This window comes from Equus caballus, chromosome 14 (assembly GCF_041296265.1).
Source record: "Equus caballus isolate H_3958 breed thoroughbred chromosome 14, TB-T2T, whole genome shotgun sequence".
Lineage (NCBI taxonomy): Eukaryota > Metazoa > Chordata > Mammalia > Perissodactyla > Equidae > Equus > Equus caballus.
Genome location: NC_091697.1, coordinates 20,383,952 through 20,445,661, shown reverse-complemented (window position 1 = coordinate 20,445,661; position 61,710 = coordinate 20,383,952). Strand labels below are relative to the sequence as shown.

At 56.0% G+C, this 61,710-nt stretch overlaps 4 protein-coding genes and 1 long non-coding RNA gene across 16 annotated transcripts; 2 read left to right on the top strand and 3 right to left on the bottom strand.

The window, feature by feature from the left end:
• The first annotated feature begins 7,758 nt into the window (after nt 1-7,758).
• SLC34A1 (solute carrier family 34 member 1) lies at nt 7,759-20,080 on the top strand. Of its 10 annotated transcripts, XM_070233821.1 has the most exons (15): nt 7,759-7,814; nt 7,981-8,051; nt 8,919-9,048; nt 9,176-9,325; nt 9,408-9,536; nt 9,609-9,752; nt 10,697-10,808; nt 10,940-11,135; nt 11,219-11,314; nt 15,436-15,525; nt 16,465-16,534; nt 16,808-16,975; nt 18,238-18,354; nt 18,462-18,586; nt 19,058-20,080. In XM_070233821.1, the coding sequence occupies exons 3-15, from the start codon at nt 8,940-8,942 to the stop codon at nt 19,559-19,561; spliced, it is 2,010 nt and encodes a 669-aa protein (XP_070089922.1). In that variant the 5' UTR covers nt 7,759-7,814; nt 7,981-8,051; nt 8,919-8,939; the 3' UTR covers nt 19,562-20,080. The 10 variants fall into 10 exon arrangements, with proteins under 10 accessions (XP_070089922.1, XP_070089925.1, XP_070089923.1 ...); XM_070233824.1 differs by lacking the exon at nt 7,981-8,051 and having other exon boundaries at nt 9,660-9,752; XM_070233822.1 differs by lacking the exon at nt 7,981-8,051.
• A 1,166-nt stretch (nt 20,081-21,246) lies between these two features.
• Nucleotides 21,247-21,783, bottom strand: PFN3 (profilin 3). Its single transcript, XM_001916654.5, has one exon. The coding sequence runs from the start codon at nt 21,705-21,707 to the stop codon at nt 21,294-21,296; it is 414 nt and encodes a 137-aa protein (XP_001916689.1). The 5' UTR covers nt 21,708-21,783; the 3' UTR covers nt 21,247-21,293.
• A 1,186-nt stretch (nt 21,784-22,969) lies between these two features.
• Nucleotides 22,970-30,398, bottom strand: F12 (coagulation factor XII). The gene is made up of 14 exons (XM_001917092.5): nt 30,048-30,398; nt 29,625-29,682; nt 26,772-26,871; nt 26,545-26,615; nt 26,172-26,282; nt 25,899-26,030; nt 25,645-25,749; nt 25,331-25,496; nt 25,039-25,247; nt 24,704-24,935; nt 24,339-24,475; nt 24,094-24,243; nt 23,406-23,554; nt 22,970-23,314 (listed from the first exon to the last, which is right to left on the bottom strand). Exons 1-14 carry the CDS (start codon nt 30,102-30,104, stop codon nt 23,147-23,149), a joined length of 1,845 nt encoding a protein of 614 aa, XP_001917127.2. The 5' UTR covers nt 30,105-30,398; the 3' UTR covers nt 22,970-23,146.
• A 9,340-nt stretch (nt 30,399-39,738) lies between these two features.
• Nucleotides 39,739-41,281, bottom strand: LOC138917241 (uncharacterized). Its single transcript, XR_011424975.1, has 2 exons — nt 40,663-41,281; nt 39,739-39,989 (listed from the first exon to the last, which is right to left on the bottom strand). It is a non-coding gene; the product is annotated as an uncharacterized lncRNA (long non-coding RNA).
• A 154-nt stretch (nt 41,282-41,435) lies between these two features.
• On the top strand, nt 41,436-56,968 carry GRK6 (G protein-coupled receptor kinase 6). Of its 3 annotated transcripts, none has more exons than XM_023617113.2 (16): nt 41,436-41,660; nt 45,364-45,459; nt 46,448-46,560; nt 46,691-46,768; nt 47,123-47,223; nt 47,544-47,636; nt 47,740-47,803; nt 47,947-48,087; nt 48,376-48,566; nt 49,337-49,374; nt 49,468-49,557; nt 50,760-50,968; nt 51,059-51,196; nt 54,796-54,933; nt 55,015-55,149; nt 55,819-56,968. In XM_023617113.2, the coding sequence occupies exons 1-16, from the start codon at nt 41,609-41,611 to the stop codon at nt 55,888-55,890; spliced, it is 1,749 nt and encodes a 582-aa protein (XP_023472881.1). In that variant the 5' UTR covers nt 41,436-41,608; the 3' UTR covers nt 55,891-56,968. The 3 variants fall into 3 exon arrangements, with proteins under 3 accessions (XP_023472881.1, XP_070088986.1, XP_070088987.1); XM_070232885.1 differs by having other exon boundaries at nt 41,439-41,660; nt 55,328-56,968; XM_070232886.1 differs by having other exon boundaries at nt 41,468-41,660; nt 47,123-47,312.
• The last annotated feature ends 4,742 nt before the right edge of the window (nt 56,969-61,710 follow it).

Here is a 61,710-nt window from a genome sequence, read left to right as displayed (position 1 = left end):
CCAAAGTTGGAAGATCCTGCAGGCCAAGCCCACCCTTCTGCAGACCCTCAGCAATGATGCCTATTACTCTGAGGGACCAATGAGATTGCCCCATGAGAAAGGGGGTCTGGGGCCAGCTGGAAGGGCCTGCATGGAGGTCAGCCCCTCCAGGGGGAGGAATTCACATCTTCTGAAGTCCCCCAGTTAGACACGCTTCATCCTTTATCTCATTTTTGTCCCCACAACAGCCTGGTGGTGATGAAACCAAGGCTGCAGGAGGGGAAGTAACCAGCCCAGGATCCTGCAAGTGTTGCTGGAGCTTCACTAGCACTCAGGCTGTCTGATTCAGGGACATACCAGGGAGGGTGTGGATGCTGTAGAACCTCCAACAGGACGCCAGTGTCCTCTTAGAGGAGGGTACGTTCATATGCCTACTTTGGGGGTAAGTTTGGGAATTTCTGCTAAACATTAAAAACACACAGCCTGTGATCCCAGCAGTGCTACTAGAGAGTTCTCACTCCCGGGCACAAGGAAACCCATCCCTGCAGGGGGTTTGCCTATGACCGAGAACTGGCTAACAGCCAAATGTGCCTGGGAGCAGGGTAACACAGTTGTGGTGGTGTGTCCATGCTCTGCAGTACCACACAGCAGATAAAGAATTGGGTGCAGTGTGTCCTGACATGGAAAAGTTTCCAAGACATGTTGTTATGCGGTAAAAGAAAGCAGAGCATTGCATGTGGCATGATAATTTCATATAAGCCACAACTACGCCAGCGCTTATAAGTGTAAAGAAGAGAAAGAGAATGTTCTAGAAGGATATATGCTAAACTGACAGAGATGGGGAGGGGACCAGGACTGGAGGTAGTGGTCAAAGAAGGCCTATGCCTTAGCTTTAATTATTTCTAAAGGATGTAATTAAAAATAATTATAATCACACAAAGAACTCCCAGGGCCACTTCTTTGTCACTGCTCATCTGTCATCCCTTTCTCCAGAAGTAAAACCTCACTTTCCTTTTGGGGGCTTCAGCCCACTGCCCTCCTTGGCCCATTTTGGCTGGCTCGGTATGTCCCTCTGCCACAATCCCCTCTGTCACCCCCTCCCACAACAAGCCCCCTGAGGCAGTGCTGGGCTGAGGGAAACCCATTCCCTCCTCCCAGTTTCTCACTCCCGGAAGGCCTTGAGGCCCTGGGCCCTCACCATCCCAGCTTGGCCAGGCCCCACCTGCAGGCCCGTGGTGAGGGGCACCAGCCGATCAACCCATGGGGCCATGTTTCAAAGCCACTGCACAGACCAGGACTCTTGGGCGGTCGGGAAAGGTGGCAGAGCTGCTTCCACTCACCCCAGCAGGAGGGGAGCCCCAAGGGCAGTCAGCCTGTCCACCCAGCACCCAGAGTGAAGGAGGGGAGAGAACACGCATTTGCTGACCACTCTGCAGCCTCCAACACCCCCATCTTACAGAAGACACAGGCTGAGAGAGTAGGTGTGGCTTCCTCAAGGACACCTGTGGGACCCGAGCCCATGGTTCCAAGCCTCTGAGAATCAAACTACCTGTCTCTTGTCCCCACACCCCCTTGACAGCCTTGGGACTGGGGAAGGGGATGGTACAGAATGGGCAGGGGGCAAGCACAGAGCACACAGTGACTCTCAACTCTGGGCCAGGACGGGGCCAGGTATAGCCACCAGCTGCTCACTTGGAGCCTAGCTGGAAGTGCTGATGCAGCTGTGGGGCGGTGCTCCCTGTGGCAGCCACCCTCCCCTCAAGGGAGAGCACAAGGTGCACCCCACAGGGGGCCTGGCCTGGTGGTCAGGTGACTCTGCCTTCTTGGGGGTAGGAGGCTGGAACTCAGCTTCCACAGGGAAACAAAGTCCTGGATGGAGAGGAACGCACATAGTTGGTTACATTGAATCAGATGCAGCCCAAGCTGGGCACAGGCCTCTACTTCTGCACAGCTGCCAGGGGCTCCATTTGTGTCGTGGTAGTCCTGGGGATTCCAAGAAGAGCTAAGAACATGAACGTGTCTATGTGTCCGGTGACCCCTGCTGGGTCTTGGAGAAGGGTGCTCTGTGACCATCTCAGCTCTGTCTCCAGAGAACTGGAGGTAGACCTTGGGGGTAGAGCAGAGGCAGGAAGCCAAGGAGAAGCGCCACAGCACCAGCAACCCACCTCCTGGCCAGCCCAGGGTGCCGGCTGCCAGACTGGAGTCCTAGCCAGCTGAGATGGGTGGGCAGAGATAACCCCACTAGCTGAGGAGGCCACCATCTTCCTGTCCCCTTGCTGAGGGGCCGAAGGAACTCAGAACCCAGACCCAAAACTGGAGTGTGGAGTGCGGAACTGGAGCTCGGAGCCTAAAGCACGAAGCCTGGAACTGGAACCTGGAGCCCAGATGCAGAACCTGGAACCAAGAGCCTGAAGTCTAGAACCTGGAGTCTGGAATCTGGAATCAGAGATTGGAGCCCAGAATGTAGAGCCCAGTGCCTAGAAGCAGAGCCCCAAGCTTGATATTTGATCCCTGACACTGGAGCTTAGCTCTGGGAATCCAAACCCAGAGCTTGCACCTGAGAACTTGGAGTGCAGGTCCTGGAGATGCCCGCTGCAGGCCAGAACCAGAGTGGGGAACCCAGAAGCTGGAGACAGCCTCCAGGTCCAGAACACGGAGCCCATGACCTGAAGTCTAAAGCCAGACCTCAGAGCTTCAGGTCTGGAACCTAGAAGCCAGAGCCTGGGCCTACCATCTGGGAGCGTGCTGTCCAGAGTCTTGCGCTCAGGTGTGGTGCCTGAGGCCAGCCTGAGGCCTGGAGCCGCAGGAGGAAGGGAGCCCAGGAGAAGAGGTGATATCTGAGAAAAGCCTGGAGCAGCCTCAGCTCTTTTGGCCACAGACTTTGGTCTCATCAGTCAATGAGTGACCCGTGCCTGAGCCAACAGGATTAATCATTATAGGGCACTTATCCTCCAAACAGGGATGAGGCATCCTCAGGTCAGCTGCCCCTGCCCTGGTCCCGCAGGATCTAATGTAGCCTTGTGCTCCTCATCTGGAAAATGGGGCTCAGAGGGGACAACACATCAGGGCCCAGTCTGCTCTGTGCCAGTCAGCTGAAATTGAAGTCCAGATACTCTGAGAGAGGACAAAGTCAAGAGGGTCGGGGAGGGATCACTTTGTCCCCCAGAGGGAGGTGGTAGGTGGCCCCAACTGTGTCATCCAGCCCACTGGTGAGAACAGCTGCCTTGAGCATAGATACAGAGAAGATGCGTCCATGTGTGTGCACTGCACGTTCACGTCTGTGTCATGTGCCTTCATGCTGTCCTGAATGCTGGAATAGAATGCTCACTGCCATATTCACAACGTACAGTGCTGTGCTGACTCATAGTGGGGCTTATAGGTTACCTGAATAAATAAACATGTTGGTCAGAAGAGGCAGGAGTTCTCAAACTGTGCTGATGGGGAACCCTGTCGTGGGATTACACTGGTCGTCAACCAGTTCCCCCCAAAAAACTCAGTTCATGGACAGATGGTCTAGAATGTTAGTTTTTGCCTGCCTTGACTTCCCTCAAACTTTAGGTCCTACAGAAAACTCACACACAGCAAACTGTGTGTATTTAAGGAGCAAATGGATCTAAACAGAGAATTGCAGAAACAGCTGGTTGTGCCAACTTCCACAGCTTGCTCAGTTCCTGGACGCGCACACTTGTTCCTGGGATCAATCTCTGCTCTGTTCGGCCGGCAGTCGTGCCCCTCCTGGGGAAATTGTTTTCGTTGGTGTGACGAAATTCAATATCTGTCAGCCTGTTACATTGACGTTGGCCATGCTGTCTCTGCTCGCACCTCTCCTGCTCCTTCCCAACTCATTCCAAGCTGCTCCCTCCCCCAGCACTGCCCCAGGACGGCTCTCCCAGGTCACTAAATCTGCGCTCTTCTCACATTACCTGACATCTCAGCAGCATTTGACCCAGCTGACCAGGGTGTCTCTCTCAAAACATGGGTGACCCTGGCTTTTGGGGCACCTACTTTTCTGCTCTTCCTTCCAATCCCTGCCGAGCCTCTCAGTTTCCTCTGCTGGTCCCTCTTCCGCTGCCCTCCCTCAGACGTGCTTGCTCCTGTGGGCTCAGCCCGGGCCCCATCTCTCCTCACTGTGCATATTCTCCCTGGGGGGGTGCCTTCCCAGGCACCACCTGAGGCCTGCGAGGCAGGCAGGAAGCCAAGTCACTGTGGGCCCCCAGCCTGTGACAAAATGCTGATCTTTATGCCAGCAGAGGCAAGTTTTAAAAGGTGGAGGGGCGACATGGTGAGGACTGCATTTTGCGAAGCTAGCTGGCTGCTTTTTCGGAGCCTGGATCGGAGGGAGCAGGGACGGAAGCATTTGGGTAACGGATTAGAGACGAGGAGGTGGAGGAGAAGGGCGTGTCAAGATGCCTGCTCTGTTTCTGGCTCAGATGGCTGGGTCACATGCTGCTCGCTGAGGTCGGGGACGTGCAGGAGGCGTGTCGGGATGAGGAGCACGGCATGTGCTTCAGACCCACAGATCCAACTGCTCATGCCAGAGGCACCTCAGACACAGTCTGCACAGAGGGATCTTGGAATCCTCTCTCCCAAACTGCTTCACCTCCTGGGTGCCTTTTCTCACTGCGAGACTCCGCCGGCCCCCCAGGCTCCAGGGCCAGAGGTCTGGGGGAGCTGTGGTCAGAGTGCAGGTGAGCAGACAAGGCAGGAGTCACCAATCAAGGGGACACACAGAGTCTGTCACAGATGGGGAGAAGGCAGGCAGTGAGCAGGAGGGACTGAGATGAACAAGGGGCTGGGATGTTGGCAGCTAGAGTGCAGCCACCTTGTCTGCTGCTCCCAGGATCCTGAGAGCAGCTCTGGTCAGCTCCCAAGTTTCGGCACTTTTACTAGGACAGGTAGCCGCTCCATCCCTTCCCAAAATAGTTTTGGAAGCCGCAGATGTCCGTGGCATTTTGTAATTATATCTCTCGTGATGCATTTGATGGACAACTGCCTCCCCCATTACACCCCAGGCTCCATGAGAGCAGGGAAAGTAGACTTCAAAACTGTCAAAAGTCCTCACCTTATTAAAAACAGAAGCACCCCCAGTTCCTAAGGAGCACCTTGGCTACGGCTGCTCTTACCCAGGTGTGGCCGGAGCAGGGCAGGGGAGAGGAGAGGAACAGGGCCTGCGGTCAGGGTCCCTGGACTCACTGTGGGTGGGGGTGCTCGGACCCAGACAGGCTCAGAGCCCATCCCTAATGTGACTTTAACAGGGCCTTTGAGCCAAAGGACAATTCCAACACAAGAACTCAGTACGACTGCATTTCCCTGGCTCAGTGACACCCCTCCCACCCGTGCATGAACCCCAGCCTCACCCAAATCACTCTGGCAGGTGGGAGTGGCTCCAGGATGCTCAAGGGTTCACACAGAAATCAGGGTTCATGACAAGATTTGATGCATCCATTAGAAACAGCATCTGTCCTAGCTGTAAAGACAGGGACAAGGTTTATGACATGATGGCAGATGAAAAAAAATAGCAAGATGTGGTCTTTCATAGACAATAAAATCCTAAGCAGGTGAAAAAGGGACAGGGGAAAAGGACAAAAGGCAGTGTTGTAAACTGTCACGGCGATGTTTCTGAGAAGCGGGATTGTTTTCATTTTCCTTTTTGCTATGAACAGCGACCTTTCTAGGAAACACCAGGTGGCTGATTCCCTGCCTCAGTTCCCCGGAATCTCCCAGAACAAGCCATAAGATTATATGGCTTATTATCCAAACCAGGGCACTTTTCAGAGTGAAGGGGACTCTGGGCCAACAGTCATAAACCAGGATTGGCCAGGTAACCAGGACTTATGGTCACTCCACCCAAAACCAGTCCCAGTTGTACCTCCACCCTCACCCCTCCTCTCTCCCCTGTGGCTTCTGTGGCCTAAAATGACACAGCCACGATGTGGGGGAACTGGGATCCAGACCCAGGCTGGCCTTGTTCCCTGCTCTTAGCCACTTCAACAGAGTCCACTGTGAACGCTACACAGTGGACAAGTCCACGTTGTTCTGGGAATTAAACATTGATTAGTTAACCTTTGTCATATTAAAGGAGGAACTGTGCAGAAAGGTCCACCTTTCTTGATGGGAAAGGCTGAGTCTTGTGTCACCCTAAAATATGGAATATGTTGAGTAGGACTGCTGCTCAAGGGACTGAGAGCAATTGAAGGGTAACTGGTGAGCCAAGAAGAATCATTGACCTGAAACAAGGCTGCAAATCTAGAGAAAGTGGGGCCATTACCTTGGCCAGGACACTCCAGCCATCCTGGAGACAGTGAAAAGGGAACAAATGTACTTGAGAAACTCTGTCCTAGGCACTGAGATGGATTATTTATCTCACTGAGTTCTACAACTCATTGAAAAAGCCGTGCTAATTGCCATTTTATAGGTGAAGGGACCAGGGCTCAGGGAGGTGAGGTGACTTGCCTCTGAATCCCGGGCTGACTCAGGGATTGCTTGGACCAGGAAAGAAGCTGGTCTTGCCAATCTTGGTTCAACATAGAGTAGGAACTCAATTAATGTGTTTAGGACTGGATGGATAGACACATGACTGGTCGGCTGGCTGGGTGGATAGATGGATGGATGGATGGATGGATGGATGGGGAAATGGACGAAAGGCAGTGTTCCAAACTGTCACAGTGATGGATGGATGGACAGATGGATGGACGGATGGATGAATGGACGGATAGATGGGTGGATAATGCTAGGCAGGCTACTGAGACAGTGGCCCAAGCTAGATCTTGAATGGAACCCACCACTGCTGGATCTGATCAAATCTTAATCCCTTAGAAGGGAAGCTCCCTTCCCATCTCTCTGTGAATCTAGGCCTCAGTTCAGGTTCCATAGTCCTGTGAAAGGGAAATAAGATTTCAAAGGCTTCCTAAGACCCCTCTCTGGGTTTCAGGAATTCTGCAACAGACCTCATATCACCATCAGCTTCCTGATCCAGAACTAATTGTCACATACTTCCTCTCTCTCCTGCCAATTCTACTGCCCAAAGTATCCCTGGGATGCATCCTCTCCTCTCCATCCTGTCTGTTCCCACCTTGATTCAGACCTCATCATCTCTCACCTGGACTATCTCATCAGCCTCTTAACTGGTCTCTCCGCTTTCAGACTCGCTCCCTGTGACACATCCCAACCACCCCCCACCACAGGGGCTATTCTAAAATGAAGACCAGGCCCTTCCTGGTCTGGCCAGGGGCTCCACATTCTCTTAGACTCACATCCGAGAACTGTGGTCGGGCATCGGAGACCCTCCATGATCCAACACTATGCACTCTCTCCAGTTTTGTCTCCTAGTGCTTCTTCCATCACACATTCCCTCTCTTCCAATGCCCCCCAAGAGACACAGAAAGACCCACAGACACTCCAATGCATGGCAAGGCCACAAGACATTTGGGCCACTCTCTGGGGAGTCCTGTCAGGCCAAGAATGAGATGAAGGGGCTGGAGCCATGGAATCTCTTTGGGGACCCTGGAAACAAGGTGCCTGAGTGGCAGCAGGTCTCTGCCTAGGGGCAGAGGATGTGTCTGTGTCCTCACTGGGTCTGGGCTGTGGTTCAGGCTGAGTGTCTCTGTGGGGGTGAGGAGAGCCTGACCACAGATTCCCTCTGCAGGGCTGACGATTAGCAATTAACTGGGAGGAATCTCAGGGGTGAGGTTAATCGAGGAACAGAGGGAGGGCAGCTAGGGTTCTAGGGACTTTGCCCTCGACCCGAGGGTATAAAGAGGAGGGTCCCAGCTCCTCCTCAGGCCCCTGGGACTTCCCTGAGCAGCTGAGCAGGAGCTGAAACACAGAACCCCAAGGTGAGCCTAGGGCCCCCTCGTTCCAGTCCCATCCCCAACTCTTAGTAAGAAAAAGCCCATCACCCCAACCCCCTCACTTCTGTCCCAGCGGTGCCCCCTGTAACATCTCAGCCCCAGCCCAGCCTGGCTCACTCCTCCAAAGTAAAAAGGACTCATGTTCTTCCAGGGCTTGGAATTCAGCTCTGCACAGCCCTCATCCCAACAGCCAAGGACCCTTGGAACGATGCTGGGCTAGGGGTAGGGTGCTGAAGCAGACTGCGGCACTCCCATCCCAACAGCCAAGAACTCCTGGGGCAGTTCAGGGGGGCCTAAAGCACTCCGGGGTCTTCCCAGACCTGGGGACAGGGTGGGAGGCCCTCCATACCTAAACCAGTCCCAGTGTGAGCCCCATTCATGGAAGAAAGGCTGTCAGTATTTCTTTATTGCTGGGAGTGGGGGGTGGACGGGGAAATAAGTTCATTTGTGGGGGGAACCCAGGAACTTAGGATCCAGGCCAGTGGACTCTCCTCTGAGTGTGTGCCCAGCTGGTTCCACAAGAGAACAGGTGTCCAGGGCTCTTCACTGCTCTCAGGGTGGACGAAACGCCTGCCCAGCACAGCCCCAGCCACACCACAGCCTCTGCTACCACCACGTTTCCTGGCCCCTCCCCTCTCCATCTGCATGACCATTTCTTCCCTCCCCCAAGAGCCCACCTCTGCCATGGGGCACTTTGGTGGCACCGTATCTGTCATTAGAACACTTGTCCCCCTTGCCATTTTCCATCTATTTGAGGGATTATTTCATTTGGCATCTGTCCCCTCACTAGACTCTGAACTTCCCAGGAGCAGGAGCTGCATCTGGATTTAGTCATCACTGTATGCCAACATCTAGCTCTGCACCTGGGATAGAGCAGATGCTCAATAAATACTTGCTGAATGAATGAATGATGAGCACCTGAGTGTGAATCTCTCAGTGGGGGTGGAGGTGTGCTTTGCTGGGCGTGTGTTTGGGATTACACACCATGGGTGTTTATGTATGTGAATGTGTGGAAGTGGGGTGGGTGAGTGTGCGTTTCCAGGACACAGCAGTTGTCATTCAGTGTTGCTGCGGCCCCCTGACGTGCAGGCCCCACAGTGTGTGCCCAGGATGATGTCCTACGGAGAGAGGCTGGGGAGCCCGGCGGTCTCCCCACTCCCAGTCCGTGGGGGGCACGTGATGCATGGGCCAGCCTTTGCCTACGTGCCCAGCCCACAGGGTGAGTGCTGCTCCCACCCCGGACCCTGCTTGCCCACGGTTGCCCACATCCTGGGGAAGGCCTCCGCCCTTCCACCCTCCCTGGGCCCTGGGGCCTCTGGGAACTCCTGACCAGCCTCCCTCCCCAGTCCTGCACAGGATCCCAGGGACCTCCACCTATGCCTTCCCCAGCCTGGGCCCCATGGCCCTTGCCGAGCACAGCTGCCCCTACGGAGAGGTTCTGGAGCACCATGAACCACTGCCTGCCAAGCTGGCCCTGGAGGAGGAGCAGCAGCCAGGTGGGCCTGGGATTGGGGGCAGGGGCATGGGCATCACTGGCCCAGCCTCTGGCCACTGTGCTCAAGACTGGCCCATCTCTAGAGCCCGGGTTGGCCCAGAAGCTGCGTCGGGTTGGCATGGCGCTCCTCAAGGTGCCGCTGATGCTCACTTTCCTCTACCTCTTCGTCTGTTCCCTGGATGTGCTCAGCTCAGCCTTCCAGCTGGCTGGAGGTAGGGCCTGGGTTGGGGGGTCGGGGAAGGATTTCTGAAGGGCCTCAGAGAACGCTGGTTCATGCTCCCCAGGGAAGGTGGCTGGGGACATCTTCAAGGACAATGCCATCCTGTCCAACCCAGTGGCGGGGCTGGTAGTGGGGATCCTGGTGACTGTGCTAGTGCAGAGCTCCAGCACCTCCACGTCCATCATTGTCAGCATGGTCTCCTCTGGCTGTGAGTTGGCCTGCCAGGGCCAGGGAAAGAGCGTGGGGCGGCTGGGTGTGTTGGATAGGGGTCTGGGGTGGCGTGTCAGGGCTGGGGCACAGGGGGCAGGAGTGGGGACAAGGGGCTGAGGGCAAAGTATACTCCTCCAAAGTATGGCCAGGAGTCTCAGCTACGGGGTACCCCAGGAGCCAAGAAGGGTAATACTCCTCAGTATTGGGGAGCATAGCCCCAGGCAGGCTCACCTCCACATCGCCATGCAGTCACTCATTCCATCAGTCGGGGAAGCAGAACCAGAGAAATAGAGAAACAGGACCTGTGGGAGAGAGAGAGAGATATGATTTATTGCAAGGAATTGGCTTATGTGATTCTGAGGCTGGCTGGGCAAGTACAAAATCTGTGGGGAAGGGCAAGCCGGAGCTCCTGGCAGAAGCCGAAGCTGCAGTGCACAGGCAGGATTTCTTCTTCCTCAGAGAGCCTCCATTTTGCTTACAAGGTCTTTCATCTCACTGGATGACGCCCACCCAGAATATCGAGATTAATCTCCTTTACTTACCATCACCGAGTATGACACCTGCAAATTCCTTCACAGCAACACCTAGATGAGTGTGGGATTGAATAACTGGGGACTATAGCCTAACCGCACTGACACATAAAACTGACCACCACACTCACGTACACACGTGCACACACAAGCACAGAAACACATCTGCATACAGGACATGTTCCCTCATATACATGCACCCACACACACCCCCGCATACATGCATCCGTTCACATGCATGCACATAGGTAAACACACAGCATGTGCCCAGCATGTCCCTGTGACACCGAGGCTGGGTGGAGTCAGCAGCATAGCAGGAATGCCCGCCGTAGTGGGTCTGGCAGGAGGTGTTGTGGGGGCAGGAGCTGGATAGCCCTCACCCAGTTAGTTAAGGGGTCCCCTCTTCTACCAGTGCTAGAGGTGAGCTCTGCCATCCCCATCATCATGGGCTCCAACATTGGCACCTCCGTCACCAACACCATCGTGGCCCTGATGCAGGCAGGGGACAGGACTGACTTCCGGCGGTAAGCGGGTAGAGTGGTGAGGGGGCTGTGCTTGTCGGGGGAGTGTGCTCCCAGATGCCAGGAGCCCCAGTGCAAGCTCCTCCTGGCTCCGCTGGCTCCGGCATGCCTTGCAACGTGGCCTCCCTGCTCAGGGCCTTCGCAGGGGCCACGGTGCATGACTGCTTTAACTGGCTGTCAGTTCTGGTCCTGCTGCCGCTGGAGGCTGCCACTGGGTACTTGCACCACGTCACACGACTCGTGGTGGCCTCCTTCAACATCCACAGCGGCCGGGATGCCCCCGACCTGCTCAAAATCATCACGGAGCCCTTCACTAAACTCATCATCCAGGTGGGGGCAGGGCTGGCATGGGGTGGGGGCTGGAGGATGGTAAGGCCCCACCCTCACTCCTCCCACCCACATCTTGCTCACAGCTGGACAAGTCTGTGATTACCAGCATCGCCACCGGGGACGAGTCCCTGAGGAACCACAGTCTCATCCGGATCTGGTGCCACCCAGACCGCTCAGAGGTAAGTTCCAGGTCTGGCACCCGGTGAGACGACTTTGTCTTTAGAGAGCTGACTGTTAGTTGTTAGTGTCATTTCTGTTCAAAATGCTCCATATGGACCCTAGAGATCATTTAGCCTAGAGAGTGCAAGTATGTGGCACTTTTACTGTGACACTGTGTCGACGGCAGACACTGCCAAGTCCTCCCACAACTTTAGGCAGCCATTACCCATCAATTAGAGTTGGCATGTGACCGATCTAGCCCAGCGGTTCTCAAAGTGTGGACCAGAAGCACCCATACCATCCGGGAGCCTGTTAGGGATGCGAGGTATTGGGCCCTTCCCTGGACCTACTAAATCGGAAAAAATCTCTGGGGATGGGGCCCAGCAGCCTGCCTTTCAGCAAACCCTCCAGGTCTGTCCGACACTCAAGTTTGAGAGTCACTGGTCTGGCTCAACCGTCTGGTTTCACAGGTAGAGAAACAGGCTCCGAGAGGCTAACAAACTTGCCAGAGCTTGTCTCGCCATTTCAGGGCCCCGAGCACAGGCCTCGAAGTCTAGGGCTCTCTCTTCCCCACTAGGGTAGTGTGGGGTAGGTGACTCAGCTCTGCCATGTTTTGGGGCCCAGGTAATGTGGGGAGGGGTGGAGAGAGAGTTATCAGATGCCTACGAAAGTAGGACGAACAGGAAACTGGCCCAGGAGCAGGACCAGCGGGCCCTGTGGAGACCTCCCTGGAGGCACAGCAGCCACTGTGCTGACATCAGGGCTCCTCGCCCAGAGACTGCCACAGGCGTGTGTCCTCTTGTCCTTCTGCACTGTTTCTGCTGCTTCCTGGCTTCTACTGCCCGGAATGAAGATCTGTTTGGACCAGTTGGACACTTGTGGACCAGCCATTACACTAGGCTAATAAGGAAGCAGACAACTGACACATTTTCTCACTCAGCCATAGAAAGGAAAATGCTTCATCAAAGCCATAATCCACAGTATCTGCTTCCCTTAATTATTACATACAAGAAAAAACTCCATTTAGAACAAGATGTAAGGAGACCCAGAGCCCACACCTTTCCCCCTCATCATCTCCACTTGCTACTTGATGTTACTGGACCTTTATCCCGGCGTGAACAGAGAACATCAATTCAACCCGCTCTGCAAGGTTCCTTTGCATCTGAGTGGCGCACAGCTCCGGCTCAGCCCTTGTGAGTGTTCAAGGCAGTTTGACATCAAAAAGCCCATAAAGGTGGCTGCTATGCTGGCTTTGTGACCTCTCTAACATATCGTCACCTTCTCAGGAGCTCTCTGGGCACTCTCTGAGCTCTCTGAACAGTCAAAATCCTCTCTACTTCATAGCAAGACCTGGAAGAGAGAGAAATCACACACTGTGATCTGCAGGAAAAACAAGACCTGGCATGGAGCTCCTCGGCCACGGCGGCATTCCTCGGCTCCTCTGAACCCCGCTGCCACCTGCAGCTGCCTCAGGTCTCCCCTTGCCACATGCCCTCTGCGGAGGGGATCCTCCCACGCCGCCGCCCAGCGGGTGAGGCAGACAGGAGTATCCCGCTTTCTGCAAGAGGAACCTGAGGCTCAGCAACATGCAGTAACCGCCCAAGTTCCCGGCTGGGGCTGTCCTCACGGCTCCAGCCGCCCCTCACCTGAGCACTGCTTGCTCGTCCCATCTTCCCCAGAGACCCTGCCTTTAAGAGTAGTGTCTGGCAGATTTCCTTGGCCTGGAGAGTAGCTGGGGGGTGGGATCCGAGCTCCCTGGCCTCCCCTCTCTCTGGGATGGGCCCCACGGGGACGTGCTCATCAAAGACTTGAGTTTTTGCTTTAGTCCCCGAGTTTCTGTGTGCTCCCTTCCAACCTTTCAACAAGCTGGCCCCGACCTCACCCAAACCAGTCTCCAGGGAACCAGGTCACCAAGGAAAGACTGGGAGGCTGAGGTTTTCCTCAGCAAAAGAAAAACCAGAGGCAGTTTTAGTGTCCCAACACTTCTCGATGCTCTGATCATGTGCTGGGAATTCCCTGCTTGTGTGGTCACACTGTGGATTGTCACCCATGCCTGCCTGGTTGGAACGAGCATCTTTTGAGGACTTGCAGCCTGGGAAGCAGGGATTATCACATCCCCATTTTACAGATGAGGAAACTGAGGCTCAAAGAGACTTGCCCAAGTCCGTGGGATTGAAGTAGGCTGAAAATCATGGTGGACTCTGGAGCCTGGGCTCCTGAATCTCCATCTTGATGCCCCTTTCAGACACCAGTCTGGTGTCCCACCATACGTGTCCGTCTCCTGCTCTGCCCATTAGGCCTGAAGGCCACCAGCTGACTACAGTCACCTGGAGACGGCTTGGGGGTGGTAGGTGCTGCTCTGGGGCGTTCTCCTCCAAGCCACCAGATGGCGCTGCGGGCACAGCGATTTCCTGCTGCTTCCAGAAAAACAAAGACCGCTGTGCTCCCCTTCTGAGGGGAGACTACTGCTGCCCACATGCCTTGTGTCTCTCCCCAGGGAAGGATTCCTGAAACCCGACATTCCTCTGTGAGCTTAATCATCTCCTTCAGTTCCCAGTGCATCCTTAATTTGGGGTGGCTCTGCAGGCACTCAAATCCCAACTCTTTTCTAAGATTCCTTACAACTAGCCCCTGGGGAGAAGTGGGCCCCATTATGGATCTCACACTGCAGAGGAGGAAATTGAGGCCCAGAGAGGTTATGTTTGGCCCAGTGTCACACAGCTGAGTGGCTCAGCAAGGATTTGAGCCCAAGGCTGTCTGAGGCTCATTCATTCTGTTCTTCCCACAGAGTTCAGCAGCCCCACCACGTCCCCCTCCGCCCCCATCTTGCCCCCAGGCCCAGGAGCTATGGGCACATCCTGGGGGTATACCCCAGACCCTGGGTCCCTCAACTCTTTGTCTAGGCTGGAGCTTCCACCTTCCCCCTCTGCTGGCAAGGAAGCCCAGTGCCTGCGCCCTGCCCTCGGCGTCCCCCACCCAGCCTGGCTGGACAGTGACACCCTCTCTCCTCCTGCTGCCTCCACACTCCTCTCTTGCATTTACAGTCTCTGGACTCCCCCTGTGGGCTCAGCCAGGGCCACACAACCCCAGGCAGGAAGGTCGTTTCCAAAACCCCAGAGGTCTTAGTCTTCAGCCTGGCCCTGCCCTGACACTGCCAGCCCTGAGTGGGACCCCAGCAAAGCTCCTACCCTCCTCCAGCCTCCCCAGGTCTCGCAGACCCCTCCCCCAAGAGACCCTGGCCCAGCCCAGAGTAGGTCAGTGGGGCTCAGGCTGGTCAGGCATCCACTCATCTCAGGGGGCCATCTGTCTCCCAGAGTTCCAGGCTGGGGACCCTAGGAAGGTCCAGCACACTCCTCCCCAGCAGGCCCACGGTTCTCAGGCATGCCTGCAGGAGCCGTTGATCCTGACCTGGGAAGTCAATCACACACACAGTGTGATCCCAGGTGGGCCCAGGGAGGGAGGGGGGGTCTAATCCTTATTAGGAGGCACAGTTTCCTGAAGGCTTGTCGGGAGCTAAGCCACGCGGTGAGCACTTCACACACACTTTCTCCTGTGAGCTTTACAACAGCTTTTATTATCCTGCTTTAGAGGAAACAGGCTCAGAGTGGTGGCACAATTTCCCCAAAGCAGTTGGTATAAGAAGCAGGATCCGAACTCAGCAAGCACTTGGCTCTGCCTGACCTGCGCAGCACTCACCACTGCTTTCCCAGCCAGCTTTGCCAGTTGAGCCCACCCAAGACCACCTTCTCCTGGTTTCTTGGCCTGTGATTCTGGCCTGGGCTTGAGGGTGTCCCGAGGCCCTGGTGTGGCAAGCTGGGAACACAGACTAGCATGTTGCCCCACTCAAGGGAAAACATGCCACTAAAATAAACCTGGATTTACAGCCAGGCGCCAGGAATAATTCTTATCTCCATCACCTATTTTTAAGTGACATGTAGTTTAGAATAAAACCTGAAGGAGCTGTAAACATCGAAGTGCCAGTACCCTTCCTAAGGTCAGAGGGGTGTGGGACGTGGAGCGCCGGGGGTACAGAGTGCCATATCAGCTCCCAGAAGAGGCAGAATGTGGGGAACAGGGAGAAGCTGTGGCTCTTATATTTTGCCTGGGGCCCTGGGAGTAACTGCCCTTTTCTGGGGCTCAGTCCCCCTTTTGTGAGACGGCTTCTCTCCAACCAAGCCCAGTTCACTTTCCCCTCTCACTGCTGGATGTTTGCTGGGATCCTGCGGGAAAGGTAAGGAGCCCCAGGTTGCATTTAAAAAAATAACTCCTTAACCTAAGAAAACTACAAATTAGTGGTCCCCAGGCCAGATTGGCCTTCACAGAGTTGTAAAGAATGTCTTAAAGTGGTTGCCAACATTTACAGATTGGGAGAGTTTATCTAAAACTTCAGAGTTGTGATTTCTCTTATAGAATTGGGCCACTTGCCCATGCTGGGCTGTGTCCCTGGATGGTGACAGCGGCCTGAAGCTGAGTAGTGCTGCCCCCTTAGGCCCAGCACGCACTCCCCACCACTTCTACACTCGGCCTGAGCCCCTAACTTAGGCTACCTGCCTGACCCCGGGCCCTCTGAACTGGGGGGCCTCCCCAGGAGCCCCTCTCACTTCGCTGACATGAGGTGGGGGAGGGAAGAGATGTGGGGCGTGGACCCTCTGCCCAGTGGTGGTGCCCTGCCCCTGCCCCCCTCTGGACAAGGAACTGAGCAAGAGGAAAATGGAGTGTGGGCTAGGTGCCTCAGGGAAGAGGATGGGGCAAGGATGCTGGGGAAGATGAGGGCGCCGAGACAGACTAGTAAGAAAATATGGGGGAGAGAGAGTTTTCAGGAGAGGGCCGAGGTCAGCAGTATCCAACGCCAAGGAGAGTTGGAAGAAAACAGGACAAGAAGCCACCGGATCAAGAGGCCCTTAGGCCCCTGTGGGAGCCAGATGAGTGGGCTGAGGGGGCAGAATATTCAGGGCCGACCACAGGCAGATTCTCGTGTGGCAGGGGTTTTCATCCCTGTTTCTTCATCAGAAGAAATGGGCTCATAGAAGGCAAGTGAACTGTCCAAGGGCACGGAGTGAGGAAGTCCACTTCCATCCCGCCAGCCCACGTCTCTTCCTAACCCCCATCTCACCCCCAGCCCCAGGCTACATTTTCCTAAATTCTCTAAAGCACTCTCCTCTTAATCTAGGCTCCCACCACTATTCCCAGGGCAGAGGTCAACACCAGCCTGACCCTCAGAAATGCCACCATGGAGAAATGTGAGTGCCTGCAGCGTGGGGATGTCTGGCATGGCAGGGGCAGAGCCCGGCAGAGGCAAGGCCATTCCCTACCTGGCCACTTCTGCTTCCAGCCCCAGGAAGGACAGCTGCCAACCAGCTCAGCTCCTGGGCTTGGGTCAGGTCTGCTGTTGAGGCTGAAGGAGCCTGAGGTGGGGCCTTAGGCTCCAAGCTCAAGGAGGTGGCAAAGGTCGGGGGCTGGGGGCCGAGTTAGGGGGTCAGCTGTCAGCAGCTTGACACCCCTCTGCCCCGCAGGCAACCACATCTTCGTGGACACAGGGCTGCCTGACCTGGCTGTGGGGCTCATCCTGATGGCTGGCTCCCTGGTGCTCCTATGCACCTGCCTCATCCTCCTCGTCAAGATGCTCAACTCTCTCCTCAAGGGCCAGGTGGCCAAGGTCATTCAGAAGGTTATCAACACCGGTGAGCCCTGAGCAGTGGGTGGGTAGGCACCAAGATGGGCCCTTCCAGATCTCACTAAGTCCTGCTACTGCCTTGCTGTGTGATCTGGGTAAAGCCCTGCCATCTCTGAGCCTCAGTTTCCCCATGTGAACAAAGAAGAGGTTGGACTGGGTGATTTCTGAGGCCCCTAAGGTGCTGACCGCTGGGCATCTGTGGCTCCTCTGGCTGTGGTTCCATTCTAGCAGAGGGCTCTGAAGAGAATCTCAGAGGCCATTGTTTGATTCCATCAACAAACAGTCATTAAGCCCCTACTGTGTGCCAAGCTCGGTGGAATGCCAGAGATACAGAAGTGAGCCACAGAGAGATGGTCCCTGCCCTCAGGGGGCTCACAGCTCAGAGTGGGAGATGGACAATGAAAACCAGTGATCGAGGGGGTATAAATTCAGATAGAGAGGAAACTGCCAATGAGAAAGCCAAAATGGCAAATGGGGTATGAAAGAGGCTGCTTTAGATGGGCACTCAGCGGCCTCTATGCGGAGGTGACATTTGAACAGAGACCTAAATGAGGAGTAGTCAAGATAAGGCTGAAGAGCATCTTGGGTGGAAGGGACAGTGCAAAGGCTCCAGGGCAGGACCCAGCTGAGCAGGTCTGTGGCACAGAAAGGTGGCCAGCAGTGTGGCGGGAGCTCAGCTAGCAGGTGGAGAGAGGCAGAGAGCAGTCAGCGAGGTGAGAGGGGCAGAGCAGATCATGGGGCGCATGGGCAGTGCTCAGAGCCTGGACTTCATAATGGGGGCACTTGGGGGGTTGGGGTGGGGAGTGACACCATCTGATTTTCATTTTAAGTCTAATTTTGAGTTTTTGGGACACTGCCTGGCATGGGCAGAGGCTGCATGTGACAAATGCTGGAATAAGGGCATCCATGGATCCAAGAGAGCTTGGAGGAGGGAGAAACAAAATCTGCCTGAGGGCTGGGGGCTGGAAGGGCTTCCCGGAGGGCTTCCCAGAGGCAATGATTCCCACGCTGAGCCCTGAGGGTGAACATTTAGGAGTGAAGAGGATATCCCGGGCAGAGAGAACAGCCTGACCAACAGCATGATGGAACCAGGCTGAGAAGGTTCTTAATCCAATGTCAGAGAGGGCCAGTAGAAGTCACAGCAGCTGAGCAGGGGACTGACAAGGTCCCACTTGGAAGCTGGCATCCAACGCCTCCTCCCCAAGGAAGGTCTTCACTCCGTTCCCAATGCCCTCCCACTGACCCTACCGGGACGGGGTTTCCTCGCAGACTTCCCTGCCCCCTTCACCTGGGCCACTGGCTACTTTGCCATGGTGGTGGGTGCCGGCATGACCTTCGTCGTCCAGAGCAGTTCTGTGTTCACCTCAGCCATCACCCCGCTCATCGGTGAGTGCTCGTGCCTAGGCAGGGTGGGATGGGGCAGGGAGAGGCTGGCAGGGAAAGGGCTGAAGCGGGGAGCTAGGGAGACCATATCCTCCTCCTCTGACCCCCAGGCCTGGGTGTGATCAGCATTGAGCGGGCCTACCCCCTCACACTGGGCTCCAACATCGGCACCACCACCACGGCCATCCTGGCTGCACTGGCCAGCCCCCGGGAGAAGCTGTCCAGCGCCTTCCAGGTGGGCCAGGAGAACAGCCTCTCCAGAGGCAGGACAGGGCTGGGACTGGGGCGTGGCACCTGACCCAGGGTGGGGACAACATGTGACAGATTTCAACTGCTTACTGGGGGGCACCCACCCTGCCAAGCTCCGTGGAAACCATACAGCAAAGCAGACCTGGTGCCTCCCTCAAACCTTAGCATCTAACAGGGAGACATTACTCCGAGAAACACCAATAAGCAATAGTGAGGGGGATTCGCACTTTGAGGAAGGGGTGCTATCAGCCCCCTGGCCCAGTCTGGGGGATCAAGGAGAAGCAAGGGCAGCAGATGGCAAAGGAGTTGCTGTTCTAGGAGCAAAGGAGTAACTGACAAGCCAGAGGCTGGGGCCAGGTCACCGAGACCGGGCTGGACCCCTATTATCTATCCCCCACACCGGGCACAGGAACTGGGGCCCGAGCCCAACTTGGCCCCTCCGCTCTCTCCCCTGCAGATTGCCCTCTGCCACTTCTTCTTCAACATCTCGGGCATCCTGCTGTGGTACCCAGTGCCCTGCACGCGCCTGCCCATCCACATGGCCAAGGCGCTGGGCAAACGCACCGCCAAGTACCGCTGGTTCGCCGTCCTCTACCTCCTCCTGTGCTTCCTGCTGCTGCCCTCACTGGTGTTTGGCATCTCCATGGCAGGCTGGCAGGCCATGGTAGGTGTGGGCGCACCATTTGGGGCCCTGCTGGCCTTCGTGGTGCTTGTCAGCATGCTTCAGAGTCGCAGCCCCGGGCGACTGCCCAAGTGGTTGCAGACGTGGGACTTCCTGCCCCGCTGGATGCACTCCTTGCAGCCCCTGGACCACCTCATCACCCGCGCCACCTTGTGCTGTGCCAGGCCCGAGCCCCGCTCACCCCAGCTGCCTGCCAGGGTCTTCGTGGAGGAGCTGCCCCCCACCACGCCCTCCCCCTGCCTTGCACTGCCTGCCCGACACAATGCCACCCGCCTCTAGTATGTGGCCCAGACTGCCGCCTGGGTCAGGGAAGGGCCTGTGCCTGGTGCCTGGGCTGGAAGGGCTAAGGTGTGTGTCTGCACTCTGGGCCTCTGCCTGTCCTTGTGCAGGTCCTCAGAGGTCTGGGCTTGTGTGACTGAGAGTTGGTGTGTGTGCACATGTGGGCACGTTTGGGTGAGCCTGTGTCAGCCTGCACCTGTGTAGTGATGCACCTGAGGGGGGTTGTGTGCAGGCTGCAGGGTACCTGGTATGATTTCGAGTCCTTTGCACCTGTGTTTGGAGGCCTGTGCTGGCTGGGCAGGAGGAGGGTGGGGCTGAGTCGGTGACCTGCTGCTGTTTGCTTGAGCATAGATGTGGGTGCCTGAGTCACTGGCTGAATTCTCACCCCTCCCTGCCACCTTCCTTCCTCCACGATACCATCCTCCTCATCCTCACCAGGTTTCCTGCAGCACCATTACAACCCCTCCCCAACACTGCCTGACAACCAAAAGGAATTAAACTCTCATGGTACATTTGCAAGTCTGTCTGCTCTCCATCTAGGGGGCAAGGAGGACCACAGTTTGGGGTTCAGCAGCACTACCTCCTGCAAGCTCACCCCAACCATCTGCCCGGCTCTGCCTTAATGAGTCTAATCCGCGATTCAGATGCCCGGGATCACCCCCAAGGCAAGAGTAAGGAGGGCTTTCTGCACCTCCATCCCCGGACCCCACCAGACTGGCCTCCGCTGCTCTCTCTCTGCCTTCAGACTCACCTATCTCCCTCCCTCTCTCTTTCTGGGATAAGATTAGTTCCCCAGAAAAAGGTGATAGGTGGCGGCTTGTCGGGGCCACTGGGGAAGGGACAGGGAGGGTGGAGACAGCCAAGAGAGGCCATGCCCTGGGCCCCAGCACACAGGGGGCAGGGACCAGCCACTCCTTCCCACCTTTGTCCTCTACCTTTGGGCAGTAAACCAGGCCTCGTTTAAACCCACCCAAGCTTTTCAATTCCTCCTCCTCCATAGGGGCCCTTGGAGCTGAGGCCTGCAGAAGGAGGGCCAAGGGGTGGGGATGGCAAAGTTCCTCCCTCTAATCCAGGGACATCTCTGAGGCCTTTGTACCCCAAGGGGCAGGAAGGCTATAGGGCCCCAGATCCAGCTGTGATGTGTGATGGTCTTGGGCATCAGCCCCCCACCCCCACCCCGCCCCTCTTTCTGTGGGGGTTGATGCAAGGGCCTGGGAGCCCCAGAGCTGCTGTCCAAGCCCCCAGCCCCACCCTGTCATCCACTCACAACTCTCGATCTTGCTTCCTCCTGCCAAGGGGAGGGGGTGAGCAGTACACTGACCTCCAGCCTGGGGAGGGGTGAGAGAGGGTGGGGAAGGGATTGCCTTTATGGTTTGTCCTGAACAGATGTACAGAAAGTTTTGTCGCAAAAGATGCTAGAGGGTTTGAGAAGGCCACTTCCTGGGACTCTTCCTCATCTGCGCTGTCCCTAGGACCCTGAGAAGGTACCAAAATGCCAGACTCTGGCCTGGAGAGTCTGGCTGGGAAGACTCCGGACTCACAATCCCAGCCGCCCCCGCCCCGCTCCCCGCCCCGCTCCCCGCCCCACCTCCACCAAGGTAACCCCCTGCAGAGATCTTCAAGTAGACCCGTTTTTTTCATCTACAACAACCCCCGCCCCACGCGCCGCGCAACCAGAGGATGTCTGCCACGCCCAGGTCAGACTTTATTTTGGCGCCGCCTGGCTGTCCTGCTAGGTGCCCTGCGCACGCAGCCCGCGGATCAGCCCGTGCACCATCTTGTTGAGCATGCCTCCGTGCACGCCCCGCCGACCCATGAGCACGAGGAGCGCGCGCGGAGTGTGGCCCACGCAGACGGCGCGCCCGTCTAGGCCCTTGGTGCGTGCGTCCAGTACTCCGTCGCCCTCGGCCAGCAGGTGATCGCGAATGACGCAGCAGCGGCGGCCCGCCACGCTCAGGCCGGCCTTCAGGAAGGTGCGCCGGTCCGGCCCTATCAGCACACCCACCTCCTGCGGGGAGATGGCCGCCAGCAGGCCCCCGGGCCGCGATGCCCACACGCAGCTATTGTCCGAATGGCCCACGATGGCCACGTCGTCAACGCGCTGGTCCCGCAGCACCGCACTTATGTAGCTTTTCCAGTCGCCCATTCCAGTTCAGAGTGCACCCCTCACCTTGCACTTCTGAGAGATGTCTGGCTGCGCTGCGTGCCTGGAACACGCGGGGCACTATGACGTATGTGGGGGCAGGATTGTGACCTTGAGTCACGGAGAGATCGCCGCGGCTACCCACGCTGAAGAGTGTGTATGTGGGGGGAGGGGGCTGTATCTTACACCTGGTGAAGTCCTAAAGTTAGACTGAAGGAGGGAATCGTATTAATCGTCGAAATAACCCTCAACAAACCAGCTTAGGGCCGGCGGGGTGGCGCAGCGGTTAAGCGCGCACGTTCTGCTTCAGGCCCGGCGCCGGTGCGGATCCTGGGTGCGGACATGGCACCGCTTAGCAAGCCATGCTGTGGTAGGCGTCCCACATATAAAGCAGAAGAAGATGGGCATGGATGTTAGCTCAGGGCCAGTCTTCCTCAGCGAAAAGAGGAGGATTGGCAGATGTTAGCTCAGGGCTAATCTTCCTCAAAAAAAAACAAAAGACAAACAAAACAACCCCACCCAACTTAAATGGCCCATCAAGCACAGTAGGCTTGGGTTTAAGAACAAAAAGAAAGATGCCATGTCTGCACAGCCAGACCTCTGGGCCTGGTAACCATTCACGCCCCAGAATGTGGTTCTTAAACTTAGGGGAGCATCCCAATCTCCTGGAAAGCTGTTAAACAGATTGCTGGGCCCCCCAACCCAGGGTTTATGGTCAGCAGTCTGGGATGTAGCCAGAGAACATGCATTTCTAACAAGTCCCCTGGCCACGCTGCTGCTGCTCCCGCCGCCATCCAGGAACCACACTTTGAGGCCCACGCTCTAAGGCAAGTTGGGGAGGGTGCGAGGGTCTTCTACAGAGACAGCCCTAAGGGTCCACACCACCGTGTCAACCTTGAGCGCTTCTCACCATGGTTCTCAAGCTCAGCTGCACGTGGAATCTCCGAGGGAGTTTTTAAAGCATACCACTGCCCTTGCCCCTTGCCCAGAGATAGTGATTTAATCTGAGATGGATCTTGGGCACAGGTTCAAAAAGCTCCCAGGTGATTCCATATACAGTCTAGGTTGAGAACTGCTGCTCTATAAACTTGAAATATGAATGTTTCATGTGAGGAATCTGTGGAGTCACCATGCACAAGGCTCGGCACACAGTCAGCTGGACGTGACTCTAAATCTTGCATAAGATTTAAATGGATCCTGCTCTCTGAGGGCTTTGGAGGAGTCGTTCTCCGGTTTACTGTCTTGGCATTAACCAGTGAGACCTCTTTAGATCTGTGCCTCTCAAGCATTTTCAAAAGCATTTTATTGAGTGCCTACGCCATGCCTGGCTCTGGGCTGATGGCGCTGGGGGGATGGAACACAATCCTTGCTGTCCATGATCATGCCCCAGCCACCCTCCCCTTCCACAATCGCCCAGGGGGGAAAGACGAGTCCCTGGGCAGTCAGGAAGCAGTGTGCTCCCGGATCCAGCCCAGATAATTGGACACGTCTGTGTACACACCCGGCTTGTAGCGGTCGCCACAACCCGAGCCCCAGCTGATGATGCCTCGCAGGATGAGCTGGCCCTCTGCAGTCTCGTCCTCACACACTAGTGGGCCCCCGGAGTCACCCTGGGTCGGGGACATGAGGCTCAGAGCTCTTGGCCTGGGGCCAGGACTTGACAGGAAGGAAAGAGAGGGGCAAGCAGGCCCAAAGCCTCACCTGGCATGCGTCGGTGCCGCCCTCGAGGAAGCCAGCACATAGCATGCCGGGGGTAAAGGCGGCCCCGTGCGCGTCCAGAGTGGAGCAGAGCTCAGGAGGGATGAGCGGCACCTGTGCCTCCTGCAGGAAGCTAGAAAATTCCTCTGCCCCTGTGAACGGAGACGGCTTTCCTCACACTCTCGGGACTCCACTTGCCGCAGGACCTGGCTGTGCCAGACTCTTCCAAACCCACTAATCTCTCGCCTCCCTCATAGCAAGCCCGAGAGGCAGGGAGTTGCCATTAACACCGTTGTGTAGACAAGGAAACTGAGGCCAGAGTGGAGCCAGGATTTGAATGGACAGGGCAGAAGCAGGACTGTGTGGAACCCCACTTCCCATCCAGTGTCACAGCACCTTGCCCACCAGCTTGATGGAGCGTGTGGCCGGCATCCTAGTTAGCCCTTGTGGCCCAGCGCTCAGAGGGAAGCAAGAGAAAGTGTGATTCTCTCTGTACCCCTGAGGAGATTTGGGGACCCCCAAAGGCAAATCCCAGGCCCTAGAGGAGCGCACTGCAGAGACAAGGGCCCTGGACGTCCTCACAACCCACCAGGTCAGAGCCACCTGTCCCAGGTGGCACCAAAGCTGCGGGCTTCTCTTGCCTATCCTGGTGGCCAGAGGTCTCCCTCCCGCCCCCAGCCGTTCTGCCTACCTTCGAACTGGTGGCCCCAGCCGGCCACCTCACAGAACGCAGCCTTCGGTTCGGCGGGGCGAACCGCGCTGCTGGGCAGGCACACGGGTTGAACGAAAGGCGACAGGAGGGCGCAACTGCCGTCCGCCCTCTCCTCCAGGCGCACCAGAGCTAACCCAGGCGGAGAGGAGCGTGAGAGGGGGACGGGGGGACTTCAAGCCCTCCCCGCCCTTTCCCCAGGTACCCGAGGGGGCGCTCCCACGCACCCAGGTCGTGCTGGAAGGTAGTGGGCGAGAAGCCCTCATGCAGGCGGTAGGCGCGCACGGCCAGCGTCTGGCACTGCTCGCAGCTCTGGTTAAAGCGGTCCTGGCCGAGCACCACCGTCAGCTCCTCCGGCGCCCGCCTGCGGGCAGGGTGTGAGAGAGAAAGCGCACTCAGAGTCGAGGGGGACCCTCCGGCTCCCGAGTCCTCTCCTTGGTTTCAGCTTCCTCCTTGGAAGCTCTGGAGGGGAGTGGGGAGAAAGTGGGGCGTGGGGGGAGGTAGGGCAAGGGTTCGGGCGTCGAGGGAAGCTGGGCGCGGAGGAGAGAGGAGTTAGGGTCCCGAGCGGGGCGCTGGGCGGGCGGGTACTCGCAGGTTCTGCAGGCAGTGAGCCGCGGTCAGCACCCAGCAGGGGGCGATGAGGCTGCCGGCGCAGAAATCGTGGCGGGAGTACAACGCGGCGATGTAGGGGTGCGCCCCGGGCAGCGCCACCAGTCCCCCGACGATGCGGCTCAGCGAGGACAGCCGTTTCCTGAGGCGCTGTCCGCAGCCGCGCAGACCGGTCCCGGGCAGATGACTCGGCGGCTCGGGCGTCGCGTGCGAGCCTGTGAGAGGAGCCCAGGCTGAGGACAAGGAGCCCCACGATCTGCTGGAATCTAGCTTGCCCTGCGCCCTCTCTGCTCGGACTTCCCACCCCTTCCCAGCTACCTGGAGTTGGGGTCGTGGGCTGAGGCTTCTGCAATGCCGAAATCGAGGGCGAAGGGAGGTTCTGGTGCCCATAGGGGACCTGGGTCGGACGCGGGATTTGGGGCGCCGCCGGGGCTGAGGCCTGGCATTGTGCCAAGTGGCAATATTCCCAGCTCAGTCGGTCGCCGCTCCACACGAAGCACCACGGGCGGGTGTCATTGTCCGGGTTCCTGTAACCACAGAAGGGGCGCTATTGGAGCGTGAGGAGCCCCAGAGGGCCCCGGGGCGGAGGGGGACGCCCCTCCCGGCCCACCGGCAGAAGGCGTGGTCGCCCAGTCCCCAGTTCCGCGCTTGCTCTGCAGTCACGTTCCGGTAGGTGGCCTCCGAGGCCCACGGCCGACACCGTGCGCCCGAGATCGTAGTACCCGCCGTCCCGCGGTAGCCGAGCCCGCGGCCGTGGTAGCAGCTTGCCTCGGTGTCTGGGGAGAGACGGGGCTCCCTGCAGCCTGCTGATGGGATGGCCTCCCGCCGCCGTCTCCTGTTCTTTCCCGGCTCTCGCTTCTCCCTCTCCGCACGGCCTTCCCATATAGGGGCGGGGCTCCTGCTTCCCGGCAGACCTTGACTCACCCACGTCGCAGAAGCGTCCAGCGTAGCCCGCCGGGCAGCGGCACAGTCGGCGGCCCTCCGCTTCTAGGCAGCGGCCCCCGTTGAGGCACGGGTTGGTGCGGCAGACTGGGAGAAGGAGCACGTTGAGCCACCCCTGGGCCCAAACACCCCGGGGAGAGCTCCTCTTTCCACTGGCGCACCCCCTGACATCTTGCCCCCTTCTCCTCCCGACCTTCGGCCCTCTTCCCAGGCCAGTTCCCTATCGATCCACTCACCCTGGCTTGCCAGCGGCTTGCAGTGCCCATCGGGACCCTTGCACTGGCACTTGGCGACGCCTGCTGGCCCAAGCCTGTACCATATTTCATTCTCGTGGAAGAACTGGAGAAGCTGAGGCTCGAAGCACTTCTCTGGGGACAAAAGGGGGCAGTGGTCTCAGGAGAGGCTGGGACCATGCCAAGTCTCCAGGGATCCAGAGACCTCTGGGGGGCAGGGGGCTGCTCCTGGTCCCCAGTCACCCCCCACCCTACCCCCCACCAGCACCTCCTTACCCCTCTGGCAGTGCTTCCCAGTGAAGCGTTCTGGACAGATGCAGTGTGGGCTGCTTGGCGTGTTCACGCAGGTCCCTCCCTTCTGGCAGGGGCTGTGTTTGCTGCAGTGGTCTGAGAGATGCACAGTGGGAGGAAGAGTGGGGAGCCTGAGTCAGATACAGGCCAAGTCCCTACTAGCACCTGCTTGTCTTGTGACCTTGATACTCCAAGTTTCCAAGCCTTGGTTTACCCACCTGCAAAATGGAGCTACCCCCTCCCAGAACTTCTCCCTCCGGAGGGAAGGAATGGGCTGTGTGGGCCCAGAATCACAGGTGTGTAGGGTCTGATGACACCCAGGAGACTAATGGGGCGAGGAGAGGGCCCTGGGCAGCACCTTTCACTTTCTTGGGCTCCAGGCAGTAGGCCCATCGCTGGTCCTGCTCGAAGCTGGGGGTGGTAGCACACCTGCAGAAAGAGGTGAGGCTTCCTGCTCTGCCCAGGGGGCTGGCCCACCCTCCCCTATCATAGCCTCCTCTCTCCAAGGAGGGTTCTTTGGGAAGAAGGATGGGCAGAGGCCATGTCCCCCAGGCCCCTGCTCCAACCTCTTCTGGGTCGTCTTACCAGGGCCGTGGGCCTGGCCGGCCCCTGTGGGTACATTTGTAGTGCAGCTGCCGGTGGTACTGGAAGGGGAAGTAGCAGGGCTCCCCAGTGACAGTGAGAACTGCAGGGAGAACACACTCCTTGATCACTTTCCTTGTGCCCCACTGCCCAGGCACCTCCCCTCGGGGTCTGGTTGGAAAAAGGACACACCCTTGAAAAATCCTTTTTCTGCAAGACAGCATCCTGCTTAAGAAGTTGGGTTCTGGAGTCAGACAGCTGAAATGGACTTCTGACTCCACCACTATCTGTGTAACCTTGGGCAAATCTGTAGCCCCGGGGCCTGGAAGAGTGTTTGCCATGAAGTAGGCACTTAATAAATACTTGATAAATGTTGAAGTCACTTGACCATTCTGAGCCTTAGTTTCCTCATCTGTAAAATGGCAACAGTAACAGTGCAGTCAAGGAGTTGCAGTTTTGCAAGATGAAAAGAGTTCTGGAGATGGATGGAGGTGATAGTTGCACATTATGAATGTACTTAATACCACTGAGTTGTCCACTTAAAAATGGTTAAGACAGTGAATTTTATGTTATGTGTATTTTACCACAATAAAAAAAATTTCTTAATGATCTATCCATATTAGTACAGAAAGGTATTCACAATTTTAAGTGAAGAAAAGCAAGTTAAAGACAGCATGTCAAGTATGGTCCTATTTTTGTACAAACATATTTACATTTGCATAAAAAAGAAATCTAGAAGGACATTCTCAAAATTTGTAAGAGTGGTTTTTTGGAAGATAGTGGATTATGGAGGACTTTTTCCTTCTTTGCATTTCTAAACTTTACAATAAAAATACTGCCATTATGGGGCTGGCCTGGTGGCATAGTGGTTAAGTTCACACGCTGCACTTCGATGGCCCAGGGTTTGCAGGTTCTGATGCTGGGGACAGACCAACACACCACTCATTAAGCCATGCTGTGGCAGCATCCAATATATAAAATAAAGGAAGGTTGGCACCGGTGTTAGCTCAGTGACAATCTTCCTCAAGCAAAAAGAGGAAGATTGGCAACAGATGTTAACTCAGGGCCAATCTTCCTTGCCAAGAAAAACACAAAAGACAAAACTCCTGCTACTATAATTTTTTTTGAAATAGTACAACCGAGCCTCATTGTTCACAGATTCTGTATTTGAAAATCTGCCTTCTTGCTGAAATTTATTTTTAATCCCCAAACTAATACTCGAGGTGCTTTCACTGTTGTTCACGGACGTGAACAGAGTGGTGAAAACTTTGAGTTGCCCGAAGTGCACATTCCCAGCTGAGGTCACACAAGGTGACTCCTGCTTCTTGTTTCAGCTCTCCTACTGTCAACAGGTGTCCTTTTCACGGTCTCTTTGGTGCCACGTTTTTCCAAATTTGTGCTTTTGACAGATAACTTCACTGTTGAAAGTGGCCCCCAAATATAGTGCTAAAGTGCTGCCTCGTGTTCCCAGCCACAAGGGGCTGTAACGGCCTTAGGGAAAGTGTCCGTGTGTCAGACGAGGAGGCCTGAGTTACAGTGCTGCTGGCCGTGAGTTCTACATTAATGAATCAACGACATATAGTAAGCAAGGTGTCTTTAAACAGAATCACACATAAAACAAGGTGCGGTATTGACAGTTGATGAGACCGTGGCGATCTGAGCTCACAGAAACCAAGCCCTGTGTGCCCTCTGGGAGCAGGGCTCCAATAGACGCTAACTGAGTGCTCGCGGTGACTTTATGGAACGTGACTGTCCTGCATAAGATGAGTCGACTGTATCTACTTCAGAGGAGTGTTGTGACGCTTAAATGAGATAATGCCCATGAAACAAAGCAGAGAGTCTGGCACGTGGTAAGTGCTCCATACGCAGTAGCTGTTATTTTGTTGTTAAAGACACAGTGGCACTTGCTGGGGCCCAAACCAGGGACAGGACAGTAAGTGAAGAGAGAGGGTATGAGATGGGCCTTTAAGATGCAAACGGGATGGACAGGCAGGAGGAGGACCCTAAGTAGATGATTAGGCAAGGGCAGGGCCCCTAGGTTAGATCAGGCAAGAGGGAGGAGAGCAGATTGACTGTGTGTGGAGTGACAGTGAGAGGAGGCTGAGGCAGTCAGGGCTGTTGTGGAGCTGTGCTAAGGGGCTGGGCCTGACCCCAGCAGGCCAGGTTCACCAGAGCAGGGTCCATCCAGGTAAATATTTAGTACCTGGAAGAGTGAAGGCAATGGGGAGCTATGCCAGGGTTTGAGGAGGGGAGAGATGACTGACATCCCCCATCTAATGCTAATATATTTCAAGCATTTCCCATGCACCAGACTGGGAGCTGAGTGCCTCACTTGGATCAACAACTCATTTCTCCTTCTCCACAACCCGAAGAGGTTTACTATTAGCAGCCTGGTTTTACACATGGGGAAATTGATGCTTGGAGAGGTCAAGTCAGTTGCCCAGAGTCACCCAGCACTTAAGTGGTGAAGCTGGAATTCAGAGTCCAGAGGTCCCTGGCCTGTGTGTGGCATGACTGATGCCTGTGAGCTACATCGAGGAAAGGAAAAGAAGGGGGGAGGGTGGGGAAACTGAGGAAGACTGGCAGGTGCTGGACTGGGCACTCAGATACAGCCCAAGCCCTGACCTCAAGGAGCACACAGCTCACTATCACTCTGGGTCCCCAGAGCCCATGGGCACAGGACCTGGCACATAGCACTCAGGTCTGAATACCAGCCAGACAACTCTGGGGCCGAGAGTGAAGAGTGCCCGGGATCCCTCCCCTCGCTCCAAGGGCCCGCGACTGATACCTGTGCACTCCCCACCATACTCACTCCAGCCCCAGGGTCTCTTAGGAGGGGGGCGCCAGGCTACCTACCCACCATCTTCTCCTCCTCTATGTGCTTATGCTTCTTGGGGGCTTTCGAAGATGGAGTCTACACGGGGAGAGAAGAGGGCAGGGAATTTGCCCCATAAGTCATAGTCTGCCCCTGATCACATGGTAGTCCCCAGCTTCCTCTCACAGCCGGGAAATGCAGAGACTTTCTCACGAGACCTGCACCCCTCCATTCTCCTCCCATTGTCTCCTCAAGGTCCCCCGCCCCCAGATATGCAGGCTGTGTCCTCATATCCACCAGCTCTGGCTGTCTCCCTCCTCTGCCTGGGCCTTATGGGCTGGCCTTGTCTTTCCAAACAGGCCTTCCAGTCACCTGGACCAGAAGGCCGCTGGCAGAGGCTGAGGCTTTGATAGGGACCTCCAGGGCCATCCCAGCACCATCCTCCTGGTTCCCACAGCCCTCACCGAAAGTGCCAACTCCAGGCTCACCAGCAGGGACCCCAGGAGCAGCAGAGCCCTCATGGTGTCTGTTCGTGGGTCTAACCGCTTGTCCAGGAGTCCAGACCAATAGAATGGGTCAAAGTCCCCGAGGCCTGGGAAGCAGCGATTGGTTGAGCTGCCCTCCTGGGTCTGGTGGAGTATCGGCTGTTTGTGGAAAGCGGAGCAGAGCAGTCCCTTGGTAGGGACCAAGGGGGGCAGTTGGGAGTTGGCGGGCAGAGGCAGGATGGTGAAGAGCAGGGCTCCCCCTCTTTCCCAGATAGTGGGCCTGGAGGCAGGCAGAGGGACTTATGTTTTCCTTATGTTCCGGGTCCTTCTGGGGATGAGGAGTTTCAGAGTACCCAAAGAAAGCTCCCTACCTCAGCTTTTTTGTTTTGTTTTGTTTTTTTGAGTCCATGGGGAAGTGTATTTGTTTTCTATTGGTGTCTAAACTTAACCACAAACTTCACAGCTTAAAACAATACCATTTATTAGTTCGGAAATCCGTGGGTTGAAAGTCCAGCACTGCGTGACTGGGTTTTCTGCTCAGGGTACCTCAAGCCTGAGTTCTCTGGATGATCTGGGGAAAGATCCATTTCCAAGGTTATTTAGGTCGTTGGCAGAATTCAGTTCCTTAAGTTTGTAGAACTTAGGTCCTTGTTTCTTTGCAGGCTGTCAGCCAGCGGCCACTCTCAGCTCCTAGAAGCTGCCTGCAATTCTTGCCTTGTGGCCCCCTCCATCTTTCAAGCTAGCAACAGAGCATCTCCCCTACATTGAGTCTCTCTCACACTTTGAGTCTCCTTTGTCAGGAAGAACCCCATCCCATTTAAGGACCACCCCCCCCCCCCCGATTAGGTCAGGCCCACCAAGGATAATTTCCCTATCTTAAGGTCAACTAATTTGGGACCTTAATTCCATTTGCAGCATTCTCCTACAGAAGCATCTAGATTAGTGTTTGATTGAGTAGCAGGGAGAAGGTATGCATACACCAGGGATCTTGGGGGCCATCTTAGAATTCTACCACAGAAAGTGAACCAAGAAAGTAAATAATCCCATGGGAAAAATGGTAAACCAAGGGGTGCTAAAATGTGCAGTTGGAGCGCAAGGGAGGGAGAAGGGGTGGGCATGTGTTGTTTTTCCTGTCATCAACCATTTATCTTGCTTCAGTAACTACGCCTTGACTTTTCCTTTGGGAACCACTCCTCTTTCATCCCCACCATCAGTCTTGGTGCTGCCAACTCTACCCTCAGTTCTAGGGCTGAGGGTGTGGCCTAGGTCTGGCCAATCAGAGCATGGTATCTCTAGACTGCAGCTATTGGTCCAGGAATAAGCATATACACAAGTTTAGCCAATCAGAGCCAGACTTGGGACTTTTGTCAGAACTTTTGGGAAAAAGGTACCTTCTTCCCACTGTGGGCACTAAGACTGTGAGCCTGGAGATTTTGAAGGCCATCTTTGTCACTGCTTGGGGAGGGCTTGCCTGAGAATGAAGCCTACGTGTAGGAAAAGCAGAGCAAACAGGGAAGGAAGGGTGGAGGGACGCTGGGGGAGGCAGCTTCCGAGATGGTCCCCACTGATCCTCACCTCCTGGGATTCATGACCTTGTATAGTCTCTTCTCAGAGCTGTTCTGTGTGTCCAATAGAATATGGCAGAAGTGATGATGTTTGACTTCCAAGTCCAGGTCATAAAAGGCATTGTAGTTTCTGCCTTGGTCTCTTGGATCAAGAGGAGAAGCCAGCTGCCATGCGGTGAGGGCACTTAAGCAGCCCTGCAGAGAGGCCCTTGTGGGGAGAAAGTAAAACCTCCTGCCAACAACCAGCACCAATTTGACCCCTGTGTGAATGAGCCACCTTGAGAGTGGATACTGCAGCTGCAGCCGACATCTGGCATGCAGCCTCACGGAGATCTCAAGCCAGAAGCATCCAACTAAGCTCCTCCTGAATTTTTTTTATTAAGATGTGATTAACATATAACATTAGTTCTCCTGAATTCTTGAACTTTAGTAACTGAAAAATGATCATTGATTGTTGTTGTTTTCAGCTGTAAGTTTCAGAGTGCTTTGTTACCCAGCATTTGACGACTGATTCAGACAGATGGATCCCTGATGACTGCCTGTGAGAACCTGAGTCCTAACACTGGGTACCCTCAAGAATCCTGTTTCATGAGCCAAGAAAACCAATTTGAGTAGATTTCCATCACCTTTGAAAGGAGTCCTGACTGATACAAATTAACCTGTGGGAAATGAAGACAGAATGTAGCAATTTCTTAACTCTGCTGGAAGTGAGGCAGGCCGTGGAAGACTTCCTGAGACAGAAACGCAGCAAGAGGACGGCAGGAGGAGCTGGGGCTCCTTTTCAACAATTGTTTTCAAAGGTAAAATGTTGATGCAACAGCTGTTGAGACCACGAGGAAAGCAAAACTATGAGATGATAGGTGAGCTGCTTAGAGTGAAAGAACTTTCATCAGCTCTTCATTGCACCTGAGTACAGACCACGGCCTGGGGCTGGTCCCCCAATGGATCCTTCCTCCTGGTGAGAAGCCAGCTCTCCCTGTGAATGCAACAGGTCTTCACAATGAGTAGAGGTTTGCAGGTAGGAAAGGAGGGAAGGGCTTCCAGGCAGAGTGAGTAATACAACTTCACAGAAGCCTGGATGCAGCACATGAAATGAGGGATGTGGTGAGCACAGGGGCTTGGTTGGGAACGTTAGATGAGGTGTGAAGTCCATTGGGACCGAAGGTGGACATTCGTGGGTATTTGGATGTTCAACATCTATTCCCCCTTCCTCTTTCTCTAGTCTCCCAGTTTCTATTTGTGGGTCACCCCTCTCCCACTGTGTGGTGAAAGGGTAATTCCTCATGACCGTCTCCCACTATGGAAGCCTAATGGACCAGATCACCCTCTCCCTACCATAGCATAGCCTGAGAGACCTAAACTCAGCCAGTGGGTGCTCTCTCCCAGGGCTCTGAATCCTGAGCACATCCTGCCACATAAGGATGGCAAAAAGAGTTGGAGTTGGAGGTCTGGCATTGCACCACCAGTGCCCTGACCACATTGTCCCTGCTATACGGCATAAGTCAGGATGCCTTCCGAAAACCAAGCTTGAGCAGTAAAGAAATTCAAATTCATCATTTCACATCACAAGAGATCTAGAATGGAAGAGCTCCAGGAAAAGTGCTTTGAGTGATTTAACAATGTCATAAAAAACCCAAGTTCTTTCCCCTTTATCTTTTCTAGGGTCTTTGACGTACAAACCTTCAGGCTGACTCTCTCATGGTCACAAGATGGCTGCCACAACTCCAGCAATCACATCTAAACTCTAGTGAAGAAGAGGGACCTTCCCTTCCAATAGATCCTTCTTAGAAATGAGGACACTTTCTTCAAAAAAATCCCAAGCAGAGCTCCCCTCATTGGCCAGAATTGGGTCACCTGACACCCATAAATCAATCTCTGCTAAGGGTAGGAGCTCTCTATAACTGGCTTAGACCCATCAGTCCTGGAGCTAGATTAGAGGCATGTGAAGTGAAGTGTCCACTGGAACAGAATTGGGACTCTGCGAACAAGGAAGAGGAGTGGCACGGATATTAGGTGGACAACCACAGTGTCTGCTGTAATTCCTGCTTCCTGATCCTCTCGTGGCCCTTAATTCCTGCCTATTTCCAAGCCTATCCCTTCTAGTTGATGCTGAAAATCCCTGAGGGCCTTCCGGTAAAGTAAATTCCCTTTTGTTTAACACGCTAGAGTCGTTATTGTTGCTTGCAGCCTAGAACCCTCTCTCCCCTATGACTCCAGCCTAATCAGCCTCCAAGTTCTGTTCATTCCACTGCCTAAATATTTCTCAGATCCCTCCACTTCTCTCCATTTCTACTGCCTCTTTCTTTGACTTCCAGAAAATTCAAGGCATCTACAGTGGTGGGACATAATTTGAAAGCCTGTGTTGGGTATCTATCATTTCCCCTGTTTAGTATTCATTCTCCTTTTTTCTAGTGAGGGCCCTCAATGTTCCTTTGGGGAAGGACCCATCCTCTTCCAGCCAGTGGATAAAATAAAGCTTAGCCATCCCTCAGTTGAGGGTAGAGTGGGCCTGTGATCTAGACCTGGCCAATCAGAACACTGCCTCCCTCTGTCCTCAGTGATTGGTTCAAGATGAACACCTGACCCAAATCAAACCAGTGAGAAGCAGCCCCAGGATTTTTGCTGGAATCAAGATAAAGGCTTTCTCTCTCAGTAGAAGTTGCCGTATTGGTAGAAAGTGAGCTTGGAGCTTCTGGCAGCCATCTTTAACATCTCAGAGGGAGAACTGCCAGAGAATAAAGACAACACAGACAAAAGCAGAATTAGAATTAGAGTTAGAATATGGGAAAGACAAATTTTGAGTGACACCATTTGAGACCTGGGATCCAAAGACACTTGAAGTCAGAATCACCACCTATACTTTTCAGTTACTTGAATGAATAAGTTCCCTTTTTTGCCTAAAGTAATTTTAGTTGCAACTAGAAGTCCTAACTGTTGCAAGAATTCATGAATTGTTACCAGGAAGTTCCTAAAACAAAACAAAACAAAACAAAACAAAACAAAACAAAACTTCTCATAATCAGCTCTGTAAGTCAGTAGCTTAAAGAATAGGAAAATAATGAAACAGGAACTGGAGGGTAAAGACAGAAATGAGCTTGAATCAGGAAAGCTTCAAATCTCGTCTTGGCCACTGCCCCCCAGCGTGGTGACCATGGGTCAGGGGCTCAGTCTCTCTGAACCTTAATTGCTACACCTCTTTTGGGAGGATAGGCACTCACACTGCCTGACAGACATGCCGAGATGTTTGAAGGCATGTGAAAGGACAGAGCCTGGCATATGGTTGAACTCGACCTATAGAAGTTTACAAAGAAACTTTGCCACGTCGACCCACTCCCCGTCCTCAGCAATTTCTACACACCTGCCCCAGTTCTTCCTGCAAGTCCAGGTCTCTTCCACCAACTACTTTGGACCAGAGCAGAGAGGCACAATCTCCCTGCCCCGGCTTCTGTCTTTCTACAGCTGGGGTGTGGGTCTATGGGCTAAGAAATGGGAAGCCATCAAGTTCCTGCTCACAAGTGATACACACAGACGAACACGAACTCCGCTCCTCTCTAGCAGAGACTTGAGGCATAGATTTCAAGAGGTAGCGGAACTACCTGTTCAAAGGCAAGTTTAGGGGATCAGAAGGTACCCAGCCCACCATCCTTCATTCCTCCTCAGTTGGTGGCACCATTTTTCTCCCAGTCATTCAGGCTGTCACCGTGGATCCTTTGTACAAATGGAAGCCACTCCTTCCTCTGGACTGGTGCTGTCTGACGGAACTTTCTGTAATGATGGACATACTCTCTATCTGTGTTGTCCAGTCTGGGAGCCACTAATCATACACGGCTGTTGAGCACTTGAACTGTGGCTAGGATGACTGGGAAACTGCACTTTCATTTCACTTCATTTTAATTAACTTAAATTTAAATAGCCATGTGTGGCTAGTGGCTACTGTATTGGACAGCACAGCTCCAGGTGGTTGCAGAAAGGTCAGCGTGTGACCTTCACACCGTGTGACAAGAGGGAGAAGGATGTGATATAATGTCGGAGGGCCACACAGTCCATCCCTGATCAAGTTGGGCCTTGGTAGGCCAGGGGGAGGAGTTGGGGTTTTATTTTTAAGTGTAATGGTAAGTATATTAGTTATCTATTGCTGCTAATAAGAGATAACAAATTGCCCCCAAATTTAGCTGCTTAAACGACAAACACTGATTGTGTTGCAGTGGGTCAGGAACTCAGGCACTGTGTAACCAGGTACCTCTGGACCGGAGTCTCTCGGGAGGCCGCAGTCACCTCGACTGAAGAAGGATCCACTTCCAGGTTCACTCACAAGGCTGGTGGTGGAGACCTCAGTTCCCTGCCATGTAGGCCTCTCCACAGGGCAGCTCACAACATGGCAGCTGGCTTCCCTGCGTGAGCCAGTGACGGGGTGAGAGTGGGCACCTAACACGGAAGCCACAGTCTTTAGTGACCTGATCAGGAGAGTGACATTCCATCCCTTTGGCTGCATTCTTTTCATGAGAAGTGAGTTATCAGGTTCAGCCCACACTCACGGGGAGGGGGGTCACGTCAGGGTGTGAACCCCAAGAGGAGGGATCATGGGGCCACCCTGGAGGTGTCCACCCAGGAAGCCGCTGGTGGGTGCTGAGCAGGAGAGTGCGAGGATCAGGTTGATCATTTTTAAAATGAGCAATATCTTCACATGATACAAGATTAAAAGTCCGAAACGGCATATGATGAACAGCCTCGCTCCCGCCTCTGTCCCCAGCCCCTTAACTCCCTTTTCTCAGACGCAACCAGCATTCTGCGCCTCCTGTGGCCACGCCCCTAGAAGCAAATTTGTCCATAGTAGTTAGTGTCGTTCACCAAATATTTCCAATTCTATTCTCTTTGCAGGCGTATAGTAGCTATTGCAGGAATCTATCTCTGTGTAACAAATTTAGGGGCATAAAACAACAACTATTTTATTATGCTCATGGATTTTGCAGGTCACGAATTCAGGCAGGACACAGCAGGAATGGCTTGTCTCCGCGCCACAGTGCCAGGGGCTTCAGCGGGGGGCACTTGAACGGCTGGGGCTGATTCCAATGGCCAGGAGCTGGAATCACCTGGAGGTTTCCTCACTCGTATGGCTGATGCTTGGGGTGGGATAACTGAAAGGCTGGGCTCAGTGGGGAATGTCAAGCAGAGCAGAGCACCTGCACATGGCCTTTCATTCGGTTTGGGCGTCTCACAGCATGGCCACTGATTCTGAGGGAACATCCTGAGAGAAGTTTCTGGAGAATAAGCATTGCCAGAAAACAAGGCTGCATGGCTTTCCTGACCTAGCCTCAGACCTGATGTGCGTCACTTCCACCAGATTCTCCTGATGCTGAGAGTCACTAAGGCTGAACCAGAGTCAAGGACAGGGAAATGAGAGCCCACTTGCTGATGTGGGGGTGTCAAGGTCACACTGAAGAAGTGCCTGTGGGATGAGAGCTTATTGTGACGCTCATCTTTGGAAAATACCATCTGCTACGGCAGTGCTGTACCTCCCCACCCCTTTCGAGTTAGTCGTGGCCGTGTGGTTTGCTTTGACCAATGAAATGTGAGCAGAAGTGACTTGTGCCACTTTCGGGTGCAAGCTTTAAAGGCCATGGAGATTGACCGCATCTCCTTTTTCTGTCTGCCATTGTAGAAGCACAAAGTGAGATGGAGCCCCCGTGATCCTGAGTCCCAAGTGACGACTCTGAGCGGAGCATCCCTGCCTCCCAACAGCCTGCAGGGACGTGCAGTGTACCAGAGAAAGAGGCTTTCATTGTTTTAAGTCACTGAAATTTGGGGATTGTGTGTTACTGCAGCGTAACCTAGCCTACCTGACCCTTTTTATGCAAACGGTAGCAAACCTTACACACTGATCTGCATTTTGCTTTTTTCATTTAACAATATATCTTGGAGATTGTTTGTATCAGTACATGAAGAGCACCTCCACACTCTTTTAAAACAGCTGCATAGTATTCCTGTACAGAAAAGGACTAAATTTTACCTAACTAGTCCCTATAAAGACAATTAGTACCTTTCATCTTTTCAGACAACGCTGCAATGAACAAGCTTGAACATTCGTTTCTTATTTTGCTTGAGTGCAATTATATTTGTAGGATAAATTCCTAGAAATGCATATCTCAGATAGTTGGTGGCAGGTTTCCCTTTTAAAAAGGACTACTTGGGGGCTGGCCCCGTGGCCGAGTGGTTAAGTTCGCGCGCTCCGCTGCAGGCAGCCCAGTGTTTCGTTGGTTCGAATCCTGGGCGCGGACATGGCACTGCTCATCAGACCACGCTGAGGCAGCGTCCCACATGCCACAACTAGAAGAACCCACAACGAAGAATATACAACTATGTACCGGGGGGCTTTGGGGAGAAAAAGGAAAAAATAAAATCTTAAAAAAAAAAAAAAAAAAAAAAAAAAAGGACTACTTGGCTGCAGGGGGAGAATGTGTTGAAAAGTCAGCCCCTGAGAGTTGCACACGACACTTTCCCCTCCTCACCTCATATCAATCGCCATGTCCTGTTCATCCCAGCTCCAGGAGCGCTCTCAATCTGGCTGCTCGTCTACACTCCCTGGCCACTGCCCCAGCGTGGGCTACCGTCATTCCTCTCTAATGGTTCCTCTTAAAAGGTCTCCCACCTGTCTTACTCAGGATACTTGGCTGCAAACGACGAAGCCAACTCTGGGTGACTCAGGTGGACAGCGAACTGACTGGACTGCTCCTGGGTGCTTGCGGACTCCCCCTACCCAGGAGGAGCCTGGCTTGACCACCTCCCCCTCCCCTTCCACTGCCGCCATAACGAATCCTAAATGGTCCATCAGACGTCTTATGTTAATCACTTGCTTTGGATTCATAAACCTGATTGGAAGCATTGGAAATGTGCTCCAACTACCGGGGACCTTGGAAAGGAAATTCTGCCACCCTCTGATTTCCCCACTGGAAGGCAGGGCCTGTCTCTGCATTTAATAGGTTTCCTCCCAAAGGAGAGGGGTGTTCAGATGCTGAACACCAAACAACAGGTGTCTACAGCTCAGCCTAAGGCCCTCTCTTCTGACCTTTGACCCCACCCCTAGAACATCCTCCACAGTGTGGCTTGGAGCCCTCGGTGTAAGCAAATCTGATCACACCACTCGCTGGCTTAAAACACCCTTGACAGGTCCCTCCTATCTTCAAAACGAAATCCAAACTCCTTACCTAACTTGCAAGGACTTCCCTGATCCGGGCTCCTCCTAAGGCCTCAGCCTCCATTTTGCCCCTCAAGCCCACCCCAATGTGCACCTGAAACTCTAGCCCAAGGTTCTGCCCTCAGGTGCCGAATGCAAGGGCCCTTACCACCCTCCTTGACAGAGCTTTGCACATGCACTGGCCCTCTGTCCAGAAGGCTCTTTCTCTCCCCACTCCAGTTACCTCCGAAACCTGCATATTCTGACTTAACCCTCAAGTCTCACTTGGACACAACAGCCTTAGCTGGCTGGGGTACCCACCTTCTGTCCTACCGGCCACTGGGTTTTCCTCTTTCAAGGTACTTGTCTTTACTCCCAGACGCATCCTTGATCCATGCCCTTTTTTCCATCTCCTCTGCCACTTTCTTGGCCCGAGCCACCATGCCCTCTCTCCTGGAGTTCCGTAGCCTCCCAACTGCTCCCTCTGCTTCCAGTGTTGGCCCCTAAAAGTTCACGAGCTAGAATGACCTCTTTAACGTACAAATTATCCTTTCAAAAGCTTCACCTTTCACTGAAGAAAAACAAACTAACTCCTAGCTATGGTCTACAAAGCCTTCCACGACCTAGCTGGTGTCCTTGCTCCTTCCTTCCTTCATCTCCTCTCAGACCACCAGGCCCTGAAGCTACACAGGCCTTCTTCCTGTTCCTTGAACACACCAAACTTACTCTAGGCTCAGAACCTTTGCACCTGCTGTTGCCTCTGCTTGGAATCCTGCTCCCCTTGGGCTTTGAGTGGCTGGATCTGCTCAAATGTCACACTCTGAGACCATTTTTCCTCACTCCCTATTTTGTCTTAATGTCTTAATGCAACTTCCAAAGGGGGGGGGGTCTTCTACTCGCTGTAAGACAAGCCAACTGTCAAGAGGCAAGGTGGTAGGAGAGAAAGGGTCTTTTTATTACAGCTTGCCAGCAAGGGGGAAGATGGTGGACTTGTATTCTAAAGAACCATCTTAAAACTACAAAATTTTGAAGCAGTTATATAGGGTAAATGAGCCAAAAAAGGGGGGTGGGTCTCGGAATGTTGACCATCTGGTGTTGTAGTCCTTGAGACTACAGAGCATCCCTTCCTCTTGTCACCGGTGACAGATACCAGCAGAGGGCTTTTTCCCAAAGGTCGTTACATCCCTGGAAAAATTGAAAGAACAAAGTTATTGCCTTATTGGAATAGGGAAGTCTATGTATAAGCCAAAGCTATGAAAATAGCAGAGCACGCATATTTCTCACAAGCAGGTGCATATTTATCTAGGCTATGTGCAAACTAGAGCATTGCTGACAAGGAAAGGAGGTGTCCTGTGCATCAAGGTCATGTATAGTCCTAACATGGTTCCCCTCTATACGATGGCTTCCTTTATGCTAACCTATGCTAACCATTGGCTGTATTTATCTTGGCTATTTAGGCGGTGCGGACAGTAGCAGCACTTATCACTCTCTAAGACCATTCTCTTTATTTGTTTATTTACAGGATTATCACCTTTAGTCCCTTCTCACATGTGAGCAGGGAGCTTGGCTATCTTGCTGACACCACTATATTCCCCAGCAGATGGCTCGGTGCCTGGCAGAAAGCAGGTGCTCTGTATTTTTGGATGAATGAATGGACAGGGATCAGAGAACCCTAGTTGAATCTGGCTCTGCCTTAGTCGCTGAGTTTGGGCAAGCCTCCTTTCCTGGTTTGTGAAGAGGGGGTGGAGTGGGTAGGATGCTGAGCCAGAAGTTGAGTAGCTGTAAAATTTCGGCCTGTCTTCTCCCTAGTCTTCGGCCTGGAGCCAGCCACTGGACCTCTGGCGCTTCAGCTCCTCACCTGTATAATGGGTGTGACTTCATCCCAACGTCTCAGGGCGGTACTGCTGCCTTATAAGGCAGCAGAGGCCGAGGGCGGGCGAGGCCGTGTGGGTGGAGAGAAATCACAACATCCGGCTGCGGGGCCAGGGCGGGGGCGCCTGCTGTGGCCAGGCCAGAGGCTTGGGGAGGCTGAGGCTGGGGAGGTCGTCAGCTCCCTCCTGGCCTCTCCGCTCTTCCAACGTGCACCCTCCAGGATGGGCCAACCCAAAGAAACACGGCCGGACACATGGCCCAAACAAGCCCGCGGCCGACCCGCAGGAGGCAAAGGACCCCAAGGGCGTCCCCTCCAAACCTTGGAAAAGCCTAGGCGAACTAAAGGGACCCGGTCCACACCCTTATCTGATGGCCCCATCAGAGTGCATTGCTGAGAATGACTGACGCTTGCATAATCCAATCAAACATCCGGGATCCAGGGCGTGACCCAGAGGACCCACCTCCGTTGTCCCGCGGAGGGCTCGGCCCTAATTGGCAGTTCGGTATCCTACGAAGGCCCAGAAATTCGAACCTAGGGGCTGAATCCCACCTCAGACCAACCAGGAAGAGGTGACGTACTAAGTCCCGCCCCCTCACTCCTTTGAGCGAATCCCTGGCTCGGGGGGCGGGGGAAAATTAAGAGGCTGTCTAATGGGAAGACGGCGCGGGGAGCACCCACCCGGTTATTGGCCGAGTAAAGTAAACAGAGGGCGGGGCGGGGCGGGCCGGCGCTGGGTGGCCCCCGGGAGGGGCGGAGAGTGCGCGGCGGGCGGCGGGCGGCGGGCGGCGGCGGCCGGGGAGGCCCGGGAGGCCGCGGCGCGGTCACTGCGAGCCGAGCCGAGCCGAGCCGCGCCGTTCGTCATCAGGCCCCGGCTCCCGCGCGCGATTCCGGCCGGTGGCGCGGCCCGGCGGGCCCGGCGGCGCCACAGCCCATGGAGCTCGAGAACATCGTAGCGAACACGGTGCTACTCAAGGCCCGGGAAGGTGAGGCGGCCGGGTGCAGGGAACGCGGGCGCGCGGCCTCCGAGCTCGGCGGGGCGCCCGGGCCGCCCGATCCCCTCGGGCAGCGCGCCCCTCGCCCCGTACCCTGCGCAGATGCGAGCCCTTCCGGCTCGTGGTCCTCCTCCTCCGCACCTGCCCCCGGGAGCCGGGGCCCAGGAAGGGGCGGGGGTCAGGCCGCCGCCCTCGCGCGGGAGGGGTGAGGGGTAAGGGAAGGAGAGAGGAAGGAAGAGGGAAGGGTGGGACCTGAGCCCCGGGAGTGCCTCTCCGAGGCCTCTCCCAGATGAGAGGTGAGAAGCTGCCCTAGGAAGGGGCAACCTACCCTACGTGCCCCCGGCCCAGACCCCCGCGCCCGGCCCGGCCCGGCACAAAGTTGGTGCAGGGGAAACGTTGGAGAATGAATGAACGAACGGAGCCTCCGCGTAGCACAGCCCACCCGACTGGGGGAAACTGCTGGTCACATATGCTGCCAGCACGACTGCACTTGCTTGGTGCCTCAGGACACTGGGGACAGAGGTGAATGGGTCACGATTTTTGCTCCCAGGAAGCCCACGGTCTAGTGGGGCAAACGGGCACAGAAATAAGTGGGAGCTGAGCTTTGAAGGAAGAGAGCATGCAGGGTGATGGGACTGTAGGCAAGGCCTGGCAGAGGGAGCCAGTCTGGTGAACTGTGTGCTGAGCTCCTCGTGGTTCCCATCCCAGATGTAAGTTACCGGGCACCTGCTCTATGATGGTCATGGGGGACACGGAAGGACCAGACCTAGTCCTCACTGCCTTGTGGTCAGTCTGCCCCTCACCTGCCATTGTCCACCTCAATAACATGGTAACCGAACTCACTCTGTGCCCCGTCCTGTCCAGGGTGCTGAGACCCAGCAGTGAACAAGACCCTTTTCGGAATTCTAGGGCGGGGAGGTCATGACAGTTTTTCCATTCTTTGTTGGGCTTCCAGGCTGAAAAAGTCACTGCTTCACCTTTCTAACCCATTTTACAGATGGGAAACTGAGGCGCAGACCAGGGACTAGTTCCTAGGTCACAGAGCGAGACTGTGGTAGACTCAGGCCTGGGTCACAGGATGCCCCCAACAAAGTCTGTGGGAAGCTCAGAGGAGCCCCCAGCTGGCATCTGGTGCCCCCTGCCTGCCCAGTGCATTTTGACCCTGGGGAGGTGCTGCCTAGAAACGGGCACGGCAGGCTGGATCCTTAGTGCCCAGAGCTTTCCTTATCTCCTGTCCCTTATCGAGTCCTGGGGCTGGGCCTTCCTCCAGCCTCTGGGGGCATCTGCCGATTCTGTTCTGCCTCGTCATCCAGCCAGCCAGGGAGGAGGGGTAGGGAGAGCCTGGCCAGGCCTCTCTCCCTAGGGCTGAAGCCAGTTCAGGCCTGAGGCCGCTGAGAGCACTGCCTTGCCCGGCCGGAGAGCATGGGCACCTTCAGACAGGCTTCCTCAGGCTCCAGGTGAGACGTAGCAGAGGATGGTCGCATCGGGAACTGGTGGCTCCACTGGAGAGCCCATACCCTGACCTGGCTCTGCCCTTCCCGTCTGCATGGCTCTAGACAAGTCTCTTCTCTTAGAACTTTAGTAACCCTTTTTGTGGAATAGTTGGGGACAGGACATGAAAACTAAAGGAAATCCCAGTTGTCACTGAGTCCCAAATCCTGGCCCCCAGACTGGCTGTGTCGGAGTCTCTCTGCGACCTGGCAGACAGCACAGGCCTGGGCTTTTGCCAGCTTCCCAAGTGATCTGAGGCCCTAGGTGTTTTGGGAACCCTTGGTGTATGTATTCAGCTGACACCTAATAGATGTCCGACATGTTTGGAGTGGGAAAGGAGATTGGGTTGTGGTCTCCCAGGGACCTGGGTTCGAATCTTGCCTCTGGCACCTCCAGGCTTTGGATCTTGCACAAACTGATTCTTCATTTCAGGGCCCCAGTTTTTTATGAAATTGGGCCCAGTCTGACAGAGTTGCTGGGAGGGTGAAGTGGGGCAGCACTGGGGGTGTGAGCCCTCGCTCATCCTTCCTTTCCCAGGCGCCTAGAGACACAGAGAGGGGGCCAGCCTTGGGTGGGGAGGAGCCCCACTGACTCTGGTGGCAGTTCTAGGACAGGATATTTGCATGTGACTCTGCTGCTGCCTTGTTGTGGCTGGGAGGAGGGGGAGGAGGAAGTAACTGGTAGGGGGAGGCAGGCGGATGGAGGGTTGGGTGAGGGACCTGCGGGGGTGGGGGAGGAGTTCCCCTTCTGGGGAGGCCTTGTCTGGGGTTGGGGGTGGGGGTCTGTTCCTCACTCACAGTGGAGCAATGACTGTGGGGTGTGCTGGGTGCAGGAGGCGTGCTAGCAGGTTTCCCAATGGTGCCCTGTGATACTTCCTCCTCCAAGCAGCTTAGGTCAGGGAGCCTCTCAAGGGACCCAGCCCTGCTCCCTCCCTAGAAGGCAGCCCCTCCCTCTGCACCACCTGCCTTCAGCCAGGCCAGATGGAAATAAGGCTGGCTAAACCGGAGGGGAAACTGAGGCTGGGCAAGGGAAAGTGGTTGCCTGAGGTTGCCACTGAGTTGTTAGAGCAGGGGGGCCCACTTTGCCACAGTCCTATTGAGTGCTGGACACAGACTTTCCCAGTCACCCACCACCTCCCAAGGTGGCTTTGGACCCAGAGTACACATGGAGAAATTGAGGTTCATAGATGGCAAGTGAGAGGCCTACAGTGTGGATTGGAGATTTAAACCCAGGTCTGTGAGACTCTAAGACTCAGGCCCCTGCCACCGTTTTCAACCTCATGGCCCACGGGCCACATCTGTCTATCTCTCTAACATGTTTTATTTATTTGGCTGCAGTGGGTTTTTAAAAAAATAGGAACCAGTATTTCATGTAATAGTCCGTATTCCCAGCTGCTTTTGGAGAATTGGTAGCGCCGGCCACACTCATCCAGCATCCCTGCCTAGCAACAATCAAGCCATCGGCTGGACTTGTGCTGCAGCTACTGCTATTAGTAGGGGCATACCCAGTCCTGTCCACCACACTCGCCACCACTCCCTGTTGTCCCCCATCTGGCCCACAGTTACCGTACCTGTCTGGCTCTGTAGGCATTTGAGCTGCTACCATGGGCCCAGCAGCCACAGATGAGGGTCAGCTAGGTAAAATGAGGCAGGTATCAAGCAGGGCCAGGGAAGCCCTTCGTGCAGGGCTGGGGATCCTGAGTGCCAGCCCTCCTCTCACCATCTGGTTTGAGTCTCTGATAGCTCTGATGCAGGGCCCAGAAATGAGGGCCCGGAGCCTCCCCGGTCACCCAGGCGGCCCTCTGCCATCTCTCGGGCACGACCCACATGTCCTGGAGTCTCTCCTTTCTGGGCCTTGACTGACATTTCCCACCACTGGCATGTCCTTGTCTACTTTCTTCACTTGGGAAACTCCCACCTGGTAGAAAGCAGCTGAGACTTGTGAAGCCACCTGGAAATCCCACCCTCCTTCAGCGGCCTGGCCTCACTGCCCGTCTTGGCTCTTTCAGCCCAAGCGCCGGCAGCAGGGCCTGCAGGACCATGTGTGTCTTGGAACCCAGTGAGGGCATGTTGGAGCAGGTGGAAGGAAGGCCCGAGAGTGGGCTATGCCTGGGCTGGGTCTGAGGCCTCTGCAGTGCCCTGAGGATCGCAGGGCGGCGTGGCAGTGGTGGGACTCGAGAGCCAGCGCCTATTTGCTCCCACAGGTGGCGGTGGGAATCGCAAAGGCAAAAGCAAGAAATGGCGGCAGATGCTGCAGTTCCCCCACATCAGCCAGTGTGAAGAGCTGCGGCACAGCCTTGGTGAGGCCTGGGCGGGGAGCGGGGGGTGCTGAGGCGAAGGGGACCGCTGGTGCCAGGGCAGCTCCCCTGAGACCTCACTCCGGGGCAGAGGGGCAGGGTTGGAGGGTCCAGGGAGCAGGAAGATTGAGGCTGCACCGCCCAACCCAGTTTCGGTTCCTGAGCTTGGGATGGGTGGAGGGCAGAGAACGAACAGGACAGCAGGGCTGGGGGGTGGGCGTGGGAGGAGGGCAGCGCCAGATCTGGGCGGTCTGAGAGAAGCAGAGGAAGGGAGGGCTGGGACCAGGGTGAGCAGGGTTCATGTACATAGGGCGCAGTGGGGCCTGGAGCCAGCCCATAGGTTGACTGTGTTGGGAGCCCCAGGCCTGTGCTCAGCCCTACCAAGCCCAGCACTTGGGGGAGGGCCCAGCAAAGCCTTGATAAGAAGGGCCCGGGACCCCAGTTCCTACTTATCTTGGCCGAGGCCCCAGGTCTGAGCAGCACCCAAGGTTACCCAGGCCCCCTATGACAGCCTGCACGTGGGCAAGGATATACCATGGCTGCTTCTACCGCCCTGGGAAGGAGGCCTAGCCTCGAGCTCACCGGAAGCCACAGCTTCCTCCCACACTTTCGCCAGGCAGGCAGCAGGTGTGGGCCTGGCCCAGAGGCTGGGCCGGAACCTCACAGACCGCACCCAACCCCAGCGCTGTGACGTATGCAAGTGGTATGAACCAGGAGAGAATGGGGGGAGGTGAGGGCCCCAGCCCTGGAGCCACACTCCTGGCTGTGTAACCTTGGGCTAATCACTTAGCCCCCTGGCCCCACAAGCTATGATGGAAATAACAGTAGTGCCCACCTCAGTGTTTTGTTGAGGGTTGTAAAGGAGATAACGACTGCGATATTGCAGGGCGAGAAGCTATTGTTGGGGTCCAGGGCCTGGCGATGTGGACAGGAGTGCCCTGCCAGCAGCTTCCAGGTCTGGGGACCCAGCAACTCCCACTTCTGCCTGCAGAACGTGACTACCACAGCCTGTGCGAGCGGCAGCCCATCGGACGCCTGCTGTTCCGAGAGTTCTGTGCGACGAGGCCTGAGCTGACCCGCTGCATTGCCTTCTTGGATGGGGTGGTGAGTGTAGCCCAGCCATGGGGCCCAGCGCAACCCTGAGGGCAGGCAGAGGTCCAGGGCCACATGTGCCCCATCTCTCCACACCTGTTGCTTTGCCCAAACCCCAACCCCCCTGCCTCCCACCCTGTAGGCCGAGTATGAAGTGACCCCTGATGAGAAGCGGAAGGCGTGTGGGCGGCGGCTAATGCAGAATTTTTTGAGCCACACGGTGAGTGAGCAGTGATGGAGGGTTGACGGCAGTGGGCAGAGCTCGGTGATGGGAAGAGGGATGACCACAGCCTGGGCAGAGAGTGTCCTGGAGCTACTCCAGGCTCACCAGGCAGTCCCGCAGGCACGGAGCCCAGGAGAGTGGGCCGGGGCTCCGGGCAGGCCTGCAGGCAAGCCTGCCAGAGACTCTGCTTCACTCTGCCTCAAGGGGAGCGGCAGGAACGGAGTTCAGCAACCCAGGAGCCTGGTGCACCTCCAGCCTGCAGCTGCCCTTAGTACAGGCCCAAGATATCTGCCCTGGGCATAGGCAGCTGGCCAGGGGAGCCCCCTGCCCTGACCTGTGGCCTGTCCCCAGGGTCCTGACCTCATCCCCGAGGTCCCCCGGCAGCTAGTGACTAACTGCACCCAGCGGCTCGAGCAGGGGCCCTGCAAAGACCTCTTCCAGGAGCTCACCCGGTAAGCCTCTCCCTGCCCATAGGCCTGGAACTGTGTCCTGAAGAGGGGGCTTCTGTGAGCCTGGAAGTCTGTGAACAGTTCAGCAGCTGGTGAGGGAGCTCTCCCCCTAGCCTCGTCCCAGCTGTGCGCCCTTGGGCGGGTTGCCCCCCCTCCCTCCAGCACCCTCGGCTTCAGCCCAGGCCGGCTCCGCTGGGTGGGTTAGCAGGAGGGTTGGCTGAAATGCTGCCTTTTGGGCTGAGCATGCACATAACAGGGTCCTGGCCCATCAAGCCAAGAACCTGGGGTGTTGGGCTGACCAGAAGGCTGGGCCTTCTCCACAGACTGACCCACGAGTACCTGAGTGTGGCCCCTTTTGCCGACTACCTCGACAGCATCTACTTCAACCGTTTTCTGCAGTGGAAGTGGCTGGAAAGGTGAGCTCCTTGAGGGCTGGGCTGGGGTAGGCCAGCTTACTGGGGCTCTTACGGCCTCAGGCTCCTGCTCAGCCAGCATTTGCTCCCAACCCCTTGCTCACAGGCAGCCAGTGACCAAAAACACCTTCAGGCAATACCGAGTCCTGGGCAAAGGCGGCTTTGGGGAGGTGAGTGATCAGGCCAGAGCCCCCAGCAGAGTGCAGAGGGTCGGGTAGGGGTGCCCTGGACCGACCTCTTACCCGCCCTGAGTCCCTGCATGCCCAGGAAGGGCACGAATGGTCCCGATTTGCCCCATCTACCCTGGCTATAGGTGTGCGCCTGCCAGGTGCGGGCAACTGGCAAGATGTACGCCTGCAAGAAGCTGGAGAAGAAGCGGATCAAGAAGCGGAAAGGGGAGGCCATGGCGCTCAATGAGAAGCAGATCCTGGAGAAAGTGAACAGTAGGTTTGTAGTAAGTACAGACAGGAGACCCCACCCTTCCCCCTGGCCATGAGCTGCCCTGCCCGCCTCACTCGCCAGGCTAAGGTCTCTTCCCGCCCTGCCCCGCCTCCTGTAGGCACCGCCTCTCCGCCCTCCGAGATGCCTGGGCCGGGAGGTTTGGGGTGTTGACGCCAGGCCTGGGGAGCAGGCTGAACCCCAAGGAGTGGCACTGAGAAGGATTTCTTGGGTGGGTGGCACCAGCCCTGCCACCAGGCAGCCCCCAGCCCCTGCTTGAGAGCTCGGGTCCCCTCGGCCACAGGTGAGCTTGGCCTATGCCTATGAGACCAAGGATGCGTTGTGCCTGGTGCTGACGCTGATGAACGGCGGCGACCTCAAGTTCCACATCTACCACATGGGTCAGGCTGGCTTCCCGGAGGCGCGGGCTGTCTTCTATGCCGCGGAGATCTGCTGTGGCCTGGAGGACCTGCACAGAGAGCGCATCGTCTACAGGTACAAGGGCTCTGGCCACCCACCAGGGGCTGCAGCTGGTTGTGGGTGGAAGGATGTTGGTGTGCTGGGGCTGTCACTGCAGCCACAAGCCTGTCTGAGCACCAGGCAGGCACCGGCTTGGGGCTCCACACTCGACCACACTAGGTGGACTTGAGAGGCTCAGACTAAGGCTCTGGGGTCTGGCTGACCTCTGTGTGACTCCTGGCGTTGTCACCCCTCTCTGTGTGACCTTGGGCCAGTCAGCGCTCTGCTCCCAGCACCATTTCCTTTCCTGGGAAGCAGAGACTGCAATTCCTGCCTGGCAGATTGTGTAGGAATGAATGAGGTAATGCAGTAAAGTGCACGGAGCCCAGCAGGCAGGGCTCTGCAGGGGAGGGCTCTGCTTATTATTGTTATTGGCAGTGGTTTTGTTTGAACCTCATCAGGGGACAGATGAGTAGCCCCATTTGACAGATAGGAAAGCTAGAGTCAGCTGAAGCGGGGAGGGCAGGAGCCGCTAGACACCATGGGTGAGCAAGGCTACTGGTGACATCCAAGGAGCCTCCCCCGGGTGAGAGCTGCCTTCCACTTGCCTAGCGAGTCCTGGGAGTCCTGGCTCCCTAGATCCTTCCGCTGCTCCCTCGAGTCAGGGCTGTGAATTGACCTGGCAGCAAATGGCTCCTGCACCTTCCTGCACATCCCATCCCAGGGGGCGGGCAGGGCTGGGGGCGGCCCCATCTGGCTCCCTGGCAAGCTGAGCAGCATCTGACCCTGCCCTTCTCTCCCCACAGGGACCTGAAGCCAGAGAACATCCTACTGGATGACCACGGTGGGTGGGGGGCCACAGGTGGGGTGGAGTGGAGTAGGGTTGGGGTCTGGCCTGCCTGCTTACAGGCCCCCCTGCTTCTCTACCCACATTCAGGTCACATCCGCATCTCTGACCTGGGGCTGGCTGTGCACGTGCCCGAGGGCCAGACCATCAAAGGCCGTGTGGGAACCGTGGGCTACATGGGTGAGTCTCCCCCTTCCACCTCCCGGGTCCCCTTGCTGTCCCGGGCCTGGCCCCACCACTTCTTTTTTTTTTTTTTTTTTTTTTTTTTAAAGATTTTATTTTTTCCTTTTTCTCCCCAAAGCCCCCCGGTACATAGTTGTGTATTCTTCGTTGTGGGTTCCTCTAGTTGTGGCATGTGGGACGCTGCCTCAGCGTGGTCTGACGAGCAGTGCCATGTCCACGCCCAGGATTCGAACCGACGAAACACTGGGCCGCCTGCAGCGGAGCGCGCGAACTTAACCACTCGGCCACGGGGCCAGCCCCCCCACCACTTCTTTTTGGGAGTCTCCTGTGCCTCAGGGAGTAGGAAGAGCTGATGTCCTTCTTTTACAGATTAGGAGGCCAAGAGTCAGCCAGGGCCCCACACCATTCGTTAAATACTTACTGATCTCTTAGTATTGGCTGGGCCTGCAGCTGGCTACCAGTGAGGGATGAGAAGGGACTCAAACCTGTTCCCGTGGCCCCAGCCCTTTGCTCCCCTGATCTGCCCACACTTGGGAGTGAGAGTGCCCGTCCCTGTTGGGGCAAAGATGTGGCTTCACAGTCCCCTTGGGGACCATGTGACACAGTAGACAGAGCCCCAGCTGTGGGCTCCACCTCTTGCTTGCGTGTGTCCTTGGAACAGACACTCCACTTCTGCCAGCCGTGCTTTCCCAGGCTGTAAAGTGACCATCAGAACTGCTCCCAGGGTTGCCTTGAAAATGAAAAGAAGTAATAGAGGAAGTGACTCCCCGTTGCCCGCCCTGGCCAGCAGGAAGCATCCAGCATGTGTGTGGGCCGTCTTCTTTCCTCTCTTTGATATTCAATCCAGAACTTGCAAACTGGTAGCTGCATGGGCCTAACTTGGCCTATGCTTGTGTTTAAGTCAAATTCTTTTTAAAGCAATTTGAATTGGTCTCCAACATTTGATAAGCCAGACAGTTTCACGTTAAAAATATGGATTTCTGACTTCTCTGGAAGACTCAGAAGACCTGGCCCCCTCCAGGGCCATGTCAGCTCCCTTTGATGGGATGAGCTCTTCTACTTGCCCCTGGCCCCCGAGTCTGAGCGGGGCCACCAGTCTGACCTGATCCCCCACCTTGACATACGCTGGGCATTCCCGGGGCCCCAGGGCTGGGTTCCCACCTCCTGCTGAGCCCTAACTCTCATGCCACCCCGCCCAGCTCCGGAGGTGGTGAAGAATGAACGGTACACGTTCAGCCCAGACTGGTGGGCACTCGGCTGCCTGCTGTACGAGATGATCGCAGGCCAGTCCCCCTTCCAGCAGAGGAAAAAGAAGATCAAGCGGGAGGAGGTCGAGCGGCTAGTGAAGGAGGTGCAGGAGGAGTACTCTGAGCGCTTTTCCCCGCAGGCCCGCTCGCTCTGCTCCCAGGTATGGCTGCCAGCGTGCCCCCATCCAACTGGGGCTGGGCCTGGGGGCTCCTCTCCCGAGGCCACCCTGACCAGCCCTGCCCTGCCGCAGCTCCTCTGCAAGGACCCTGCCGAGCGCCTGGGGTGTCGTGGGGGCAGCGCCCGCGAGGTGAAGGAGCACCCCCTCTTCAAGAAGCTGAACTTCAAGCGGCTGGGAGCCGGCATGCTGGAGCCGCCCTTCAAGCCGGATGTGAGTGCTGCCCACTCCTGCAGGGGGCACAGGGGGCTCCCAGGGGTCAGTCAGGACACTTTCAGTGCAAGTGCCAGAAAAGCCTACTCAAATGGCTTAGCCAACAAAACAGGTCATTCACTGGGCTCAGGCAAATGAAAAGCCCCAGGCCAGGTTTGCATTATGGCCTGCTGGCTCTGGGGCTCCAACAGTGTTGTAGGAATTCTCTCCCTCCCCGCACACTGGTCCACGTGTAGTCCTCTCTCCCAGGCAGCTCTTCCAGGGCATAGCAGTGGTGGGCTCAGCAGCTCAGCCACCCCAGTAGACGGGGAGCGCCTCCAACCTAATAATTTCAAAACAAGTCCTAAAACGAAAAAAAGTTCTGAGCTGATGCTCATTGCCTCTGATTGCTCAGGTGCCTTTCAGTGGTCACGCTGAGCCACTGCCAATGGGGGAGATCCGTTCCCCAAAGGAAAACCAAGCTGCCGCTGCTGGCAGGAGGGAGGGCTGTCGGGCTGGCAGAGCGTCGGCTGCCCACTACACCTGGCAGCACAGACCTTCTGCCTGTGCGCAGGACACACCCCTTGTAAAGTCTCACTCATTCACTGAGCATCTCAGTGCGTCGGGTGTCCTGCAGGCAGTAATGTCCTCGAGTCATCAGATTCCGAGTGGCAAAAATTCAACTCAAACTTACTGATGCCCAACATTGGAGCTTGTTGGTTCGTTTGGCCAGAAAGTCCCAGAGTAGGGCCAACATCAGCTTCATGCCATGTTGCTGGGACTCCAACTCTTGGCTCTGCTTCAACCTGTTGATTGTTCTCCCACTGAATTCAGGCTTCTCTCCGTAAAGTCACAGGGCATGTTCTGATTGGCCAAGATTAGGTCCTGTGCTTGCCCCCTCCCATGTGTAGGAGGACTGGGTCCTGTGATTGACAGTTCACTAGGAACACTGGGGAGGCAGGAAGGTGATGGGCAGGCCAGGTTGATGGCTATCAACCACACACATGAGTGTTTATTCATTCAACAAATATCTGAGTGCCTGTATGTGCCCGATCTCAGAGATAGTGAGATCCACAGGACCCAGTCCTGCCTTCATGTTCTAGTGGGGAGATACACCAAAGTAAAGTAAGTGAAAAAAGAATTTCAGGTAATGTAAAGTACAGCAGAGAAAAATAAAGCAGGCTAAGAAGATAAGAAATGATGGGGGCGGTGGGAGTATTTTTAGACAAGATGGTTTCTGAGGAGCTTCTGGTTAAGCAGAAATCTAAAGTATGTGAAGGAGAGAGCTGTGCCAAGTTTTGAGGTGTGAGCATTCCAGGGAGAAAGAGCAGCCGGGCATTGCGGTCCTGGTGCAGGGACCAGCCTCGAGAGAGAACAGCCACGAGGAGGCCAGTGTGGCTGGCGTGCGCATGTGCAGGGAAGGCTGTGTGTGGCCTTCTTCTAAGTGTGGCAGGGGCCTTGGGGGAATGTTGAGCAGGAATGGGAGGTTTGGGGGGTGGGCTGTAGAGAGGAGTTGAAATGGTAGGCCAGCTGGGGGTCTGCTGCCTCTAAAGGACTGTGTCATGTCAGCCTCACCAGCACCTGCCGTGCGGGCACTGCCGTGGGCGATTGAGCCAAGGGCCTGACTTCCAGCAGCCCGTCTCAGGGCTGGCACTGCCACTCAGGTTTACTCCTGCTTCCCGTGGATGTCATCTCATTTAACCTTGAAATCATCCCACCGCTCCCGGGTTAGAAAGTTAGAAAAAGTTAGAAAATCAGTGCCCTGGAGTCTAATTGTTTAGAAGCAGCAGATGGAAAGGAAGCTTGATGGTGATGCTGTTTTTAACAGCTCTGTTGAGATTTAATTCACATACCATACAATTTACTCATTTAAAGTATATAATTAAATGGCTTTAGCATGTTCAGAGTTGTGCAACTATCACCACAATCAGTTTTAGAACATTTTCATCACCCTTCCCCCCAAAAAACTCCCATTCTTCCCTCCCCCAGCCGCTGGTGACCACTAATCTACTTTCTGACTCTATAGATTTGCCTAATCTGACATTTCATATAAATGGAATCATACAATATGTGGTCCTTTGTGACTGGATTCTTTCACTTCAAGTGTTTTCAAGGTTCATCAGTATTGTAGCACGTATTGGTACTTGTTCCTTTTTTATGACTGACTAATATTCCATTGTATGAACATGCCACATTTTGTTTATCTGTTCATCAGTTGATGAACATTAGAGTTGTTTCCACTTTTTGATTATTAGGAATAATGCTGCTATGAACATTCACATGCAAGTTTTTGTGGGGACAATGTTTTCATTTCTCTTGGATATATACCCAGGAGTGGAATTGCTGGTTCATATGGTCATGCTACGTTTAACCTTTTGGGAAACTGCTAAACTATTTTCCAAGGCAGCTGCACCATTTTACATGATGATTTGTTTTGTGTGTGTGTTTGTGTGTCTGTGTGAGGAAGACTGGCCCTGAGCATCTGTTGCCAATCTTCCTTTTTTTGCTTGAGGAAGGTTGTCACTGAGCTAACATCTGTGCCCATCTTCCTCTATTTTATGTGGGACACTGCCACAATGTGGCTTGACAAGCAGTGTTAGGTCCATGCCCAGGATCCAAACCTGCAAACCGTGGGCCACCGAAGTGGAGCACACAAACTTAACCACTACGCCACCAGGCTGGCCCCCACATGATGATTTTCCTTTAATGTACACATATGATTTACATTTTTCTTATTTATTTATTTATTTATTTATTTTTTGAGGAAGATTAGCCCTGAGCTAACTACTGCCAGTCCTTCTCTTTTTGCTGAGGAAGATTGGCCCTGAGCTAACATCCATGCTCATCTTCCTCTACTTTATATGTGGGACGCCTACCACAGCATGGCTTTTGCCAAGCGGTGCCATGTCCGCACCCGGGATCCTAACTGGCGAACCCCGGGCCGCCGAGAAGCAGAGTGTGTGAACTTAACCGCTGCACCACCGGGCCAGCCCATGATGGTGTTTTAATTGACATCTTTAATCATAGGATTTAGAAAACATTGTAAAGATGTAAAGGAAAGTGGCCTCTAGACTGAGGTCGGCTCCCAGGAGGGGCTGGGAGTGCAGGGAGATGGGAGGACGGCTCTGATCCTCTATGAAGCGTGAGAGGATGCAGCAAGCTGGTGGACATCCCAGCCAGGGGATGCATCAGCTGCAGGCCTGGCATGGGGTGCCCAGCCACAAAGGCCGGCCGAGATTCACCCTGTGCTTCCCTCAGGAGTTGCACACCCAGGCAGCTGTGTGCAGGTGGAGGGGGTGCCTGTCACTGATCCCACCAGGCACTCTGGGGGCTGGTTGGCTGTCGTGGGTCAGCTACCACCACCTGGGAAAGGCATGGCCTTTATGCAGCCTCATCAGTCGGTGAGCAGTGAGGGATAGTGATCCTTGGTTTACAGAGGAGAAACTGGGCTTCAGAGAGAAGGGACTGCCATGCTTAGGAAGTGCACAGGGCACCTGGTGCACCAGAGAGCTGCAAGGGTCGCACCGCCAGGTCAAGGCTGGAGTGGCATTCAGAGCTGAGTTGTCCTCCTGCGCCTGTGCGCGTGGTGTTCCTATCTGACCGCTGCCTCTGTCCCCTAGCCTCAGGCCATTTACTGCAAGGATGTTCTGGATATCGAACAGTTCTCCACGGTTAAGGGTGTGGAGCTGGAGCCCACTGACCAGGACTTCTACCAGAAGTTTGCTACGGGCAGTGTGCCCATCCCCTGGCAGAACGAGGTGGGGGCCTGCCCAGCTGGTGGGGTGGGCTCCTGGGGGCGGCCCTGGGGGCAGCTCTCACAGCTGCCTGTCCTGCGGCAGATGGTGGAGACCGAGTGCTTCCAGGAGCTGAATGTCTTTGGGCTGGACGGCTCGGTTCCCCCAGACCTGGACTGGAAGGGCCAGCCTCCTGCGCCCCCCAAGAAGGGACTGCTGCAGAGATTCTTCAGTCGCCAGGTAACCCCTAGCAGTGTACCTGGGCCCCCAGCCTGGCTCCAGGGGACGGTGGGTGGGAGGCAGAGCTGGTGCCCACGTGCACTGGGAGTGGGCCTCCTCCAGTCATGCCAGTGGTGCCCAGGGTCTCTGGCCTCATCCCCAACCCTGGCTGGGCTCACGGCCTCTTTTCTCTTTCCAGAGGTGAGCAGTGTGGGCTCCCCGTGGGTTGGGCTTACTGCCCGGCCTTGGGGAGCCACGGGCAGCCCTTCCATGGCAGAGGCGAGATGTGGGTGAAAGAAGTCTGGTGCCCTCTCCCCGCCTCCCCCTCCCCACTGTTTTTGTTCCCTGCACCCTGGCACCTTCAAGCTGCTAGCCTTGCTTAGCCGTCTGTCTCCCCATGCCCTGCCTCCATCGGCCCCAGGGAAGAGGGGTTGGACGGGGCCTTGCCCTGGCAGAGCCAGGGATCCACCTCGTCCCCCTTAATTCTGTCTGTTGCTGGCAGCCCCTGCACTGATGTCCGAACATGTCTGGCCTGAGCTGCTGCTTCAGGCCACTCCTGGGGAGCCCTGTCCCCAGATCATGGCCCCAGGCAGCTCCTGGCCTGTCCTGGCAGGGCCAGCCTGGGTGACGGCACTGGTGGCTAACGGTGCTTGCTCTGCCTCTTTCCCTCCATGTCTCCCACCACTCCAGGATTGCTGTGGGAACTGCAGCGACAGTGAGGAAGAGCTCCCCACCCGCCTCGAGCCCCCCACCCGCCTCTAGCCCCCAGCCTGAGGCCCCCACCGGTGGTTGGCGGTAGCAGCTACTTGGAGCGCTGTTTACAGTTTTGCACAGTGGTCTTCCCCATTCTCCACTCACAGCCGGGGAACACAGCTGGGGAACACAGCCGGAGCTGTCTCCAGTGTCCTCTGCCCCTCAGCCCCTGGTCTGGCTGAGTTTGGGAAGGCCTGGGCTGTCCCTGGGACAAAGGTGCGTCCCTTCAGCTCTTGTCTGTGGAGCTCGGGGCTTTCTGTATTTATGTATTTGTACGAATGTATATAGCAACCAGAGCGTTCTTAAGACCCACCCTGGAGCTGGCAGAGGGGCCACTGCCAAACTCAAGTCTCCTCAGGCCCAGCGTGGATGGGCTGAGGCTGGGCCAGGCCAGGGTCCTGAGCCCCCAGCACTGTGCGCGCCACCACCGACCTCTGAGTGAGACTCGTGCCTGCCCCTGCTGCTCTAGGCTCAGGCCACCACCTTCTGGGGCCTGATACTGTCCCTTCTCAGCACTTGTCAGAGCTGGATCTGGAGCCTCTGCATCCCCTAGGCCTGTGCCAAAGTGTGACCAGAGATTGGGCTGACCCTGGGACCCATCGGTCATTGCCCAGGGTGTCCCCAATGGGTCTGCCTCTGCCTTCCAGCTCCCAGGGCGCCTCATCCCTCATGCTGGGCCGTGTCCTGCAGATACCTCTGGTAGATACACCCCTGCCCAGGCCATGGGAAGAGGGGAGGGGTGTCCTTGGCCAGCCCTCAAACATTCCAAACTCCCCTCGTAACAAGAGACACATAGCCCAGCAATAATCTGCCCCTCCCTGTGTGTGCCTGTGGGGTGTGTGTGTGAGCGTGTGTGTGTGTGTGTGCATGCGTGTGTGGAGGGGGTAGGCTGAGGCTGTGTGCCTGTGCCCTAGGCCCCAGCCCTGGCCCTTCCCAGACTGTGATGGCCATCCTAGTCCCAGTGTTAGGCTAGCATGGGATTACAGGGCCCTGGTTTTTCCATATTTAAAGCCAATTTTTATTACTCATTTTGTCCAATGTAAGCTGCCACGTGTTTCTGTGTGAATACAGTCCGAGCACAAACCTGGCCAGCTGCCCCTGCCTGCCTCTTTCTTGCTCCTGGTGCTGCAGGGGTCTTCCTGCTTCCCTGGCCCTGCTGGAAGTGGGAAGGGATTGGAGGTGGGCCTGGCAGGGGCTGCCCTTCCAGCAAGGCCCAGGAGCTCCCAGGGCTGAGCTTGGAGTAGCCTGTCCAGGCAAGCAGGCCTGGATGGCCTTCAGGCTCACCCAGTGGGTTTCTCAGCTTCCTGAGTGAGATGAGGCCTGAGGAAGAAGCCTTGGTTCCCCACTAGGGGCTGGGTCTGGTTCCGCCCATGCTGGTGAGGCAGGCTCAGCTGGTGGTGTCCCCTCCACCCTGGTTGTGGGCTTGGAGTGAGGTGGGAGCTGCGGTTAGGAACACCTGCCTGACCTGTCTTAGCTAGATGCTTGCCATGTGCCCGGCCCAGGGCCAGCACACATGCGTTCGAGCCGTCCCTCTGCTCTGCCCTTGAGGCAGTAAATGTGGCTGGGCGGAGACGAGACAGTGGTGATGCTGAGAGTTAGGCTGTGGCAGGGGTGTATGAGGACCAGCCGCATGGGCATCAGGGAGGGTTCTTTGAAGATAGCAAGTGAACTGGGCCTTGAGAGGACGTATTCATCTGGGAGACAGGGAGGGATTGAGGGAGCATTCCATAGTATTCCACCCATGCAAAGACTCGTGGGTGACAGTCTGTTGACCACAAGTCTGTTCCAGACTTCACAGACCTGTTGCTGCTTCATAGCCTGCCAGTAGCCCCAGCCCCTAGGGATGCCCGGTAACCACCATAAGGGTTTATTCATTGCCTCTGGGCTGGGCACTGTGCCACAGGGGCCACATGAGCTTTGCAGTTGGACAGTTCTGGGTTCAAGTCCCAGCCTGGCCACTTTTCAAGCTGGCTTTGCATACTCCCTTCCCTTGTCTGGAAAAATGGGTGTGATACTCATGGCCTTGCAGGACAGCCATGAGAATCCACCACCAAAGCAGCAGTCACCCCCTTGGGTCCCTAGGTCACTGGCAGGACTCGCCTGATGGGGGAGTTGACGGCTATGTCAAGGGCAGCGAGAAGGCTCCAAGCACCGACTTGGCAGAAGGGGCCCCTTGTGCCAGCTCAGCTCTTGATGGTGTGCAGTGTGTGCTGCCTCTTCCGTTAACTTGAGGGAAACGGGGTAGGGAGAGGGCCTTACTCAAGGCTTCCAGCTGATGAGTGGCTGTTGCACAGTGGAGAGGAAGTGAGCTGAAGATGAAGATGCTGTATCCTACCCCTGAGGCATGAGGTTGAGGCTTAAGGAGCATTTGCCCCTCTGCTCTAGGCTCGGCCTGAGGGGCGGTAGGGCAGTGAGGAGGTCAGCATGCAGAGGTGGAAGCCCAGCTGTGGGCACAGGTGTGCAAGGGTGAGTGAGTGCCAGGTGGACGGATAGGTCCCTGGGGCACACTGCCTGTGCGTGGGTCCAAACCTCCCACCAAGCTCCCTCTTGGGCTAGGGAGGCATTCAGGGAACTTCTTGGCTCGGGTTCCACTCACCTTAAAGCTTACAGTGGCCCTTTGGCAGAGGAAGGTCAGGATTCACTTCCCTACGAGCCTTCCCTAAGCTCCCCTCTCCATCCAGCTCTAGGGTGGAAGCTGGGGATCCAGACGGAGATGAGGCCCCCACCAGCTTGGAGTTCAGTCTGGGAGGGAGGCAGATGTGGGAATCCAGTGTGATCAGCTCCGTGGCAGAGGTGATTCTAGAGCTGGCAGGGCTGGGACAGCCACAGGGCTGGGGATGGAGGTGGGGGCTAACACCAAGCAGGGTAGGCTCCTTGGCCCCAAAAGTATCAGAGTTGCTGCCCTCCAGGACAGAAGGTCAGATGTTCCCAGGTGGAGGAGCTAATGGTTGGTGCAGGGCCTCTAGTGGTTTAGGATGGCTGAACATGGGGTGGGATGGATGGGTGATGGAAGGGTGACTGGAGCTGAGGTCAGTGAGATGCAGCCACACAAGGCTTTGAAAGCTGTCTTAAGGATGTGTTGGGGCCGGCCTGGTGGTGTAGTGGTTAAGTTCACGCACACTGCTTCGGTGGCCCAGGGTTCACAGGGTTGGATCCTGGGTGTGGACCTAGCACTGCTCATCAAGCCATCTTGTGGTAGCATCACACATAAAATAGAGGATTGGCCCAAATGTTAGCTCAGCAACAATCTTCCTCACACACACAAAAAGGATATAGGGGTCTCATCTGGAAGGCACAGGAATCCCTGAAGGGTTTAAGCTGGTTGTGTTGGGGTGTCTGCCCAGCATGTATAAAAGTACCCCAAATTCCCTTTGGTGAACCATCCTTGCTCCCCCACTCCCCCGGTCTATATGGTTTAGATGGGGCTGGCTTGCACCCACTGCATACGCATACACCATGCACATCTAGGGCGTGTGACCCAGGTGAGGCTGTTAAGGATCTTTGGTTGCAAGTGACACTTTGGTTGCAACTGTTCTCCAGCTAACTTAGAAAGTGTTAAAAGGATATGGGGGCGCAGGGAGGGTGCCGGCCTCGTGGCGCAGTGGTTAGGTGTACACGTTCCGCTTTGGCGGCCTGGGGTTTGCCGGCCCGGATCTTGGGTGCAGACATGGCACTGCTTGGCAAGCTATGCTGTGGCAGGCGTCCCACATATAAAGTACAGGAAGATGGGCACAGATGTTAGCTCAGGGCTAATCTTCCTCAAAAAAAAAAAAAAAAAAAAAATGGGGGAAGCGGATAAACAGGAAGAACCAGAACTGGGGCAACTCCAGGTCTTAGTTGCAGACCCCATTCTCATCAGGGCAAAACCCTGGAAGCAAGATGCTACAGCTGTGTTTGTGTCTTTGCATTGTTAAGCCTGACTCCAAACCCAAGGAGTCCAAATGGCCGGGCTGGGAAGCTGTCCACTGTGCGTCGAGGGAGCAGGGTATTTGGATTCACAGGTCACCACAGTGATACCCATGGGATGCAATGATTTCCCGCGATGAAACAGAGAACCCAGTTAAGAAGCTGGTGGACAGCCAGATTCAGACTCAGCCTAGACCATGGGGCCCTCACTAGGGCTCACCTCCATTCCCTGGGGATGAGCGGGGTGCATGGAGCCAGGGCTATGGATCCAGCACTGGATTCTCCTTGTGCTACTTATCAGTCAGCGTGTGGTGACGTATGCTTGCTGGGGACACGGAGGGGCCGTGAGTTAGGAGGGGGGCCAGGTATTCCTGTTTAAAGCTACATTGCGGTGCCAGCCTACTACTGCAACCTCTGCCCACTTTGTGTGTGCAGTGCCTGCCAGGATATGGCCGGGGCCTGGACATGTGTGTGCTCTTCGGATTGAGAGGTGTGTGTGTGATATGGCCGGGGCCTGGACATGTGTGTGCTCTTCGGATTGAGAGGTGTGTGTGTGTGTGTGTGTGTGTGTGTGTGTGTGTGTGTGTGTGATATGGCCGGGGCCTGGACATGTGTGTGCTCTTCGGATTGAGAGGTGTGTGTGGGGGTGTGTGTGTGTGTGTGTGTCCGGGTTCTCGACCTCGGCTGCTTGGCTGAGCATCCTGTGTTCACCGGGTCTGCCTGCGTGTGCACGGCCCAGATGGCTTATTGCCAGGAGCTGTGCGGCGTGGAGTGTACATTCCCTGCGCAGGGTGAGCCCGGCGCCCTTGTTGCCCAGTTTCGGCGCGGCAGGTGGGTGGTAGGTCCTTCGCCTTTGACTCCCTGGACAGCCTCCTCCGCGGCGAGTGGCGGAGGGTGGGGGCCGTCTGCGGGCTGCCGCGCGCGCGCACGCCGGGCTCGGTACGCGCCGTGTACGCGCCCGTGCGCGCGCCCCACGCTCCATCCCAGCGCTCAGAGCCGCCTTCGCTGTCCACAGTCAGCTCCCCCGGGCCGCCGCCGCCTCCCCCAGGCCGGGGGCTCTGTCCGCGGGGCCCGCGCCGCTCGCCCCGAGCCAGGAGGACGAGCTCGAGGAGGATGCCTGGGCCCGTGAGTACCACGGCGGCGGCGGCGGCGGCGGGCCGGACGGGCCCGGAGCGCGGGCGGAAGATGGTCCCAGGGCTGAGCTCCTCCCCGCGGGCTGCTCCACGCCCTGGCCCAGGGTCGCCGCCCCGGACCCCCGCCCCGGCCAGCCCCTCCCCCGGTCCTCACCGGAGGGAGGAAGGGAGGGAGGGAGAGGGAGGGCGCCAGTGAGCGAGGGAACCAGAGCGGGGCGCGAGCAGCCACCGGTTCGCTTGGAAACGGTTGCCACAGCAACGGGGTTGCGCTCCCCGGCAACGCGGCTGCAGGGCGGCGACGCCCCCTCCCACCCCTCCCCCACCACACACGGGGCCACAGCCCGAGGGCGCATAGGGAGAGGGGGTGCGGGGACTCCCCCCTCGCGGGTCTGGGTCTGCCTGCCTCCACAGCCCGTCGAGGGTGGGGGTGGGGGACGAGCGGCCCCGTGGGCACGAACTGGCTCCCACGTGGCTGCAGTCGTCGCAGCAGGGCTCTTGGGGTGGCTGCAAACGTGGGGGTGGCCCAGCCCCTGGGCCTGTCATGCCACGGGAGGAGGAGGCATGGAGGCTGGGTTTGGGGTGTTTGCCCCGTCACTCCCCACCCCACTACCACCACCCAACTGCGAAATGGCCTGACCCAGGTTGGGTGCCCCAGAGGCGATGTTCCTTACCAGGGGAGAGGAAAGAAGCTCGCATCTCTCCTCTTCATGGCCAGGGCATGTGCCAGACCGCAGTTTGGGCCAGCAGTGGTCTCTGTTCCGTGTTCCAAGCCACCATTCTCTGGGAAGGG

What these genes read in the sequence shown, in the direction of transcription:
- GRK6 (XM_023617113.2), top strand. Translation starts at nt 41,609, where the DNA reads ATGGAGCTCGAGAACATCGTAGCGAACACGGTGCTACTCAAGGCCCGG. An exon ending in GCAAAGGCGGCTTTGGGGAG is followed by an intron (nt 47,804 to 47,946) that starts GTGAGTGATCAG and finishes CCCTGGCTATAG; the next exon opens with GTGTGCGCCTGCCAGGTGCG. An exon ending in GGGAACCGTGGGCTACATGG is followed by an intron (nt 49,558 to 50,759) that starts GTGAGTCTCCCC and finishes CACCCCGCCCAG; the next exon opens with CTCCGGAGGTGGTGAAGAAT.
- PFN3 (XM_001916654.5), bottom strand. Translation starts at nt 21,707, where the DNA reads ATGGGCGACTGGAAAAGCTACATAAGTGCGGTGCTGCGGGACCAGCGC.
- F12 (XM_001917092.5), bottom strand. Translation starts at nt 30,104, where the DNA reads ATGAGGGCTCTGCTGCTCCTGGGGTCCCTGCTGGTGAGCCTGGAGTTG. An exon ending in CGGCCAGGCCCACGGCCCTG is followed by an intron (nt 26,616 to 26,771) that starts GTAAGACGACCC and finishes CTCTTTCTGCAG; the next exon opens with GTGTGCTACCACCCCCAGCT. An exon ending in GCCCACGACCCCAACTCCAG is followed by an intron (nt 24,936 to 25,038) that starts GTAGCTGGGAAG and finishes CTCCTCTCACAG; the next exon opens with GCTCGCACGCGACGCCCGAG.
- SLC34A1 (XM_070233822.1), top strand. Translation starts at nt 8,940, where the DNA reads ATGATGTCCTACGGAGAGAGGCTGGGGAGCCCGGCGGTCTCCCCACTC. An exon ending in GGAGGAGGAGCAGCAGCCAG is followed by an intron (nt 9,326 to 9,407) that starts GTGGGCCTGGGA and finishes GCCCATCTCTAG; the next exon opens with AGCCCGGGTTGGCCCAGAAG. An exon ending in CAGCATGGTCTCCTCTGGCT is followed by an intron (nt 9,753 to 10,696) that starts GTGAGTTGGCCT and finishes CTCTTCTACCAG; the next exon opens with TGCTAGAGGTGAGCTCTGCC.